Here is a 71,566-nt window from a genome sequence, read left to right as displayed (position 1 = left end):
GCTTTAAACTCAATGTAAATCATTCTAAACTTGACTGTAAAAAATTTGATTTCTTTAATAGAGTTGTCAAAGTCTGGAATGCCCTACCTCAGTGATGGCTAACATTTTTGTTGTCGTGTTCCGAAAGCGCAACAGCACCCATAATTCAATTCGCGTGCAACCCCCATGTGCCCTCCACATGCACGCCCCCCACCACGCACGCCCCCTGCTCCCCCCTTTGCCCATTTTTGGCTTCCAGGTTGGTTCAGGAGGCCTTTCTGCCCCCCCCCCCACTCCGATTTGGGCCTGGAAAGCCACCTGCACCAACCTGGAAGCCAAAATGGGGTGCTGGCCCCCTGCTTATGTGCCTCCCTGCACATGCGTGCACATGTTCCCAGCATGCACCCTGCGCATGCGCGGCAGAGACCTGAAGACCAGCTGGCTGGTGCACGCGCATGCATGGTGGAACTCGGCTGGGGCGACAGCTGGCATGCCCGCAGAGAGGGCTCTACGTGCTACAGGTTTGCCATCACGGCCCTACCTGATTCAGTTGTCTCAGCTACAAATTTTTGCAATTTCAGTCACAAATTGACTTCTGTGGACCTTACTTCATACTTAAGTGGTCAGTAGAAGGGGCGTGCATAAGTGTACTAACGTGCTTATTGTCCCTGTCATTGTATTTTTATTCTCTTGTTCTTGTTTTTGTTTGACAAATTCCAATAAATAAAATTAGATGAATAAATAAATAATTCTTAGGTGCTAAACCACATACAGTTCTACATATATATCTGTATGATATTGAATAGTTGAAATGATGAATGTCTAGATAGGGTTACCTAACAACAGAGAAAAACAAGGAAAACTGGAAACTTTTAAAATAGGGTGGTTGTTATTTTTACCAAATGTGGCTCCCGACAGTTTGAAATTTAATGAGAATAATGGAAATGTACCAGTATACTTTTGCATTTTTATGGTTGCAAATAGATTGAAACTACCAAGCTGAAATAATCTGCTTCCGTATCAAGCATTCCCATCAGTTTCTGTGTTTAAACAGATGTGCTTTTTGAAAATACATGTAGTTTTGATTTTTGCACTTTCTTTTATTTTTCTTTAGTGAACCCAGGATAGTAAGCCGAATACTTCAGTGTTGTGCATGGAATGGAGGTGTATTTTGGGTAAGAATATTTGCGCTTCTTTTTTAACAACAGCAACATAATTGAATCAATTGCTTTGTTCTTTTTGCAAATATACTTACTTGCTTGAACTTTTTAATTGGATAATGCTGCAACCTTAAAAGCAAACTGAATAGTGATTGAAATCATTACTATTTCCCAGATAAGAGATAGTTAACATTTCGTTAGCCTTGGTAGATGCAGTGTTATCCCAATCATATTTTAATATAAATAAACATAAAAATAGCCACACAATCCCAGGAAATACATGTTTGAGTTAAGAAATGTTAGCAGCCCCTCATCCATTTTTGCCATCTCAATAGCAATAGCACTTAGACTTATATACCCCTTTTCAGTGCTTTACAGCCCTCTCTAAGCAGAGAGTTTACAGAGTCAGCATATTGCCTCCAACAATTTGGGTCCTCATTTTACCTACCTCAGAAGGATGGAAGGCTGAATCAACCCTGAGCCTGGTAAGATTTGATCTGCCAAATTGCAGTCAGCTGGCAGTCAGCAGAAGTATTCTGCAGTACTGCATTTAAACCACTGTGCCACTGCCGCTCTCAAATACATCTTTTACTGGGATTGTGGAGCTATAGCACTGGGCAAGTCCTAAAAAAGGTACAGTTTGTTTAAGGGGGTGCTTACTGATATGGAATGTAGTCTTACACCTTTTCTAAAGCACCTTTTTCTTTTGGATTTAAAGAACTTTATATTCTTAATTTCAGTTAGGGAAACTTTGTAGCTCTGTGTTTATAGCATTTTAGTGTTTTTTTTTTGCTGTGTTTTTCCCGGTTACAATTTCCCCATAAAACTAAGGATGAATGTGCTGGAGTTGTCATATTAGTAAAGATAAATTATTCATATATTTCCTTGTGTATGTACTTGGGGAAAACCATGAAATATGTGCTAAGGTATCAGGATTGAAGCTCAGTTGTAGAAAACAGAATTGCATCTTCTGGAACTTGGAAAACATTCTTTCCCCATTGTAGCATGCACAATTAAAAGTAGTGGTTAAAACTGAATTGCTGTGTGTTTTTTTTTAGCTTAGCCTCCTTTTGTTCTACCGGGTGTTCATCCCTCTGCTTCAGTCAGCAACAGCACATGTAATTGGTAAGTATATTACTGTTTAAGACATTTACCAAGTAAATACTTCCTTGTACCTAATCTAGGCAGTTATGTTACGATAGACAAGTGTACAATTGCTTGTATTGAATCTATCCTACTCTTCTCTTCCCTTGCCCTCATATTTTCAAACTTGGAACATAGTACTTACTATATTTGTAAACATGAAATAACGCTCTTGAATGAAAGGAAGCTATAATTATGGTCCTGTCTACATTTACCGATCTGTCGCCTACTTGTGATCAGTAGATGAGATTTATAGAGGGAAGATATATTTTCTTTTTCTGGTATGGCAGTTCATGTCAAGCCCCTAAATTGTAATGAATCCTTTTTCTTACCACCATTGAACATGCTCTCTCTGTTTTGAAAGGGGACCCGTCATTACATGGCGATGTCTGGTCTTGGCTGGAATTTATTCTCACCTCCATCTTCAGTGCCCTTTGGGTCCTCCCCCTCTTTGTGCTCAGCAAAGTGGTCAATGCCATTTGGTTTCAGGTAAATAGTTTTTTTTGAAGAAATTGAATACTGGCCTAGCTCTTCTTGGCTATCTACATAAGCCATTCCTTGATATACAGATAGTCCTTGTCTTACAACCATTTGTAGTGAACATTCGAAGCTACAATATCACTGAAAAAAGTGACTTACAATCGTTCCTCTCATTTAGGACTGTCAGAGCATTCCCACAGTCATGTGATCAAAATTTGGGTGCTTGGCAACCGGCCTATATTTATGATGGCTGCCATGTCCTGGGGTTAGGTGCCTGCCATTTGCAACCTTCCCAGCCGGCTTCCAACAAGTAAAGTCAAAAGGGGAAAGCCAGATTCGCTTAATGACTGCATAGTTCACTAAGTGCAGTGATTCGCTTAACAACCATGGCCGAAAAGCTCTTAAAATTGGGCGTGACTCATTTAACAACCAATGTGCTTACCAATGGAAATTCTGGTCTTAAATTGTGGTCATAAATCAAGGACTACCTGTATTGTACTGTGTTTATGAGGGATATTCAAGACAACAATCTTCTTCCATTTTGTTCAGAAGTAAGTCTGATTATTCTGTTTCAGGACATTGCTGATCTGGCATTTGAGGTGTCAGGAAGGAAGCCGCAGCCTTTCCCCAGTGTCAGTAAAATCATTGCCGACATGTTGTTTAACCTCTTACTGCAAGCTCTCTTTCTCATCCAGGTAAGAGTGGGCATAAAAACACTCAATCTAGATTATCCAGACTCTTTAAGAGTAATAGACATTGATATTTGAAGGACATCCAAATGCAGAACCATACATTTGGCAGACCTTACAAGAAATAAACGACAAGGTAGAGAAAAGCAGAGAGGACTGGGAAAGAAAAAGGAATGAATTAAGCCATATTTTTATAAATAGGTTGCTAGCCACTTTGATTTATGTGGTAGTTCTCTCCCAGTATAATCCCAAAACCTTTGGGATTATAGATTAACGCTACTACTTCTTCAAAGCTATTTATAATGGAGAGTCCTCCTGCCATGCAAGAGAGAACTACAGGCCAGGTTTGTTGCTCAAATGTGCATAGCTGGACTTCTAGCCAAGAATGATGGTCATGGACTGTGTTGCCCTTGGACCTGAGATCCAATGCTCTAATATTGGGAGCGGAGCAGAGGGTATCAAGGGAGAAGAGAATCGAATATACAGTCAAACCTTGATTTATGACCATCCTTGGACCAGAATTTCAGTTGTAAATCGAGGCCCCATATGACCAGACTCAATAATATAATTGTTTTTTACAGAGGTTGTTAAGCAAATGTGGTCATTAAGCAAACCGCATGGTTGTAGGTGGAAAGCCACTTTATCCAATGGATCGTTCTTGCCAGAAAACTGCAAAAAATGTCACGAAGAGCAGTCATATGATGCTGCCACTGGTCATACATGTGAGCCAGTTGCCAAAGGCCAGAAATACAACCGGGAGTCCTGTGGCAGTCATAACTTGGGGGATGGGTCATGTGTAATTTGAGTCCATTGTAATTGCAAATGGTCGTTAAGCGATCGGTTGTAAATCAAGGACTACCTGTACTGTCCCTTCATTCGTTTAGTTTCTTGGGCTTTTCATAATGACTAAAGAATTGGACTTTTTAACGAAGTACAGAATTGTGTTTTCTATGGACTTTAAAATTGATTTCTTGCTTTTCCCAGGGGATGATTGTGAGCCTGTTTCCTATTGATATCATTGGGCAGTTAATTAGTCTGCTTCATATGTCGCTGCTTTACTCACTGTATTGCTTTGAGTACCGTTGGTTTAATAAAGGTGAGTCCAGCTGGCTTTCCCCTGTGTAACTAATTAAAAAAAAAATCCTCTCATTTTCTTCTTAAGCCTGGGGGTTATTTTGTGCACATGTATACAAATCCCATCAAACCCTCTTCCAGTAGAATCTTTGGAGATTCTCCAGTGGCAGAAGCAGAACTGAAAAATTAAGATTAAAATTATTCTCTGCCTGCTGGTGGTGTGGCAGCTGGAGGTCTCCGTTATCAACAGTGATCAGTAAATATGGATACATGGGTTGGAGGTGTAGTCACATAATACTTCCTAGAATGTGAAGTAGGAAATATTGGAATCGTAATTCTTGAAATATGAAATCCAGTATTATATCACAGCATTAATTCTTTGAACCATGTGTTTTGGGTTTTTTTCTTGCCAGGAATTGAAATGCATCAACGATTATCCAACATTGAAAGGAACTGGCCTTATTACTTTGGATTTGGGTTGCCACTGGCCTTTCTCACTGCAATGCAGTCTTCTTACATTATCAGGTGACCTACTGAGAAACTGGAGACATGCCATCCTTTTTCTTTTCAGTGAGAGGGATAGTAGGAAAAGTAGGTAGGGAATTACTGGAAAGAGACCCGGTGTAAATGATAATGGGGAAGGAGAACAAGAACATCCCTCAGAGCAGTGATAGAAGCAAAGCCTTTGAAAATTTGGTCTTGGGGTATTGTTGTGAGCCCTTGAAGATTTAATTGAGATGTATGGCTTTTTCCTTCTGGACATCCATGATGTGTTTTTCTATTTTATTGTGTCCTCCTTTTAAAAGTGTAAGCCAGTGGTGGGACTCAAATTTTTTACTACCAGTTCTGTGGGCATGGCTTGGTGGGTGTGGCTTGGTGGGCGTGGCAGGGGAAGGATATTGTAAAATCTCCATTTCCTCCCCACTCCAGGGGAGGGTTACTGCAAACTCCACATTTCCTCCCAATCAGCTGGGACTTGGGAGGCAGAGAATAGATGGGGGCGGGGCCAGTCAGAGGTGATATTTACCGGTTCTCCGAACTACTCAAAATTTCCACTGCCGGTTCTCCAGAACTGGTCTGAACCTGCTGAATACCATCTCTGGTATAAGCCACCAGAGTCATCCATAGTCGGGCAACCTCTAAATCATGAGTGAACGAATGAATATTTCATGATAAAAGTGCAGGAAAACCAAGACACTTTTTTATAAGTACAGTACTATTTCCTGTTTCCAGTTATGCCAGAATATTAATCTGGGCAGAACTTGGATGCTGGCCTTTCCTGCTACTGATTGAGTCATTCCATGTGTCAGCTATAGGGGACAAGAGGGAGCCTACTATATAAAAACTTAGATGGTATATAATAAATTATCATATAGGACAGGGGTGTCAAACTTGTGGCCCACAGGCCGGATGTGTCATGCACTGGCCATGCCAACCCCCAGTTTAGGGAAGGGGGAAAAAAGTCATGATATGTCACGTGATGATGACCTGACGACACAAGTTTCATACCTCTGATATAGGAGAAGCTATGTTATATTAAGTGGCAAACTGCATGACAAAAGATGTGGATACAGCATTTGGATGCTGGATATTTGGATTGTTCTTTGTTACTTTGTATTTATTTATTCAGTTTATACGTTGCCCATTATTAAATTTATGTCACCCATCTCATCAGTAAGGCGACTTTGGGCAGTAAAAGATAAATATAAAAACAATTAAAATTAAGAAGAGGTACATAAAAACTAAGACCAAGGTTGCTTTCAAAACCTCATAATGTATGAGCAATTTTTTCAGTGATTGAAGAAGCATGTAAGTTAATAAATACAGTCTGAAGTCTCCTAAATTTAAGGCACAACATTTGGAAAAAACTGGTTCATTTACTAAACTGTCCTCTTCATTTTCCAATACACATGTATGCGTGTGCAATGCATATATATGGGTGGTTGGATTCTCAGATCTTGTTAACACATGGTTTATTCTACCTAGATTTATCAAAGCAATGACACTTGTTTCAAGTATAGCTCTGAGCTGATTACCATAATTTAAAAACCATAGTGCAATTCATTAATTTCTTGGTAGCATAAATGCTTATGATGACATGTTCCACTTGATTGAGTTTAAGGATGTAAAAAAAAAAAACCTGCACTAAAATAGAAAGGAAAGGTTTATGTTCACCTCTGTACTCTGCATTAAGACTTTTCATCCACATCATATTCTGTATTCTCCCTTTTTAAAAAAACTCTGCAGAGAGACTTGTATCACATCTATTTTCTCTCCCCACCTCCTTTCCCCACAGCGGCTGTTTGTTCTCCATTCTTTTTCCTCTATTTATTATCAGCGCCAATGAATCCAAGACACCAGGAAGAGCATAGTAAGTACCCATTTCCTTTTTCAGCAGATGTTTTTATGAGTAAGGAGAGAATTACGGTCTACCTAAAATTGCTGATTTCTTTTTTCTTAATGGTCTCACTAGATATTTTTTCTTGGTGTTGAAAATGAGGTCATCGAGATTAGTGGTTTGTGGACCTCTAGCGGGGGTGGGGGGGGGTTGCGATGCTATCACAAGGGGTTCATGAAGATGAAGAAATGTTATGATTTAAATCTTGAGTTAAGTCTTGGGGGTCCTTGGCCATAATCAATGGGTACAAAAGGTATTTAAAGATGATAGTGGTGAAGAAAAGGTTGAGAATTATAGAAATTATAGAAATACTCAAGTATTTATCTCAGTGATCTAGATAGCTTTGGAAACAGCTGACTTCGTTATTTCAAGATGTTCAAACTTGAATGTTGTCTTCCACATCCAAAGTTTGCTGTATTAGGTCCATAAAATTAGGGTTTTTCTATTTATGATTATTTTACTTATAATTATTAGTTATATATTTTATTATTTATGATTGATGGGGAGTTGTATTATGCTTGCTTTTACAGTCTTGATTGGGAAGAATGCCAGTGTCTTTTTTTTGACATGAACAGTGCTTGGCAAACACATATTAACTGATAAGGGCCATATTTAATATTCATGTCAAAAATGGCAGAACAGTGATAGCCCAGCAGTTGTGAAAAAAGGAGATATTGAGGGCTGCAAACCTGCAAGATTTTACATGAACCCCAAGGTTGCCCATTTCCTTGCTAGAGTAACTGAGTGCCTTTCAGCTAGAGTGAGAAATAAAAGAATATTTTGCTATCAGGAAAAGTTGCAGATAATCCTAAACTTATGACAGTTTGTTTAATAATAGTTCAGTTTAACGATGGACTCAGAAAAGGGCCATAAGGCAGATGTGTTGCTTAATGACTACTTCACTCAACAACTGAGATTCCATTTTGGTTGTCAAGAATTACCTGTATAGGTAAATGCTTCTGCCCCAGTGAAGTAGATTATACATTTTTTGCCCTGACAACTATGGATAATTAGTGTAAGCAGAAAAGATTCTACTACTTATAAACCTGTATTGCTTATAAACTTCTAAAAGTCTAGATCTTTTAGACCTAGGCTGAGGTCTAAAAGTTTTATTATTTATTTATTAAATTTGTTTGCCGCCCATCTTGCCACAAATCTGCATAACTGACAAAAGATTTCAGCAGTAGAGAAAAATGGTAAGAACTGTTCTCTGACATCAATAATTGGTGTTAGGCAGATCTGGTATGTTGAAAGGATCTAATGCAGAATGTAGGGAGTTTTCGACTTAGGACCATAATTGAGCCCCAAATTTCCATTGCTACGAAAGATAATTGTTGTGTAAATTTTGCCCTATTTTATGACGGCAGTTGTTAAATTAGTGACACGGTTGTAAAGCAATATTGATTTTGCTTGTCAGAAGGTCACAAAAGGTAATCACATGACATCGGGACACTGCAACTGTCAGAAATAGATGCCAGTTGCCAAGTGTCTGGATTTTGATCACATGACCGCAGTAGTCATGTGAAAAACTTCCAAAAGTTTTTTTTTTCTGTGCCATTATAGCTTCGAATGGTCACTAAACGACTGGTCGTAAGTCGAGGAATACCCATATGTCCACGAATTAAAGTGATCTTAATAGAGTTTAAGAAACTAATAGAGGTTGTCTTCTATTCCAGCCACTTCCAGCTACGACTCTTTTCCTTGGTCGTCTTCCTTAGCAACAAGCTATTTCATAAGACGGTTTATTTTCAGTCCAGCCAGAGCAGCTCTTCGTCCGCTGATCGACTGCCCTCGCCACGCTCCTCACCTGCTCGACTGGCACACTGAACCCCAGAGCAGGAAGGCGGATGAGAACCGTTGTTTCTGTGATTCTGAAGTGGGCAGGAAACAGTCTGCCGGGGGTGGGGGTGGGGGTGAGGGGCTTGTGCATTTTCCCTTGTGATCTCTCTTTTAAGCCCCAGTTGGACATTTGCATCTCACTGAGTGGTAGATTGAAATACTTTGGGTGGGCGGGTGGGCGAGTGGGTGGGAGGAGCCTGGATTTTTAACTTTTGTGAGTTTATTTTGGAAGCCAGGTTCTATGCTTGTTTTTATAGTGTGTAATGAGCCTGTTTCTGTGCACTTTTTTGTATATTTCCTTACATTTCCCAGGATGAATGATTTTTGTAACGCATATTGTCGTAGCTTTCTGATGCTGATGGGGTCTTTACCACAAGTGTTGGATTTTTCTCAATGGTCTCAGTTCTTTATATGGTTACCTCAGGTCAGGATTTTGTAATCCCCGTTGTATGCTGAAATGAAAAGTGGATCATGTAACATTTGGGCAAAGTTAAGATTTATGGGGGTGGGGTGGGAAGATGCTTCTTGCTGGCATCCGGTGGCCTCTCTTAACTTTATTTGGTTTTTTTTTATTTTGAAGGAATCTGCTTTTGATGGATGCAACAAATTCCTAATCTTAAGGACAGAATGTATTGTTTTGTTTTTTACTTATATCTTTGGAGCTTTTGAAAAGCACCTTCTGAACATTGAAAGGGAAATTTGAAAAGTGTACGGGTAAAGTCAGGCACTGAAGCGAAAACTTGTTAATCCTTGTGTCTGGGGTTGAAGGGTGACAATATACTGTTAAAATTTTGCAAGAAACAATGCTTCTAAGGAACATATTTATGGATCCTGGGGATGGATTTTGGGGTGGGGGAGGACTTGTACACAAGGGAGATTCTGAACTGAATCTATGGAGAAACAGGTGTTGGGGCTGGTGGTTTCAACAGGGCTTATGCACAAGTCTACACAGGGGCCGCTGGTGCTAAGCCCAATATGGAGAAGAGAATTTGCTAATGTCAGTTCCAAAGGCCTCCAACTCAAATACTGATAGGAAGCCTGACCTGGAATTATTGTCCCAGATGAATGAGAATGATGTACACCAAAGTGCTCCTGTGTGATTGTAGCTGCAATTGAAATTAAGGACTCCTCAGCTCAGGATATGTGAACTTCATATGTATTCATCTGTCTGTGTGTGTACATACGTAATTGTGTATGCACAAAGAAGTATAATGTGGTCCTGATCTTAGGCAGTATTCCTTATGCATGTCAGTTTGTGTATGGCTAAACATTACGAGATTTTTTTTAAAAGAAAAAGCCCTCTGGTTTTTGTAGAACTGAAGTCAGTCTACAGATAAATGTTTTCTCTTGTATTTTCACACTGAACCATTAAAGGAAAATGGGATATTAAAAAAAAGACTAATTGTGTGACTGAATCATGAAACTCATTTTGATGGGGATGGGAGAATGGCAGAATAAAAACTTAAAACTTTCTGCAAACTGCTTCATAGAATTTCTGTTCCTGATTCAAACTATTCTGCTTGGGAAATGAGGAAAATTATGGTTTCCAGGGAATGAGGGAGAATTGTATAAATGCTAAAAAATAAGTAGGGATGTGTATATAGATTTTTAAAAAAAGAATGGTATAGGATTATCTGCTTTGAATGTATTAATTTTTGTCTTTAACTGCAGCTTTTTCAGATGCTGCCCAATAGACATCATGAGAGCAATGCAAGAAATTCATTTTCCAAAAAAAGAGGGGGGAGGCAGAATCAAGTGAGGAAGAGAATTCTGCTGCTGTTGATACAGTGCCTAAAATTATGTTATTATTTATTACAGTTGTTTATATCTTGCTTTCAAAAAACTAACAGCTGTCATTAGGGAAGGACTGAGGTAGAAGGAGCAAGAGAAGGTCAGAATGCTCAGAGTTGATGTATTGTAGAGCATTTGGAAATCATGTGTATTATACTGTAAAGAATACCTTTGAAAGATGTCTGAGCTGCCCTTTAAGCCTGGTAGAACCAGGTTGAGAACTGGATGGGGGAAAGGCCAAATTTTAATTTTGATAAGGTTTGATAACTCTTGGGGCTGGATGGTAAATTAAACTTGGGGTAAATACAATTAATGCATTTGCACAAACAAATCACTTGCATTGGGGTTCTTATAACATACAGAACTATCAACTTTCCACAGCATATTAGCCTATGTAGTTGCTTAGTGCAAACACAGCTTCCCCCTTGGGACCTTGCTTATTCCCATCTTATCTTAAAGACTTTGTTCTTTAAAATGCAGACTCATCCAGAGTACCCACTTGCTACTCTGTCTCATTTTGAAGAGGAAATGGAAAGGAAGTGTTTTTGGAGCTGCTCTTAGTGTTGGGTGTTGGGCAAACGATACCCCAAGCTATCAACAAAGTATGCTTATTCAGGAATATACCAATTGAAATCGGTGGCATATCTATTTCCTCTAATAATAAGCTGTGAGCGATCAGTCCCCTGCAAAACAGCCCTTCAAATGTGCCCCGCCTCCCGCACATGCGTGTGTAACCGCCCTCACGCTCCCCACACTTTTGGCAAGCGATGGCACGGTGGGCCTGGCAGGCCCGTTTTTCATCCTCCCCAGGCTCCAGAGGCTTTCTAGGAGTCTGGGGAGGGCAAAAACTGCCTCCACTCCCCGGAGGCCCTCCAGAGGCTGGAAACAGCCTGTTTCCCGACCTCTGGTGGGCCCGGAACGGCTTAAAATCAGGTGGCCAGCGCGCACATGTGTGCTGGAGCTGAGCTAGGACAACACTTGTGTGTCCACAGATACGGCTCCACGTGCCACCTGTGGCATGCGTGCCATAGGTTCACCATCACGGCCCTATACCTATACCATTTCAGACAGGTGGCTGTCCTCCAGTTTCTTAAAAGCCTCCAGCGATGAAGCAACCACAACTTTTGAAGGCAAGCTGTTCCACCGGTCAATTGTTCTCCCTGTTAGGAAATTTCTCCTTAATTCCAGGTTGGTGCTGTCCTTGATTTGGTTTCCATTCCATAGTTCCTTGTCCTGCCTTCTGATGCTTTGGAAAATAGGCAGACCCCCTCTTCTTGGCGGCAACCCTGAGATACTGGAAGACTGCTATCCTGTCACCCCTAGTCCTTTTCATTAAACTAGCCCAGGGATGGGCAAATGTGGCTCTTTTACAACCTGTGGACTTTAACTCCCAGAATTCCTGAGCCAGCTTGGCTGTCTCAGGAATTCTGGGAGTTGAAGTCCACAGGTTGTAAAAGCCACACCCCTGAACTAGACATGACATACCCATGCCCTAACTTCAGCTGGTGCGGTCATCTTGATGGGATTCTGGCAGTGGCACGCGTCCCAGTTGAAGGGCGTCAGACTGGGAAAAGCCGCCAGAACTCCAGCCACATCCTTCAATCTGGCGGTTCAGATGCGCTCAAGGGGATCCCGGCCGCGAACTCGCCCTGCCGCTTCCTGCCACGTGAAAGCCTCTGGCCACGCCCCCCTCCCAGCTCCTCCTCCCTCCTCCCCGTTACCCAGAGCGACACGTCACTACTCGCGCCTCAACTAAGCTTCCCTCCTCCCGAGACAACCAACCGCGTCGGGCACGCCTCCCCTGTTAAAAACCGCGGCGCCCCATCCTTCGAACTTCCGCTTTGTTGACGGACGTGGCCTCGGCCCCGTTATCTTTCCCGCGGGGCGGGCCCGTCGTGGTGATCGACGCGCCCCTCGGCCTGTCGCTGTGCACGGGGAAAAGGCGAGCGGGCTGAGGAGCTGGGAGTGGGCGCGCGTGGAGCGGATGGCTGAGGGAGCCGGGCGGAGAGCGAAATCTGAGTCCCCGGTGAGGAATCGGAGCCCGGAGGGAGTCTCCATCAGGCCGGGGGCTGCTGCAGCCTGAGGGAGCTGAGGAGGGCGGCGGCTGGGCGGTGGGATCACCGCTGAGGGTGTGGGGGGGGAAGCCGTGGAAGCCCCACGCGCGATCGGCCCAAGGCGGCCTCTGGAATGAAGGGGGGGGCTGTTCCCCCCCCCACCGGGCCTCCGATCGTGTTGCTGGACTTCATTCTGCATCGGGCACCGCATCTTCCAGCCCCTCCCCCACTCCCAGCCCCCCCCCCCCCCACACAAAAAAAGCCTTGCAGCTAGAAAAGTAGCTCCTCAGGGAATCTTTGCCCATCGTTCCCCCAGGCAACGGGGAAGGATGAGATGGGCTTCCCCCCGAAAGCTCTCCTTCCGCCCCGCCAAGAGAATGAATGAAATCAGGACACAAACAGGCAGGGTGACTTCACACGTTAGCATTAACCCTGGTTTGCTAGCACACACACACACACACACACACACACACACACACACACACACACACACACCCCTCAACACCCCCCTCCCCCCGATCTTTTAAGCAAGAGGCCGACCTTGGGGCGGGCTTGTGCAACGTGTGAAACCATCCTCTGCGAGTGGGAAAGGTAGAAGGGCTTCCAAGGAAGGGCGCAGCCGAATTTGTCTCCTTGAACCGGATTTCTGGTCTGTTTTAAAGCTTTGTAGAGCTTTTAAGGCAGGGGTCCCCAACCTTGGCCACTTTAAGACCTGTGGACGGCTGAGGAATTCTGGGACTTGGAGTCCACAGGTCTTAAAGTGGCCAAGGTTGGAGACCCCTGCTTTTTAAGGGGTGATCTCTCTACCCATTAAAACCCTGCAATGGGGCCTTTTATTCTGCCATTCCGTTTTCTTCCAGGGAACATTTTTCACTTCCCTTGATATTTCTGCCTGTCAGGTAGATTTATGTGATTTGTATGCCGCCCTATCTCTGTAGACTCAGGACGGCTCACAACAATAAAAACAAACCCAATGAAACATAAAATACATACAAAATACATTAATGTATAAATATAAATTTAAAACATATATTAGAACCCATTAAAATAATCAAACCCCCTCAGTCCAGTCCAGATCTCATCGTCCTCAGTGTTTTGACAGACTTTTTTTGTTTCGGGGATTCCAGTTGTGTATGGTTGGCATCCCGAAGAGCCCAGCCAGGAGGATGGATTTTCAATCGAAAAGTTACCGTTAGCAGTGCTTAAAAATCTCTGTCTAGATGCTAAGAATAGTCAAAACCTTCCGGATATTGCACATAACTAACTGTAAAAGCAAGTTTGATTTTTTTTTTTTGCTTTGATTCTGTTCAGTAGTTCTTTATGCATCCTATTGGTACAGTTCCCACTTCTCAAGACAGCTGAGCATGCATCCAGGTCCTTGCTTCATGCAACATTTGCATGCACAATGATCCTTTAAATGCATGAAATCATGTCCCTAGATCTATAATGATTAAAAATTAAAATGTGGAAGGAATCTGGGAGATTATGTAATCGTGAAACATTTTGGCAGAAGCGGATCCAACTTTTGTTTCACTGCATTCTTAATGTTTAGTGCAAATCCGTATTTCTGTAAGTCTGAGTTTTTACCTGTCAAGCTAATATGAGCCAATTTACCCAACTCTCCAGCACTGAATTAGAGAATTGGAAAGGAAACCTGTTTACCTCAGTGGTTGACAGTTGCTTAAGTTGGCTCATATCAGTTTGATAACTTTCCACTGATTTTAAATCTGAGAGTACTATACTGTATAGGAGTGATTCTATATAGACCACGGTTGGGTTTTTAAATGCACAGTGGAGTATAAATTTAGAACAACGTTGCTGTGAATCTTTGTGATCTTGAATGCTGCTGTATTCTTATCTCAAAATTTAATTATGCGCTTACTAATAGGTGCTTGAAAAGTACCTCCTATGCCTGATGGACTTGACCTGGGATATTAATGTTTTACTCCTTCTATTTGCTCTTAACTGATAATTCCTAGCCCTGTTTCTGATTTTTTATTGGAGGTAATTTTTATTGGGTAATTGCAGCACTTGAATAGTAGCCCTTATAATTCTAGTTTTATTGGATTTTTTTTTATTGGAAACCTTATTCTCATTCATTGCTAAGTAGTTTAAGGTAAAAGGAAATCTGTGATTGTTATTGAATCCCAAATGAAACTTGATTTGAAAGAAGTGCCCATCCTATTCAGATAAGAAATTGAAGCAGAAACTATCTTTTTTTCTGGAGCAGCTGTTAGCAAAAATGAACTGTGAAACTGGCTTTGTAAGCAATTAACTTTCATCTTGATTTTGTTTTGACAAAGTACATGTTCCTGTAGATCCCCCATTAGGCCGGGTGAACAAATATTTATTTTAAGCAGTGTTTAAAGGTTGCATGAGATAAATTCATGTCAGCGTAACCTTTTCAAACTTCTGTAAACCTGAACTTTTGTGTGAAACCCACATCCAGAAGATAAAGTTTATGCTAATTGGGCTCCCTCATAGGCTACTGGATGGAAAAAAGATAACTTAAGTAAAGCTGAAACATATGCTTTAAATATTTTTGGCAATTGGTGGGTAGTGTTTCATAACTTTTGCTTTTTGAAGTTTTAAAAATGGTTAAACAGTGGAATCTATTGTGAACACATGAAAATATAGAAAGAAAGCCTCATTCAGGTAGCTGTTCTTTGTTTTAGTTGGCATTGATTGTTTAGGTCCTTAAGCCACCACCCTGCTTGTGATTAAACAAAGCAGTGAACATTTCTTGTGTGTTTCCTGTTGAACTCTGGGGAAGTATACATAGAATTACACTCATTTAGGTGAATGGATGGATGGTACATTGTTTGGAGGAAAAATTGTTTGATCCTGATAAAATGAAATATGTGCCACTGTCTCATCCCATGCAGTGTGTTTGCTTATGGTGTGTTAATAAGGATGACTTGAAGAATGTATTTGTACTTAATTTTTTTATTTTATTTTTTCTTTTAGGTGTTTAAGTGTTGCCTTTGGTTATCTTTGCCAGAATGACCAAGTTAGGTTTCCTCCGCTTGTCATATGAAAAACAGGACACCCTCCTCAAGCTCCTGATTTTGTCAATGGCAGCTATTCTTTGTAAGTTTAAACTTTAAAAATTCTAGCTGACAAGAGTATGGCTATAACCATACCTTACCTGTTGGTTGTTTTTTAATGTGAATTCCATTTTGTATGGAATGTTGTTCTCCTAGTCTTATAATCAACTTTGACTTGGTATGTTTCAACATTTCTAGCCCTTATGTTTCCAATTGGCAAATAACTAACATTAAGATAATTGAAACATCACGATAACCATGATGATAAATAAATAAATAAATAAATAAATAAATAAATAAATAAATAAATAAATAAATAAATAAATAAATAAATATAATCAATCAATCAATCAATCGCCTCTGCATATTTTCTTCCTTTGTGTTGCAGCTTTTTCTACTAGACTTTTCTCTGTGTTACGATTTGAGAGTGTCATTCATGAATTTGATCCGTAAGTATCCCTCTTGATTCTGATTTGATTGGAGAGATCATTTGCCTGGGTGTGTTCAGGTGCAGGTTTTGTTGCTGTAGATTAGAATATTAGGCTTCAAAATAATAAAATAGATTGTTCTGCTTCAGCAATAGGACTTCAAAATATATCAGGGAGAGTGTTTTTTTGGAAGACAAAGAACTAGGATTAGATTCAGATAGTTATGCAATAAAATTAATATTCTAGCCAGTTCTGCCTGGATTTCCTATGAATCTTGAGTATGAAATGCAATAGAATTGTTTCTTCTAAAACTGTTTCTCAGCCTTAGCAACTTGTAAGATGTTCAATTCCAGAATTACTCAGCTAGCCATGAGAATTGAAGTCCACAAATCTTGCGATGTTGCCAAGGTTTAGAAACACTGTTCTAAAGGAATGCGTACAACTGTGAGATTGACTCAGAATAATGGACTACAGTTGAATGGTTATGGGTTTTATTAGATGCTTACTGTCTAGTACAGAGGTCCTCAAACTTGGCAGCTTTAAGACTTGTGGACTTCAACTCCTAGAATTCTCCAGCCAGCCAGCTATGCTATGTTGGCTGGAGAATTCTGGGAGTTGAAGTCCACAAGTCTTAAAACTGCCAATTTTGAAGACCTCTGGTCTAGTATGATGAAGAGCAGTTTGTTTAAGGGGAATATTTGTATTTTTACAGTAAGCTAAAGAGCGCATAACAATGTTTGGAAATGTAAGGCAATGCTATGTTTTCTTGATTGCCTGCAAGGAAGATTAATCCTTTATCCATTCGGATATTTCTGTTCAATTTCTATACGAATCTTGATTCCAAGTGAAAAACTGCTTTAGTCAAGTTGGTGTTAATTTGTATGTTAGAATGGTGAGCTTTTCTACATAAGAACTGTAACAGAAGGCCAAGCCTGCAATACGAGGAACAGCAAACGATAAAATCTTACTAGCAAAGGACTGAGATTTCTGTTACTCCCACAGGTATTTTAACTACCGCACCACTCGCTTCTTGGCAGAAGAGGGTTTTTATAAATTTCATAACTGGTTTGATGATAGAGCATGGTATCCTCTGGGAAGGATCATAGGTGGAACCATCTATCCAGGTAAGAGCCAGGCATTTCTCAAAGACCAGTGCACAACGTATTGTAATGGCATCGCATTTTAGAATAGTCCTTTTCTGATGTTCTGTAGTTCCCCCGAAATGGGTAAGCAAGTGTCATTCATCTTTCAGGTAATGCAGCCAAACATAACTAATCCAGTGTGGAATTGGCTTCATTTGATAGGGAAAAATATGCTTACTGATCTGTAAGAGAGCCTATGTCAGCCAGTGATTTTGAGAGCTACCGTAGTTCTCTCTGCAGTCCAGATTTTGCTTAAGTCTATCGAAACATAAGCATCCAGCAGGCCAATAATCCTTTGCAAATGACATTCCTGCTTCACTTTATTTCAGGTTTAATGATCACATCGGCTGCTATCTACCACGTTCTGCACTTCTTCCACATTACAATCGACATCCGAAATGTGTGCGTGTTTCTGGCCCCCCTCTTTTCTTCCTTCACCACCATAGTAACATACCACCTCACCAAAGAACTTAAGGTAATCACTAAGATAGAGCCGGTTTTGGGGAATGGTAGCTGTACTTTCTGTGCATTGCTGTAGAGAAGTTGAGACTGCTAAGTTTACCGTATTTTTCGGAATATAAGACGCCCCCACCCTTTGGTCTCTGCCTCCCAGCAGTTACCTCCTTGCAGCAAGAAGAAGAAGCTCCTTTCAGCTTCAGCACAGCCTAATTAGCACAAGTTGATTGGATCATCCTCCTGACTCTCAGCTGTTTTGCTCTCAGCTGTTTTGCCCCGGCCTCTGCTGCTTGCTGCAAGGAGGTAAATTGCTGGGAGCAGATTTTTTTTTCTTGTGCTAATCAAGCTATACTGAAAACGAAAATGAAAGTAAAGCAGGCTGTTTGCTGCAAAGAGGCAAAATTGCTGGGAGGCAGATTTCTTTTTCTTGTTTTCCTCATCAAAAAAGGTAGGTGCGTTTTATAGTCCAGTGCGTCTTATACTCCGAAAAATACGGTATTCCTAAAGTTTCTCCTCATTTCAGCTATTGATTGGCCAATTTAAGCAAGAATAGTCTGATTGTAGGCTGTTCCAAACAGCCTATAATTATTATATTTGGGGAAACAGGAGGTAGTGGAAATCTATGTTGGTGTAATGTTAGCATATTGGGAAGCAGTTAAAGAAAAGTGTAATACTATTGTATAGTGGTTAAGGTGCTAACTAGAAATCAGGACACGGTGAGTTCTAATCCCGTCTTAGGCACCAAAGCCAGCTTTGTGACTTTGTGCCAGTCATCTCTCAGCCCATCACAGGGCGGTTGTGCAAAAATAGGAGGAGGGAGGAGTATTTATGTTCTCTGCATTGAAAAGTGGGATAAAAATGTAGTAAGCGCAATATTCTTAGGTATGTTGTACTGAAAGACTGTCTAAGCTTTTAGATGCATTCATGTGTGTTGTTTTAACATTCATGAATGTTGATTTAAAATGGAAGATTGATTTAAAATGCTGAATACTGAAATAAAATATATTTGAGATGCTTAAATGGGAAGATTTTTGCTGGTGACAAATCAGAAATTTACTTAGACTTCGGTCAACAGAAAAAATTAAATCTTTGTAGCAGCCTTTATTCATCACTGCTTTATTTGTACCCTTTTGACAAAATAATAATAAATGCAAGAAAAGCGGTCATGTCTATGAAATACATGGAGTCTCCTTCCCTACACTTTTTAAACATCTTAGAAATAATGTCATCATTAGTGACTTAACTTCCCCCCCCCCTTTTTTTTTTTTTCCTACCTAGGATGCAGGAGCTGGTCTTTTGGCAGCTGCAATGATTGCTGTGGTGCCTGGTTACATCTCCCGTTCTGTTGCAGGCTCTTATGATAATGAAGGTGAGGTCAGTTTTTTAAAATGCCTTTAATAATTTCAGCCTGGAATAAATTGAGGGAGGGAGGGAGGGAGGAAGGAAGGATCTCTCTTCAGTCATGCAAGCAATATATAAGTAACCAAATATACTCTACATACAGAAACAAATATAGAATATTCTGTTGTATGGCACTATGGGGAAAAATGCCAATATCTCTGACAAGGATTGAAGAAACCAGTTAGTTCAGTCTTGATGTCTTTGTTGATAACCATCTCCAGGCTAATGTGTATTGATTTAATGATCCTCATTCATCTCTCAAATCAGACTAATAAAATTAAAATTGGAACCATCTGATGCTCAGTCAGATATAAAACATTTGTTCCCGGTATGAAATAAGGAAGCTTTGGATTTAATAATTTTGTTGGCAGCAAAATGACTTTTTAGTTCAAGTCCTATTTCTGGTTTCACTGCTAAATGTTTTTCACATGAAAGCTACTTCTCGGAGCTTTACTAAAAATCTATTATAAAGAAATAGTCCAAAAGTGTAAGAAGCCTTTAAAAATGCATGGTAAGATTAGCTCTCTGTTGATACCAATAGTGGCCTTCATAAAATTTCATGATGTTTTTAAAATTATAGAATTAATGTTAATGAATGTATTGCATGCCCTTCGGGTGGAGTATAAATTGAAAACATGAATAAGTGAATTGTGTGAAGAAAAATTAGAAGAAAATATATGATAAATAGTCCTCTTTTCTTTTTGACAAGTCAACAGTTTATACAACAGCGTTTACCAACTCTGGCAACTGGTAACTTTAAATTGTGTGTTTAAATATGCTAGCTGGAGAATTCTGGGTGTTCACACACCTTAAATTTGCCAAAATTGGAAAACACCGTTTTGTAGTATCTTTTACTCTATGATGTGGTAATGCAGGTTTATCCTTCTGTACTTTGGATGCAAAGCCTGAAGTTTGACTTAGATCTGGTTTATTTCCAGGTATTGCTATATTCTGTATGCTTCTGACTTACTATATGTGGATCAAAGCTGTGAAGACAGGTTCAATCTACTGGGCGGCCATTTGCGCACTTGCCTATTTCTACATGGTGAGTGATAATTTTTCATTAGATACCTTGAGTCATCCCATCAAAACAGACAAAATTCTGCCTTGAATAATTTCCCAACTTCTTTATATTTTGTACACTTGTAAGCATTGTTGTAGTGTTGTAAATTTCTGAAGCCACTGGCTTTTGTATTTAGGACCATGTAGCATCGTTCTTGAAGGATGTGCCTCTCTCCTTGGAGAAGGAAAGGGGAAATTAGTGCCACTGTTTCCCTTACTTCAGACAACAGCATGTGCCTCTTAGCCTCCATCTGTATTACTTGTCAAAGCCAAGCTATTTTTATATTTGTATAAATTGCTAAATAAAGACCAGATTGTTCCCTTTCTTTCACAGCTGAGTTATTTGTTAAATTTAAATCACACCTTATCTCTTGGGGCCCAAGGGAGAGAATGTGACTCTTTCTTTCCCCAATGCTTATTTTCACAAAAATCATGTTAGATAGTTAAACTGGGAATTTGTCTCTGGTCTGGAGTCAGTCACAGACCCTCAAGAATGAAGGCAAAAAGCAGACAATGCCTTCCTATTCCTAGCATGACTTAAACCATTACATTAGCCCCCATAGACCAACAGCTGCTCTTGCTTGTGTTACAGAGATGAGCATGTTAAGGAACTCTCAATCTTATTAAGAACAATAAGATTTTTGAGGGAAGAAAAGCTTTTGTGTCACACATACTGTAGACAGCGTCCTAAGCCATTGGTGGCATTTAGAATGTCTAATTTCTGTATTCCATTTGTTTTTTTCCCCTCAGGTTTCTTCTTGGGGTGGCTACGTGTTTTTGATCAACCTAATTCCACTTCATGTCCTGGTGCTGATGTTGACTGGACGGTTTTCCCACCGGATCTATGTGGCTTATTGTACAGTATACTGCTTAGGAACTATCCTCTCGATGCAGATCTCTTTTGTCGGTTTCCAGGTAAGAAATCTAAAAGATTGAGGAAAGGGGATGGTGTAAAGCCTTTTCTGCTCTTGAACTAAGTGTCTATTGATTTGGCCGTCTGACAGTGACAGTAGTTGAGCCAAATAGCTAATTCGGGTAGCCTGCTGGCTGAAGAAAAGCATTTAGTTGTCATAAAAAGTAAGCTTAATCGAGCTTATTCTTTCCTTCCTGTAGCCTGTTCTTTCATCTGAACACATGGCTGCCCTGGGGGTATTTGGTCTCTGCCAGATTCATGCCTTCGTGGATTATCTGCGCAGCAAGCTGAATCCTCAGCAATTTGAGATTCTCTTCAGAAGCGTCATCTCCTTGGTCGGGATTGTCCTTCTGTCCATAGGAGCTGTTTTGATGTTAACAGGTAAGGAGATGCTGCAGGTCGCAACAATGCATATTGATTTATTTCTGTACAATTTCACTGGAACATTAATTCAGTGGATCCAGAAAAATACTATTTTAGTGAAGAGTTTCTCTGCTTTTGATTGGATGTTCTCTTTTTTCTTTTCTTTTGAGGCTCAATAATCTTTCAACACATGAGATAATTTCACTGTGTCAGCATGCTTCTTGGGGCACTGCAACTTCCTGAGAAGAATGTTTATGTTTACTTATTTGAAAGCAATTTATGTTGTGGAAACAGATTAAAAATCTCCAGCTTTTGGATGCCATTTAAAACCAAATGACTTAATTAGTCACGTGATTGAAGCTTTGAAGAGTTCTGGATAAATAAATAAAATCTGGTTTGCAGGAGCAGAGTTTTTATTTAGTTGAAATGGTTCATAAGTCTGAGGAAGAAGAAGCAATAATCCTGATTAAATTTTCTGGGCATGATTGAGAAAAATATTTTGATTCTATCTTAGCAAAACCAAATTTCTACATTAGTTATAGAATGTGTGTGAGTGTCCATGTGTGTAATTCAGGCATTATGTAGGTATATTGAGATATTATTGCTTGAAGATATTATAACGCTACTGTATAAATATTTTTATTGAGCCTGGTTATTTCTCAATTTTGTCAGGAAAAATTTCTCCATGGACTGGACGTTTCTACTCTTTGCTTGATCCTTCTTATGCAAAAAATAATATTCCAATCATTGCTTCAGTTTCTGAGCATCAACCCACCACATGGTCATCCTACTATTTTGATCTTCAGCTTCTTGTTTTCATGTTTCCAGGTTTGTATAGTATAGAAATGTGTGACAATAATATTATGTATTACTTTTTTTTTGTTGTTAGTTGCGAAGTCGTGTCCGACCCATTGCGACCCCATGGACAATGTTCCTCCAGGCCTTCCTGTCCTCTACCATTCTCTGGAGTCCATTTAAACTCACACCTACTGCTTCAGTGACTCCATCCAGCCACCTCATTCTCTGTTGTCCCGTTCTTCTTTTGCCCTCAATCTTTTCCAGCTTTAGGCTCTTCTCCAGTGAGTCCTTCCTTCTCATTAGGTGCCAAAGTATTTGAGTTTCATCTTCAGGATCTGGCCTTCTAAACAGCAGTCAGGGTTGATCTCCTCTAGGACTGACCAGTTTGATTGCCTTGCAGTCCAAGGGACTCATAGGAGCCTTCTCCAACACCAGAGTTCAAAGGCCTCAATTCTTTGGCGCTCAGCCATATATTGCAACTGGGACCACAATAGCCTTGACTATGTGCACTTTTGTTGGCAGAGTGATGTCTTTTTTACGTTTTTATTTTTTTAGCTTGTGTCATATACCATATTTTTCGGAGTATAAGACGCGCCTTTTTCCCTCCTAAAACGAGGTGAAAATTTAGGTGCGTCTTATACACCGAATGTAGTCCTGCTCACCTACTGGCCCCCACCCTTTGGCCTCTGCCTCCCAGCAGTTTATCTCCTTGCAGCAAACAGTAAGAAGAAACAGCTCTTTTCAACTTCAGCACAGCCTAATTAGCACAAGTTTATTGGATCAGCCTCCCAATTCTCAGCTATTTTGCTCTCAGCTGTTTTGTGCTGGCCTCTGCTGCTTGCTGCAAGGAGGTAAATTGCTGGAGCAGATTTTTTTTTTTTTTGTGCTAATCAAGCTATGCTGAAAACGAAAATGAAAGTAAAGCAGGCTGTTTGCTGTTTGCTGCAATGAGGCAAAATTACTGGGAGGCAGAGGCAGATTTCTTTTTCTTCTTTTCCTCCCCAAAAAAGGTAGGTGCGTTTTATAATCCAGTGCGTCTTATACTCTGAAAAATATGGTATTTGGTCCTCCTCTGTTACTTCCAGACTGATTTGTTAATTGCTTCATTCTATACTTTGATCTTTGACCTTAATAAAGCTTGACTTGACTAACTAGTAAAATGTTAAAATGCTTTCGTGGAAACAATGTTCCGCTGAAAACCAGATTTTTACTTGGGCAGATAGAGAATTAAAGGAAAATCTTGGGGAAGTGTCTCATGCAAATATTGGGGGAAAGTTGATTGGAATATCTTATTCGGTGCCTTCAAAGTTTCTATTCAAACTTCTAATTTATTAGTAAATTAGAATAATTTGAATAAATTAGACCTTTATTCAAATGTCTAATTCAGTCTTAAGCTTTGTTTGATAAATTTTTTCCATCTCATATTCTGCGTTTCCTTGACAGTTGACCTGTTTTCTTTCTCTCTTACAGTTGGCCTGTATTACTGTTTCAGCCATCTGTCTGATGCCCGAATTTTCATCATCATGTATGGTGTCACAAGCATGTATTTCTCTGCTGTGATGGTGAGTCCCAAATGTTGGCTTACCATTGGATTTGTGTTTTTGGGAGAATGTATTAGTATGAGCCGAGGTTGCGCAGTGGTTAGAGTGCAGTACTGCAGCTACTTCAGCTGACTGCTAGTTCAGCAGATCAGCGGATCAAATCTCACCGGCTCAAGGTTGACTCAGCCTTCCATCCTTCCGAGGTGGGTAAAATGAGGACCCAGATTGTTAGGGGCAATATGCTATTTTTTTTTTATTTGATTTATATGCCACCCTTCTCCAGAGACTCAGGGCGGCTTACAATGCGTTAAGCAATAGCCTTCATACTTTTGTATATTTATACAAAGTCAGCTTATTGCCCTCACAAACTGGGTCCTCATTTAACCTACCTTAGAAAGGATGGAAGGCTGAGTCAACCTTGAGCCTGGTGGGATTCGAACTTACAGTAATTGCAGACAGCTGGTGTTAATCACAATGCTTTTACTCTGCTGAGCCACCAAGCCCTTCCCTGTATTTAGTATACTGTCTTTGGTGTAAGCTGCCCAGAGCCCTCGGAGAGTGGGCGGTATAGAAATATGACAAATTAATTAATTAATTAATTAATTAATTAATTAATTAATGAATAAGAGAGATTGTTTTATTTTACTCTTAATAGGTACATTAGACAAGGTGCACTGGGCAAGTTAGAGAGTGGGGGTTTTTTAGAGACAACAAGCATCATATCTGATCCCCTTTGCAATTTCACCTCCCAGAAAGTGATGTATATAAATGTGCTTAGTATTTTGGTGTTTTAATAGGTTCGTCTCATGCTGGTACTGGCCCCAGTTATGTGTATTCTGTCTGGCATTGGAGTTTCTCAAGTGTTGTCGACTTACATGAAAAATCTAGACATCACCCGACCCGATAAGAAAACTAAAAAGCAACAGGATTCTACTTACCCCATCAAAAATGAAGTGAGTGGTGATATAAGCAAGCATAACTGTTTAACATATCAAGGTTTTCCGCCACATATTAAAAATGCAACTTACAACATTGGGTGTAGAATGTTTTACTTTACTAGTGGTGGAAAGAGATATCATTGGAACTGTCTCTAGATTATTTGTGAGAGAATAGATGCTTCTGAATGGTTTTAAAAGGTTCCTTTAATAAAAGTGTGGGTTTTTTTTTCCAAAATAGCTTAAGTATGTTTTAATGATTCCGGTTGCTTCTTAGGTTGCCAGTGGAATGATCCTTGTCATGGCTTTCTTCTTGATCACTTACACCTTTCATTCGACTTGGGTAACCAGTGAAGCCTACTCTTCTCCCTCAATAGTTCTGTCTGCTCGTGGTGGTGACGGGAGCAGGATTATTTTTGATGACTTCAGAGAAGCATATTATTGGCTTCGTCACAATACACCAGAGGTAAATACCTGCACAATTGGTCTCTGTGCAAGCACATTGATAAGAAAACTAGAACAGACTTTAGATTCTCTTATTCCTTAAAAAAAAGTGTATGTTTCTTAGCCACCAAAATTTTGTCTAAAGTCTGTATGTCAGCTAATATTTAAAGCATTTACGTATCACAAAGATTTCTGAGACAGCGGACTTCCGGTTTGCTGCTTGTCGCTGCCAGACGTTCCTTTGGGATCGTCAGCTTCCATCGCCTGTCAGAGCCGCCTTCACAACGGAATGGCGGCTTGAAAAAACTCCGTTTCCATGAGGAAACGGAGATAGAGCCGGCAGGGGTGGGTAGAACTCTCTGCGGAGTCCCAAAAGTTTTTTCTTTACTTTTGGGACGGAGCGGATGAGATGCCCCGTATCCCCAGCCGCTGCTCCGGGCTTTGGGAGACCTCTGCTGATGCAGAGCCAGGCGTCAAAAGCAAGCCTGCAAATTTAACAGACTACTTAAAGAAAATGTGAGCTGGACCTGTAAGACTGAACCGCAAGTATCTTACTGATTTTTTAAAAGAAATTACTTAAGAGAGAGGAGGAAAAGAAAGAGGGAAAAAAAAGCCTTTTAAAATGGCGTCGGCTGGAGGAGAGGCAGAAAGGGAAAGTCCTTCCGTTTTTTATTACTACAATGTAGCGGAATAAATACCACTGGCTACATTTGTAGACAAAACTTCGCTCCTGTGTTTTTTTCTCTTTTTCTCTCCCTTGGAGACCTGATATTGTTGTTGATTGGAAAGAAGTCTTTCTTGCTTTTTTTTTAACAAAGTCTGCCTGGGCGGAAACATGGCACTGAGACTCATAAAGTCAGATAAACAAGAAGGGGGGGGGGATTCCCCCACCAACAACTTAAAGGAACAAGTCTTAACTCTTCAGTCTGAGAAACCTGATTTTAATATAATAGAATTTTTTATAGAAGAGATTGAAAGAAGGGAGGAGATTGTGAATCAGCAATTTGAAAAATTTAAGCAGGAAATTAAAGAATTGGTGAAATCTAAGTTTGATTCTTTGGAGAAAAAATTCTCAAAAATGGCTAATGGTTTTACAGAATTTATGATGCAGTTGGATACAAATACTAATGTACTAGAGTCTAAAATGGAAGGAATTCAAGATAATTTGGACAATAGAATCCAAAAAATTGAAAATGACTTGATAAACATTCAGGATAATAGCTTAGAAGAAAAATCTAAAATGAATGCTGATCAAAAGTATGGTAATGCAGAAAATCTGCAACAGAAGATTGAAAAAGAGATTTTAATGGTACAATATAATTTCACAGAATATGCGATAAGATTAAGAGGTTTGCAGGAAAATAATAGAGATGATTTAAGGAAAATATCTTCTGAATTTCTAGCTGGGATTCTAAAGGTTCAACCTGATGAAGTGTTTTGTAGGATTGACAGAGTTTATCGAATTAACTCCTGGATTGCCAAGCAAAGGCAATTGCCTAGAGATGTGGTGATTTATTTTACAGACAAAGAAATTAGGAATAACATCGTGCAAAATTCCTTCAATTCTAAGTTGCAATTGCATGGGAGAAAGATTTGGATTTACAAGGAACTCCCACCTAAGATATTGATGGAAAGGAAGAAATTTGGTTTTCTGGTGAATGAGTTAAAAAAGAGAAATATCTCATTCAGGTGGGATGCCCCAGTTGGTATTATATTTAGATATCAAGGAGAAAGATATCAGCTAAACACTGTTGAAAGAGCGGAAGAATTTTATCAAAATAGGTTGAAAATGAACTTAACATCTTCAGGTATAATACAGGATAAGCAGAAGGAGCCGGAAATAAAGGTAAAATGTCGAAATATAGAGACTGTACCAGATGAATTGCCTTTGGACTCATTGGATACCCCAGCTGGACTATCTACAAAACTGAGAGAAGTGGCATCTAACCTTAAGGTGATGACTTATCAAGGCAAGGATAAGCATGGAAACCAATTAGGTGAAATACAAGGGATAAAAAAGAAATATGAGATACAAAAACAAAACCAACAAGACCAATCTACAAAGCAGAACAAAATCCGACCGGATGATACACAATTTGTAGAAAAGAAACCAGGATGGAAACCAAACCCACAAAAAGTAAAGAAAAAAAGAAATAGGTGGCATAAAAATAGAAATTTCTAAATCAGGCAACAGTGAAGCTAGTGACTTTAAAATATGAATGATTATGTGTAAACACAGAAGAGGCAACGTATTGGTTAATATCATCCTGAAGATTGTGGCAGATCTCTGCATGGCCGTAATTTGGGGACGTGAAATGAGCCTTAAACTGATGGATTTGAATTATCCATTTTGGAATTTTTTTTTTTTTTTGTGTTGATAAATATATTATATTATCTTGAATTACAAGGCAAGAGAATTATGCTGGGGCATGCAGAAGATCGGGTTGTTACCCACTACGATGACGGGAATTAATAATCCTGATGAAACCCACAATTATTACTATATGGAATATAATTATAATGTCACTCGGGTGGTTGTTTTTACTTTTATATATATAAGAAGATATTTACTACTGATGGGGGCAGATATGATTGAAGATCTTGAATAAACTGTTGCACCAGCAAGTTATGTTACCCGATTATGGATGTTGGTTCTACCAATCCAGTGGAAAGACCTTAAAGAAGATATTATATGGATTATAAATTTAAAGTCATTGTCTTTTCTTTTTTTTATTTAGATATAATGGAAAATATAGACATATATTTTTAAGTAGTGTGGGCAGTGAATCAAAGATATTAAGAAATGTTGTGTATGGTAATTTTGCTTGATAGTGGGTGAATAAGCTAGTTACTAGATTGATTAGTTTAAGAAAAGGGATTTTTAAGTGATATATTTAGGGGAGTGGAGGAAATGGATAGAGTGGAATAAATGTTAAACTAGATTTGATGGGGAAGGCTGCTTTGAAATGTTATAGTAATATACATAGAAGATTAAATGTTAAAGTAGGACTTATTGTATAGTTTTAAAGTGGAGAAGTTATTTTATAATGTCATAGTATAATGTCTTTTTTTTTCCTTTTTTTTTCTTTTCTCTTTTCTGAAATGTATGGATAAAGGGGGATGTTATAATATTAATAATATTTTTAGTAAGTAAAGGTCAATATCTAGAGGAGGGAGTAAGTAATCTGTTATGAATTAGGTTTTTTTTGTTATGAAGAAGTCACAGGGGGGGATGGGTGGGGTGGGGAGGGGGGGGTTAGGGAGGGGGAGGGAGAGGGGGGAAAAAAAGGGGGGGAAATCTGTATTTGAAAACTTTTTCAATAAAAAAAAAAGATTTCTGAGACAGCTACGGGATAAATACATTCTCTGCAAGTGTAATAAGCTCATTGTTTTGCTTTTATCTTTTCACTGCCTGTGGACAAAACCATTTAATCATCTTAACAATTAGAGAGCTAGCATTCTCATCCAATTGAAAAACTTGGGATATAAAACAATATACAAAATACTTGTTTTGTATAACCAGACTTTTTTCACCATTTAGCTCATAAACATTTATTCTGTTATTTGCATGTTCAATGAAATGTTACGGATTTTCTTTTTGTTTGAGCTTAGGATGCAAAAGTTATGTCGTGGTGGGATTATGGTTATCAGATAACAGCTATGGCAAATAGAACAATCCTCGTGGATAATAATACTTGGAATAATACGCACATTTCCCGAGTTGGACAGGTAGGTGCTGAATCCTTATGAATTATTTCCATAATTTTCATTGTATTCTGAATAGTGAAGGCATAGTTTTTTTTTAAAAAAAATCATTATTACCTTTATACCTTCAAGGAATTCTGAGTGTAGGCATTAGATTATTATTCATTCCTATTTTATCTGTGAATCGCTAGCACGCATTATGACTGCAGTGGTGGTGGATAGATTGCATAAAATAATAATAGTTATACCTCAGCAAATTGATGAAGGTTGAATTTATGAGCTGATGTGTGTTTCCAGGCCATGGCATCCACTGAAGAGCGGGCTTATGAGATCATGAGGGAACTGGATGTCAGTTACGTGCTAGTGATATTTGGAGGCCTCACTGGATATTCCTCAGATGGTAATGCTATGTTTTTATTATTTCCCTTGAAAGGACCTTTCAGGGTTCCTGAGACATCGGACTTTGCACATCCCTACATAAATCCACCTCACTACAGCTGCTGATAAATTGCTTTTTATATTTTATGTTTTCTGCATTTAATAAATCCAAACCAGATGGCCTTATTAATCAGAGCAATATTTTTCAACTTCTCAACCATCCCATGGCTGGTTGGGGAATTCTGGGAGTTGAAGTCCATACATGTTAAACATGCTGAGATTGAGAAACACTGATCCAGAGAGAGTTTTTTTCCTGCTGGTATAATGTGGTTAATTTAGAAACAGAGAGTGATTTTTGAGATCTCTGCTACTAGGAGGGTAAAGCCTCCTGCATCCCTGATGAATTGGAACAGGTTCATCAATTGCATTACTTTTTGTTCCATAGACATCAACAAATTCTTGTGGATGGTGAGAATTGGAGGGAGCACAGACACCGGCAAGCACATAAAGGAACATGATTACTACACACCCACTGGAGAGTTCCGGGTAGACCGAGAGGGCTCCCCGGTGCTGCTTAACTGCCTTATGTATAAGATGTGCTACTACCGTTTTGGTCAGGTCTACACAGAAGCAAGTGAGTGATGTTGTCTATATTTTGCAATATTATTGAGGAGTTAATTTTTGGGACATTCCCTTTTTCTATATGCTGTTCTCTTCACTTTCCGTGTCTTAGGGGCTTTGTTCTATTTTGTTCTCTAGAAAATTAGTTTTTTTTTTTTTTCTCCAGCATCAGGTAGATCAGGGGTCTGCAACCTTAAACACTCAAATGGGCCTTTTGGACCCATTTCCCACAGAAAAGAAAACACCGGGAGCCACAAAACCTTCCCGTGCTTGACTATTTCTTGAGCGGCCACAAAACTAGCATGTGTAGTTGAATTAAACGTTCTGTTTTCTTCTGAAACTTTTCTTTTCTTGGATTTATCCATGGTTGGCCTACCGGGGGTTGGAAAGCTCAATAAAACGCGTGCCGGCAGGTGTCCCACGTTGGCGGTTGTGATGCATATTTTCAGTGATAGGGAGCCGCAGCAAAGGGGTGAAAGAGCCACATGTGGCTCCAGAGCCACAGGTTGCTGACCCCTGGAGTAGATAGTAGTAATCTCGGAGTGCATGACATATTTTATCTCATTTTACCTTGACCACTGATGATGATGTTATCCATTCAGTCGTGTCTGATTCTATGGGCCAGGTGTCTCTACCTCCTCCGATCCTATGCTACTTCTTTGAGTTGTTCTATGCTCTGGCTGGTGTCTACCTTGATGGTGTCCAGCCACCTTGCTCTTTGGCGGCCTAGTTTCCTTTTACCACTAACTCTTTCAAACGTAATTGCTTTCTCCTAGTGAATTCCCCTGCATTCTTAAAGTAGAAGTGCTGTTTTGAATATTTGGGAAGTATTTTGAACTTGCACCATGGATTTGTATTCCATTTTTACTTCCACTGCAGCTATGATTTCTGCCAGTAGTCTTTCATATTATTTGCTTTATGAGGCATAATTGATTAAATATCACTTTAAAAAAAAGTTACCTAGAGTTTTAAAAAAGCTTAAACGTGTTTTTCTTAAGGTGGGATAACTGGAATTCATAGGTTGAGGGATGCTTGGTCAACAAGGATGTTTTTTCAGCCATGGTTTGTTTCTTTTGTGTTTAGAACGCCCACCAGGTTATGACCGAGTGAGAAATGCTGAAATCGGCAACAAAGATTTTGAGCTTGATGTTTTGGAAGAAGCTTACACCACAGAACACTGGCTAGTTCGAATATATAAAGTAAGCTGACCATATGCAATCATATACTTTGGGGGGGAATTGATCATAACTGGGAGTCGATGTGTACAACTTGATGACTCCTCAACTACTGATCACAATTAAGACCAGAATTTCCACTGCAAAGCAAACTTGTTAAGTGAGTCATGCCTGATTCTCCCCCCCCCTTTTTTTTTTTTTTTTGCTATAGTTGTTAAGAAAATTCGTGCGGTTAAATGAATAGTCATGAAACTAAACCTTCCCTGTTGACTTTGCTTGTGGGAAGCTAGCGAGGAAGGTTGCAAATAGCTTCTTGTTTTTATTCGGTTTTTATTACCCTTCTATTTACAAACTGAAACAAACAAACAAACGAAAACCCCTAAAAAATAAATTTTGTTTTAACAGGTAAAGGACTTGGATAATCGTGGTTTGTCAAGAACGTAACCGGCCTTCAGATGTACCATAATAAGCACTGATCGAGCCTTTGTGAAACAGATGGTTTTTATACTCTTTGTCAGCATGGAATTGGGACTTAATTGCCCAAGGAATCCCATCTTCATGTAATGAATCTGTATTATGATTTTTATAAATACAAACCCGCTACCAAATCAGAAGGAGTAGCTTTATGAAAGGATATTAAAAGGGTGTGGAAAATGTGGATTCCTGTTCATTTCTGTCTACCTTGTCTCTTGATAATTCACAGGGGTAGTTGAAATCAGTTTTTCTTATTCAATTGCTCCCTAAATTGGAGCTAGAAAGAATTTCTGCTCAATAGATCTAGATCAGCGGCCCCCAACCTTTTGGGTACCAGGGACTGGTTCCGTGGAAAAGGTTTTTCCACGGACCCAAGGGGGCGTGGTTTTGTGTGCTGCCTGCATCCCGTGGATGGGACTTCGCTTGTTTGCGTGGGCCGGTTTCTGGCATGCTGCAGACCTGTGCTGGTCCAGGGACCCCTGATCTAGGCGGTCCAAATTTGAGAGCTGATTTAAATGAACAAAATTGATAGCTGCTCAGAGTGACCTTAAGGTTAAAATGGGCAGCTTATAAATTTTATAAATAATCAAATAACTAAATGAATACAATACAACTCAAGAGGGAGCCAGCAATGGAATTAGTTCTCCCAACTTGTTCTTCTAACGTATATTTTTGGTCCATACTCCAGTGATATAAATGGACCTGCTTGGTCCATAACTTGACCATTTGGTTTTGTACAGTATGATTCAAGATATTCCTGATGAAAAGAAAAAAAATCTATAGACCACCTCACTGCTAACACTCTGGGTAAATTATGAAAACTAGTTTTTCAGAAATTTTAGGTGCGTTTTAAAGAAGGAGCTCTATGATTGAAGGGTGTTCCTGTTTTACTTTTGATTAAAATAAAATTGGGGGAAAATCTGGAAGATTGCTGCTACAGTATATATTGCATTGGATAAATCTTAGAACCTTAAAATGAAATATGGGCTTAGGCTGCAGGAATTAAAATCCCTGGTTGAGATTGCATTTGGTATTGCCCAGGAGGCTGCTGCAATTTTTGCAATTTATTTTGCAAATAAATGCAAGTTATTGCATGAAGTGGCGTTTTGTATTATTTTATGAACTCTGCCACTTTCCCGTCCCAGTTATAGGCTGCCTTTAAACAAAAACACTAATAGAGGTCTGAACAGTTTATATAAGCCTCCAGAAACGTTTCCTGATTGCTTGTGAAAATAATTTCTTAAGCGATGGTACTGACAAGCCCAAGCTACATACACCTTGGTTTTGCACATAAAATATTCCTTGCAGTTTGGGACAGTTTGCACCAGGCTTTGTATCTTTGGGGCAAGTGAAACACATCTCTTGGAATGATCACCTCTGCCTGCTTTACCTGCTTTCTTACCTGTCCTGTTCAGGAGTTTCCAATCCAGATAATGGGAAATACGACGAAAGCCTGGAAAAAAATCCCTTGCCCCCAACTTTTTAAAGAATTTAAAGTAGAACCAAAAGCGGAACATTTATTCCAGTAGCTTAAAACCAAACAGGTTGCCCTCAGCCACCCGATCTGATGCCTTGGGGCACCCTAAAACCTAACTGAGCAGCAATTCTGAGATTTGGAGGCTCAGATGGTGCACATTGCCTAGGAAGTCACTCTTGGGTGCTCCAAGATGTCCTGCTCAGATTAGCGCAGGGAATTTTCCACCTCTCAAGAGAGACATTCTCTCTTTAGGAGGCTTAAAGAAGGGGTGTCCAAACTTGGCAACTTTAAGACTTGTGGACTTCACCTCCCAGATTTTTATTTATCTATCTATCATCTATCTATCTATCTATCTATCTATCTATCTATCTATCTATCTATCTATCTATCTATCTATCTATCATCTATCATCCATCCCTCCATCCCTCCATCCATCTCTCATCTCTCATCCATCCATCCCTCCATCCATCTATCATCCATCCATCCATCCATCCATCCATCTATCTATCTATTTATCTATCTATCATCTATCTACAAGTTGCAAGAAGCAATGCAACTTCCTAAGACCTAAAGACAGACTGATGAAGGAAGAACAGCTCCTATTTATTTCCATCCATCTTCTGGACCAAGTACCAGCACTTTCTTGTAGTCTGGAAGCCTGGAATCGCCTTTCCTATAAGCGATCATTTACACAGCTAAGGCCATACAAATTACACTCCAGAGCAGTATTTCTCAACCTTCACAACCTTATACAGGGAGTCCTTGAATTTTACCACCACAATTGAGGCCAAAATTTCCATTTTTAAGTGAGACATTTGTTAAGTGAGCTTTGCCCCATTTTACGACCTTTCTTGCCACTGTTGTTCAGCATTGCAGTTGATAAGTTCGTAACCTGGTTGTTAAGTGAATGTGGCTTCCCCATTGACTTTGCATGTCAGAAGGTCGCAAAAGGGGATCCCATGACTTTGGGACACAGCAATGGTCACAAATATGAACCAGCTGCCAAACATCTGAATTTCGATCTCATGATCACAGGGATGCTGCAAAGATTGTAACTGAAAAACTCACATTTTTCAGTGTCCTTGTAAATTTGAGCAGTCACCAAGCAAAATGTTGTAACCTGAGGACTACCTGCATTGTATTGACTTCAATTCCCAGAATTCTCGAGGAATCTATGCTGGCTGGGGCATTCTGGGAGTTGCAGTCCACAAGTCTTAAAAGTTGCCAAGCTTGGACACCCCTGGTTTACAAGCTCCGGAGCGCGTATCCCTGGCTACCACTCCAGCCACGTGCACCCAGCTCTCTTAGCCTCCGAGGCCGAGAGCAGCCACAGGAAATGGGACCACTCGCCACAGCCAACTCCTCACGGCCAACTCGCTGGGGGACGACAACAATGTAACAATTCTATTTTAATTATTTAAAATAAATAAAAACTGTATATAATTTGTAAAGTTTGTTACAATTTGAATGTAGACAAATAATTATAGCTTATATAGAATAGTAATCGATAAAATTTGAAACTATGTAAATATGAGCGATGCTGATACTGGAATGCTGTAACGAGTGGAAATCAGAGAGTGGGTTCCAGCAGGTTCTGACCAGTTCTGGAGAACTGGTAGCGGAAATTTTGAGTAGTTTGGAGAACCAATAAATACCACTTCTGACTGGCCCCACCCCATCTATTCTCTGCCTCCCAAGTCCCAGCTGATCAGGAGGGAATGGGGATTTTACAGTATCCTTCCCCTGCCACACCCACAAAGCCATGCCCCGCCCACAAAGCCGCACCCACAGAACCAGTAGTAAAAAAAATCTGAAACCCGCCACTGGTGGAAATGGGTGTGTTAAGGTTGAAATATGTTTAATAAAAAATTATTCTACCAATAATAATAGTAATCATCATCATCATCATCATCATCATCATCAAGATTTTTTTTTCAAATTTTTGCCATTCCCATTTCACCCCGCCCTTCCTTTTTGCAGCCTTTCTTTAACGATTCGATGCCACCCTTCCTTTGAGACTAGCCTATAACTTTTTGTCCCGCCGGCGAGCTGGCCGGGGCGAATTGTCATATAAGACCCGCAAGACCGAAGCCGAGGCAGCCCTTGGCGCCGCCCTCCCTCGCCGGCTGGAGCAAGAGGCCGAATCCGAGGCAGGGGCGGAGCCGTCGCCGGAATCCTCCGCCTCTCCTCGCCTCTTGCTGGGCGCCCGGCTTGCGACGCGCTTTGGCGGGAAGCGGCGATTTCGGAAGAGGAGGCGGGTGAGAGCGCGCGGGGACGCAACCGGGGCTGGAGCCGTCGGGACTCGGGCTGTCCTTCCAGCCGAAGCAACGGGAGGGAGAGGCTTGGGAAGCGGGAGGGGACTCTGGACGGACAGGCCGGGCTTGGCCCCCTCTCCCGCCCTGCCTGGGCTTGCGGCCGGGCGAAAGCGCGTTTGGACTTGCCGCTGCGTTTGGAGTTGGGAATTGCAAAGCAAAGGGGGGCGCCCGGTTGGGGAAGATAGCTCCGTTGTTGTAGGTACACCTCCGCCCCCCCCATCAGTTTTCAGCTGCCCCCCCCCCCCAACGTTTAGCATTATCTACGCCAGGGGTCCCCAAGTTTGGCAGCTTTAAGACTTGTGGACTTCAACTCCCACAATTCTCCAGCCAGTATAGCTGCCAAGTTTGGGGACCCCTGATCTAGGCGCTGAGCAAGTGGGTTACTCTTCCTTTAGGGCAGGGGTCTCCAATCTTGGCCAAGGAATTCTGGGAGTTGAAGTCCACAAGTCTTAAAGTGGCCAAGATTAGAGACCCCTGCTTTAGGGGAACCCCCCACCCCAAGACTGATCCTTAGGGCGCCCTGAGTCTGCTGTTAATTGCACCTTTTGTGCATGGATGGCACTTTGGGGTCGGTTGGATTTTAGCCTTGGTTTGAGCCAAGGTTGGCCACCTGGGCCCAAGTTTTACAGCTGAGTAACTTTTAACAGTTACCTTAAAGGTAACTTGGATAGATGTGGACTTTCAACTCCCAGAGTTCCCCTAGCCATATTGCCTGGATAATTCTGGGAGTTGAAGGGTGACACAACATGAGTTGCTAAACTGGAAGAACATCTGTCATGGAGTGTAGTTTCTATGTTTCTGTGCAAGGGGAAAGAGTCTTACAGGAAAGAGGATTCTAGATTATCAGATTTACACCAAATTGCTGGTTCTTGGTTCCAGAAGATGGATGGAAATAACCTTTCTTCATCAGTCTGTCTTCAGGTCTGGGGAAGGTTGCATTGCTTCTCGCAACGTGTACAAATATGTGTTTGTGTGTGTAGGTTGCATCAACAATGAATTCGGGGCCACAAGATTCAATTTGTTTTATTTTGGAGAGAGTAGCTTCTGATACCTCGAGCCTTTCTCCTGCCCTGTGTCTTCCAAAGCATGTTTTTTTTCTCATGCAAGTCACTGGTAAATCCTAGGATAGGATTTCCCACCTTCCAGAATTCTTTATGCTAGCTGGGGAATTCTGGGAGCCAAAGTCCACACAACTTAAAGTGGCTAAGGCTGAGAAACCTATTCTAGACTAATCTGTTTTGTTTTGGATTTTTTTGCAACTAGTTTTCTGTTACTCAAGATTCACATGAGCAGGTATATCTTAGATTCACCCTCCTGGGCTTATTTACTTAGTTATTCCTGTTTATTAATAAATAAAACGAACAAGTAAATGGAATGAAAAATGCAACATATATATTAGTAAATGAACTGAAGTATACATACACACAAACTTCTTTTGTTTCTTCAGTTCAGTTCATTTACTAATAAACAGGAATAAATAAGTAAATAAATAATATATATGATTAATGAGTACCCAGCAGTCCTATTTTGTAATTCTTTGCATTATATGTTTATTGATAAAGTAAATATTGAGTTTTTAACTGTTACGTTGTACGCTGCCCATAGTCATGTGTTTGTGAGATGGGCAGCTATATATGTGTGCTGAATAAATAAATTTCTTTTTATTTTCAAATATTTGTAGCAGATGTGCAGGTTGTGAAAATGGCAGTGCCGTTTGTGGAAGACTGGGATTTAGTGCAGACTCTTGGTGAAGGGGCTTATGGAGAGTAAGTTGCTTACGTGAATGCATAAAACATTGAGTTCAAATTTCTTATCCTGTAGAAAAAGGATGAGCTGCAAATTGTAATCCATGATACTGAAGAATTACAGAATGGGGGAAATCATGCTCTTTTAAGTTAAGGGGTCCCCCCCCCCCGTTTTCTGTAGAAGAAAAGTGGATGGTAGGCAAAGCTATATTGATCTTAATTTCCAGGATAAAAAACTTATTTGAGTGAGCCTTGGTAGCATAGTGGTTAGAGTGCAGCACTGCAGGCTACTTCTGCTGACTGCTGGCTGCCTGCAGTTTGGCAGTTCAAATCTTACCAGGCTCAAGGTTGACTCAGCCTTCCATCCTTCCGAGGTGGGTAAAATGAGGGCCCAGATTGTTGGGGGCCGTATGCTGGCTCTGTAAACTGCTTAGAGAGGTCTGTAAAGCACTGTAAAGCGGTTTATAAGTCTAAGTGCTATTGCTATTTGCAACCCTGTTTTTGATCTCCTCTTCAGAGTTCAACTAGCTGTGAATAGGCGCACCGAGGAAGCGGTTGCAGTGAAAATGGTGGACATAAAATGTGCCGCTGAATGTCCGGATCAGATCAGGAAGGAGATCTGTATCAACAAAATGTTGAATCATGAGAACATTGTGAAATTCTTCGGGCATCGTCGAGAAGGCACTATTCAGTACCTCTTCCTTGAATACTGCAGAGGGGGCGAGCTTTTTGACCGAATAGGTATGGGAGAATTTGTAGGATGCCACACAATGACTTCGGTACAATCTGGGGATAATAGTGTTATTTTACTACGAAGGCAGAGGTAGGTTTCAGCCGGTTCTGACCAGTTCTAGAGAACCGGTAGCAGAAATTTTGAGTAGTTCGGAGAACCGGTAAATACCACCTCTAACTCGCCCCACCCCCATCTATTCTCTGCCTCTCGAGTCCCAGCTGATCAGGAGGAAATGGGGATTTTGCAGTAACCTTCTCCTGGAGTGGGGAGGGAATGGAGATTTTACAGTATCCTTCCCCTGCCACGTCCACCAAGCCACACCCACAGAACTGGTAGTAAAAAATTTTGATACCCACCACTATACGAAGGAACCTTGTGGGAATTCCTGTGTAGCTACAAGAAAAGCAGCTCAAACTAGTTGGATTATTTTAGTTCAGTTGGAATCTATTTCCCATTTTTCACAGTGGATAATTTATTGTTTTATCCATTCAGTCATGTCCGACTCTTGGAGACTTTATAGGCAAGTGCTTTCCATGCTAAATTGTCTAATTGTCTCCATGGGACAATTTATAAGACCCAGTTTATATGCTCCATCGTGGTTTGTTCGCTGTATAAACCATGGTTGGTTGAATTCAGTAACGTACCAAAACTAAAACTAAGCAATTTTCATTGTAGCTAAGCGCAGTGTATGAATCTTGTTAAAAAAAAACCAATCAGCCGTCATTGTGAAATCAAGCCTTTTCTGCCTGCAGGCTGGTTAAAGAAAAGGCATCACCACTGGCAATGGAGTTAGATGGTCTATTTTTAAATTTGCTTATTTTCTACAATTTAAGCTTGGGTTCAATTTAAAATGGAGATATAGAAGAATTTAAAAGACTTGCGATATAAAACTGCCTCTCCAATTAGGACATGGTTTAAATGTAACTGTTTGATTGTCTTATTCTTTCAGGGTTATTTAATTGCATCTATAACAAGCCAGCTTTAAAATAAACTAATATCAGTTAAAAAGATTCCAAATTAGATGATTAATTAAGAGCTAATCCTCCCTTCTTCTCCATCTTCTGATCGTGATTTTACATTGATGGTATTGTCATTTTATTGGATTAGGCGTATTTGAGGTTAATTTTAATGTCTATAAGCTCTAAGATGCCCAGAGTTGGTTTGAAATGATACGAGTGGCAAATTAATAAATAAAAATTAGTCAAGTTGCAGAAAGAAATATCCCTTTGTAAAACTTAATCCCTTTATTGGCATTAGCGTCTCCAGCCATACTGTCTTAAAATGTAGGATTCTACATTTTAGGAAAAGAAGTTATTGATGATGTAGATTATTTTAGCATCTGCATAACAATAATATGTTTTTTTTCCTAGAGCCTGATATCGGCATGCCAGAATCAGAAGCACAGAGATTTTTCCACCAGCTAATTGCTGGTGTGGTGAGTCTCTTTATGCTGACTTTTCACTGATCGCTCCCACATTCTATTTTGAAGTTGATGTGGGCAAAAAGAAATTAATACAATTACATTTTTTTAAATAAGGTCTACCTCCATAGCATAGGAGTGACACATCGGGATATTAAGCCAGAGAATCTGCTACTTGATGCAAGAGGTACGTAATTTTTCTTTTGTACCCTAAAATGTTAGGGTTATAGGGGATCAGAGGGGGAAAAGTTTGTCTCCAGAAAACAGGATTCATTTTAGTCTTCAGATAGACTACTCCAAATTTCTGCTTTTTAGCTACTACACACCCAATAGTCTTGGGAATCCTACAATTATTAAGAGAGACACTGTCTGTATTTTGTCAGTCACTAAAAGAAAGCTGTAATCTTTCACTCAACCAGTTTACATCTAAATCAAAGAAAAAGTTGATTACATGGAGAAACAGAGTGATTGGCTAAGTTTCTGCAGAACTCCTTTTGCAATGAGGATAGGGGCAGTTAGCAGGTTGCCAACTCATATCACAGATGGATGTGGATTGCAGAGGCTGCCTACTGCAGAGCTGCTTACTCTAGGGGGTCACCGAAAATGGGAAGGGTGTACAGATAGTCCTCGGCTTAATTGAGCCCAAAATTTCTGTTGCTAAGTGAGACATTTGCTAAGTGAGTTTTGCTCCATTTTGTGACCTTGCTTGCCACAGGTGTTAGGTGAATCACTGCAGCTAAGTCAGTAACACAGTTGTTAAGTGAATCTGGCTTCTCCATTGACTTTGCTTGTCAGAAGGTCGCAAAAGGGGATCATGGGACCCCGGGACATTGCAACTGTCATAAGTATGAACCAGTTGCCAAACATCTGAATTTTGATCCCGTGATCAACGGCCGTAAGTGTGAAAAATTGCCATTAGTCAGTTTTTTCAATGCCATTCTAACTTTGGACGGTCACTAAATGAAATGTAAGTCAAGGACTACCTGTAGTTTGTATACTCTTCATCCCCTTTCCTAATCTATTCATTAAGATCATGAGCGAAATGCTGGAAATGGGACCTCTCTTCTTTACCTGGAGATTTCTTTGCCTCTTCTTCAGCCTCCTGGATATTTTTCTGGGTTAAAAGTCTATGGAGATTCTCAGTCATCCAGGTCATGGTTGTCCCAAAAGTGCTTTTTCAAGAGGCAACTGGACTTTATTTTTCCTGGAGGATGTTTCGCTTCTCATCCAAGAAGCTTCTTCAGCTCTAACTGGATGGTGGGGAATGGAAGGATTTTTACTCCTTGCAGACAGCTGGTCATTTGCATTCTTTTAGTGAGTCATTAAGGCCAGCTGGAGGTTTATCTGTGTCCTCAGGCTTTCTGGGTTAACTTGAGTGCTTTTCCTGTGATTTCATTTGAATTAATCCAATGTGAAGGATGATGCGGTGTCCTTTGTGCTTTGCTCAGACAACCTCAAGATCTCAGACTTTGGGCTCGCTACCGTATTTAAATATAATGGCTGTGAGCGACTGCTGAACAGGATATGTGGCACGCTTCCATACCTGGCCCCCGAAGTCCTGAAAAAGAAAGAATTTCACGCTGAGCCTGTTGATGTTTGGTCATGTGGAATAGTGCTGACTGCAATGTTAGCAGGAGGTAAGAGCTACCTACAATCAAATTCCTTTTTCCTAATAGGAATTCTTATAAAATGAAGAGCAGACGCCTATTTATTGGGAATATGGATTAATTAGGAATCTTCCGTGTAACCTTTTGTGTTTTTGTTAAATTTGGCTCTAAAACGTGGTTTCCTTTCCTGCAGAATTGCCGTGGGACCAGGCTGCCGATACTTGCCAAGAATATTGTGATTGGAAAGAAAGAAAGACTTATCTTTCCCCATGGAAGAAGATTGATTCATTGCCCCTCGGTACTTCAGCAGATTGAATAATCCTCTCTCTAGACTGGGAGATTATCTATGACTTTTCCCTTTCTTGATCTGTAATGTTCTTTGGAGAAACCCAGGAGGAATACGGGTTAATTTTTTACAGACTCAGATTCATCATCCAGAGAACATTGCAAATCCAATGTTAAAAAGTTTTGTTTGAAGATATTTCACAATAGAGTATTTTAATCGAAGATGCTTTTGTATCATTTAATTCTTCGCATTTTTTTTTTTTTTTTTTTGCAGCCTTGCTTCTCAAACTCTTAAATGAAAACCCCTCATCCAGGCTTACGATTGCAGACATTAAAAAAGACAGATGGTATACAAAACCTTTAAGGAAAGGTGAGTGTCTATGGAGATTCTCAGTCATCCAGGTCATAGTTGTCCCAAAGGTGCATTTTCAAAAGGCACAGCTGGACTTTGTTTTTCCTTGAGGACTGTTTTTCCTTCAGTTCTGAACTGAAGAAGCTTCTTGAATGAGAAGCGAAACGTCTGCAAGGAAAAACAAAGTCCGGTTGCTTTCTGAAAAAGCACCTTTGTGAGCAAATTTTACATGCCTCTTAGAGTGACATCCATTTTTAAACCTTAAGACATGGGGTTTTCGGGGTTTAATATTGTTATGGATCCCACAGAAGGAACAAGTCATGTTTCAAAAAGTTTTGTTTTTGATCGTCAATCAACCACCAATGAATAGTAATTAGGAGCAGTAGTTATCGATGAGATTTCTCTTTCACTATTTTCATTGTCACTTTTTTCTCAGGATGGTAACTGAGACAGCTTAGATTCTTAGTATGCACCCATATTTGGCTTGTTTGAAATAGTCACAGGCATAAAGTAGAAATGTAAAACTTTCATCTAAAACTACACTTCCCAGCATCCCTCGGCTAAGGCTGCTGGATGTATATAGTTCAGCACCATCTGGAAAGTCCAACATTGATGTTAGATGAACAATTGTAATCCCCCCCCATGAGTGATTTGTACCATCTGAATGACAGTAAGATATGAAAAGTAGGTCTTGATCAGCTTATTCTTTGTCTTTTGAATTAAATTGAATATTTTATTTAGCCAAGGGTGATTAGACACACAAGAAATTTGTCTCCAGTACAGAAGCACTTAGTGTACTTGAAAGCAACAGAGAGAATAATAATGGTAGTAATACCAATTAAAAAAAAGTGACGCGGTGGCTAAGACGCTGAGCTTGTTGATCTGCAGTTCAATGGTTCAAATCCCTAGTGCCGCATAACAGAGTGAGCTCCCGTTACTTGTCTCAGCTTCTGCCAACCTAACAGTTTGAAAGCACAAAAAAAATGCAAGTAGAAAAATAGGGACCACCTTTGGTGGGAAGGTAACAGCGTTCCGTGCACCTTTGGCATTTAGTCATGCTGCCACATGACCACGGAAACGTCTTCAGACAGCCCTGGCTCTTCGGCTTAGAAACGGAGATGAACACCACCCCCTAGAGTCAGGAACGACTAGCACATATGTGCGAGGGAAATCTTTACCTATAATACCAATAAAAGGGAGAAGTAAAGAAGATAATAAAAAGGATAAATTATAATGCTACAGCCACACTGTTTGAGATAATATATGTACACATTAGACAGAACTGCAGGAATTAAGTGTTCAGCAGAGTGATGGCATGAAGGAAAAATCTGTCCCTGTTTTATTAGCTTTAGCAGCAGAAAGGGAGAATTGGCCAAAGAAAAATGCAGACGATAGGAAAGCTGTCTCATTTTCACTCAGGGAGTTTTACATTTAATAAGTCTATGTTGATTTATTTTTTCTGATCCTTCAGAGAGGAATATATTATATTATATTATACATTATATTATATGTGACCACAATAAAGATGGGTTGATTGAATATAAGGTGGTCAACAGCCGTAAAGAGCTGCAGGTCCTAGCCTGGCCTCAAAACACTTAATTTTACTTAAATTGTTTTGTTTAGATCCTAATCATGACATCTCTGTCTTTGTAGGCATAAAGCGATCCCGGGGCTCTTCTGGAGGATCTTCTGATTCACCAGGAGGTTTTTCTAAGCACATTAGATCAGATATGGATTTCTCTCCCATAAAAGATGCACACAGGTAAAGACACTCTTATGTATGGGTAGTATCAAGTAATCTAACTTCATTAGAAACAGCACTGTTTGTGTAAATGATTGTGGTGTGAATTGTTCTCATTAGTTCCCTAAGACGCATACATACATGAAATTTGGGACATTCTTCTAGGCAAGATAAGAGCTCAGAAGTAGCAATAGCACTTAGACTTATATACCGCTTCACAGTGCTTTACAGCCCTCTCTAAGTGGTTTACAGAATCAGCATATTGCCCCCAACTATCTGAGTCCTCATTTTACCAACAACGGAAGGATGGAAGGGTTGAGTCAACCTTGAGCTGGTGAGAATCAAATTGCTGGCAGTTGGCAGTCAGCAGAATTAGTCTGCAATACTGCTTTCTAACCACTGTGCCACCATGACTAGAGTATAGTTTGGAAAATTCAATCTCTAGAAACTTCTAGTTGGGTTTGAAAATTGCTGGGCAAAAATCCTACAGAGATGCCACTTATCAAACTTGATGGTCCTAGACTAGGTACAGCTATGATGTGTATCCATGGAAGGCCACCGTTTTTTCCACATTCTGATGGACTTGCATCATCACAACGTTCTACCTATCTTCTGTATCAAACTAAAGATCCAAAGATAATTGGATAATTGGATCTGTGAACAATTGATTGGTCTGAATTAATCTTCCGTTTGAGATGTCCATCCATGCTGGCTGGATATTTTGACTGGTTAGTGATCTCACTTGAGTAACCTGGAATATGCTGAGATTTGGAATTTCATTGGGGAAAATGGAAACCTAGGTTGTATGTATGGATTAGCTTTAATAGTCATGTGCCAAATAATGGCTCATACAGTCCAGCGCGGATAGCAGTGTACTTTCTGAAAGCATGATACGGATGCACTCTAACATTGTGATGACAACTATTTTTGTTGTGGCAGTGAGGAAAAAAAGATCTGTTCCAATTCCCAGCCAGAACCAAGAACTGGGCTCTCCTTGTGGGACAGCAGCCCAGGCAATATTGAGAAATTGGTGCAAGGGATTAGCTTCTCTCAACCAGCCCGTCCTGAGCACATGCTGCTGAACAGCCAGCTGTTAGGCACTCCAAGTTCATCGCAGGTAATTCTGCCTGGTGGAACGCTTGGCTTCTCTTTGTTCTTAAATCACTACAGGGAGTCCTCAAATTACAAGCATTCATTTAGGGACTGTTCGAACTTACAAGGGCACTGGATAACAGTGATTTATGACCAGTCCTTGCACTTAATAACCATTGCAGCATCTCCACGGTCACAATTCAGGCACTTGGCAACTGGCATGTATTTACAATGGTTGGGGCATCCCAGGGAGGCGTGATTGCCAATTGCACCCTTCCCAGCCAGTTTCCGACAAGGAAAGTCAGTATGGGAAGAAACCCAATTTGCTTAATGGCTGCATGATTCACTTAACATTTGTAATTTTCCAACCATGGGGAGAAAAATCAGGCACGACTTCCTTAACTGCCTTGCTTAGCAACGGAAATTCTGACCCCGATAGTGGTCGTAAGCCAAGGACTACCTCTACATTGGGTTTTCCTTTCCTCTTTAAACCCCATCCTTTGATTTGAAATTTACTAATAATAATTGGAATTAATAATGTTTTTTTTTTCATAACAAAACTAAAGGATAAATGCATGGTTTCGATGAAAACCTTAACATCTAACTTTGGGAAATCACATGGGTTCCGGAGAAGTCAGCTGAATTGCTCAGTTTACAATTTCTGACATTTTCTGTCTTTTGTCTCTCTTAGAACCCCTGGCAACGTCTCGTAAAGAGAATGACCCGTTTCTTTTTGAAATTGGATGCTGACCAGTCTTACCAAATCTTGAAGGAGGTTTGTGAAAAGATGGGCTACATCTGGAAGAAAGGTTGCACAAACCAGGTATAAAAGTAACACCTTGAAGTATATATATTGGTTGAATAAACGAAGGAATATGTAATAGAGCTAGAACTGCATGTGGATAGTATTTGTTGCAATTCTTAGCTATTGCTAACATTATTATTATATTATTTGGTAAAGGTAAAGGTTCCCCTCGTACATATGTGCTAGTCGTTCCCGACTCTAGTTCATCTCCGTTTCAAAGCCGAAAAGCCAGCGCTGTCCGAAGACGTCTCCGTGGTCATGTGGCCGGCATGACTAAATGCCAAAGGCGCATGGAACATTGTTACCTTCCCACCAAAGGTGGTCTCTATTTTTCTACTTGCATTTTTTACGTGCTTTCGGACTGCTAGGTTGGCAGAAGCTGGGACAAGGAACGGGAGCTCACCCCATTACACGGCACTAGGTATTCAAACCGCTGAACTGCCGACCTTTTGATCGACAAGCTCAGCATCTTAGCCACTGAGCCACCACTTCCCACAATTATACTATTACATATAATTACAAACTGGAGCGCCAGTTTGCTGTAGTGGTTAAGATGCTGGCATAGAAATTAGGAGACTGAGAATTGTAGTCCTGTTTTAGTCATAAAAGCCAGCTGGATGACTTTGTGTCCATCCTTTTTTAATTTCTCTTAGGATGTTTATTTGTGATTACTTCGTAGCCAGGGAAGTTCCTTATTTACTCCAAAATATTGTTAGGGGAAAAATCCATTTATAAGCCTTGCCGTGTGCTTCAGTAAACAGCACCCATGACTATAATAATAATTATACATTGTGAGACTTTCTGTCAGCCCCCACCACAGCAAGAAGTTCTGCCGGAAGACTAACTTTACTTCTTCCATTCTGATCAGTAATTCTTTCTCTTGAAAGGTCACCATATCCACCATGGACAGAAGAAACAACAAACTGATTTTCAAAGCAAACTTGGTGGAAATGGATGAGAAAATTCTTGTGGATTTCCGATTGTCAAAGGTAAAGTCTATTTTAGCAATATGTCTAAGCCTAGGCAGAAGAAAAGAACATTTGTACTCGTAATAGATTTGTTTACAGAAACAAGGAATAATAATCATAGCAGTGCTTCTACAGATGGTCCTTGAGTTACAACCATTCGTTTAGTGGTCATTCAAAGTTAACAAGGGTACTGACTTACATCCAGTCCTCACACTTGCAATCTGCGCAGTGTTCCCACCGTCGTGGGATCAAAATTTGGGTGCTTGGCCAATCAGCATGTATTTTACAATGGTTGCAACTTCCTAGGATTGCACAGTTGCAAATTGCGACCTTACCAACTGGTTTCTGACAAGCAAAGGCAATGAGGGAAAACTGAATTCATTTAATGACTGCAGGATTCACTTAACTGCATTGATTTGCTTAACAACTATGGCAAGAAAGGTCGTAAAATTGGGCAGAACTCACTTAACAACGACTTCGCTTAACAACAGAGAAATTTGGCCCAGTTGTGGTCATAATTTGAGGACTACCTGTATTCTACTTTGGTTACAGGACTCTTTTTATCTTTTCTTTTTATGTACACCGAGAGCATATGCACCAAAGACAAATTCCTTGTGTGTCCAATTACACTTGGCCAATAAAGAATTCTATTCTGTTCTGTTCTGTTCTGTTCTGTTCTGTTCTGTTCTGTTCTGTTCTATTCTATTCTATTCTATTCTATTCTATTCTATTCTATTCTATTCTATGAGCAGTTTATATATTACATATCAAACATGACTTACAAATCCACGATTATTAAAATGATTAAAGCTGCACATTTATACCATCCTGCATAGTATGAATTTGAGTTGATCATCCTTTCATTTCTAATATCTAAAAAAGTTTTTTTAGCTAATATTTTTATTACTTGTTGATAGGATGCTAAATATGTCAGAATCCAGTATTTTGTACTATAAAAATACTTCGAAGCTAAGCTTTTTCTTTCTTTCTCATTTTCCACACAGGGTGATGGTTTGGAATTCAAAAGGCATTTCCTGAAGATCAAAGAGAAACTAAATGATGTTGTCAGCCCACAGAAGTTATGGCTCCCAGTGACATGATCGCCTTCTGGTTGAAAAACAAGTGAATTTGGCTGCAGTGTTTTCAGCCATAGGACAGTTTATGCTAAGGCATACCCTGACTTCACACACTCAGCATCCATTCCTCTTGGCTCTGACATGATCAGCAACCAATTGAGAAGTTAATATTGTGATGGGACATAATTATGTATTTTTCGTAGGGTAACCGTCATGAAAATTTCCAGTGTCTTAGATTTCATAGGCTTTTAGCTTGCATTCTACTTTATACAGATAATTCAAATGTTTTGGCACGCCACCTTTTCTAAATGGGAATGTTTTCTTCTTTTTTCCAAAGCGTTGCACAAGAATACAAACTGAAGTTTTACAAAGAGCAGAAGGAAATTAAATGAAAACCAGCACCAAGCTTTGTATACTTGGGAGCTGGGCTGTTGAATTTTCAAAATGCAGCACAAACTCCATATCAGAATACCTGGCTTAGCTTGAAATTATTTTTGGGTCAAGTTTTGCTGGAAAAAAAAAGTGACGCATTACTGTTCTTCATTTTTGAATTTTTTGCTTTGAAAGAAAGAAAACATTGCAAATGTGATTAATGTGATTTGTTAAAATATTTTTCTATGTCCAAATGTCTCTTCCTTCCCATAAAAACATCTGTGTTGTTGAGCACTAAAAATGTGGAAAGTGGAGGAATGGGATAAGATTAGTAGTTTTTCCTGCATCCTATTACACTTAATTTGTTAGGTGTTCCAGGCGTTTCAGGCTCTTGTTACCGCATGTCTGAATGCTGCTTGATTGGACCATTGTGGATGCAGAGAAGAATGGAGACAAAGGACACGAATCTTTGTTCTCACCATGGTGCTGACCAGTTTTGCTTACCCATGTCATTTTTAAAAAAAAGAAAATAAAGCATAGAATGAAAATATTTGTCAATTTTATTGCCACAAAATATTTGTTATTGTTAGTTGCGAAGTCGTATACGACCCATCGCGACCCCATAGACAACATTCCTCCCAGTCTTCCTGTCCTCTACCATCCTCTGGAGTTCCTTTAAGCCAGCGGTTCTCAACCTGGGGGTCGCGATCCCTTTGGGGGTCGAACGGCCATTTCCCAGGGGTCGCCAAAGCCCTCTCTCGCCCCCCCCCGCCTTCACTCACCCTCTGCCTCTGCTGGATCGCCCGGTCGCCGTTCGCTTACCCCGCCCACTCCCAATCTATTGCTGCTCCGGAGTCCCAGCTGGTGGCTAGAGGGAAAAAAACTTTAAATTCTTGCCGCGGGGCTTCAAAGAGCTAGCTGCAAAGAGGTAAATTCCTGGAGCAAGTTTTTTTCCCCCAGCTATACTGAAAAGAGAAAGCGAAAGCAGGGTCTTAGCTGCAACGTGACAAAATGAGGCAGAGAGGTTTCTTTTTCTTTTTCCTCACCAAAAAAGGTAAACTGCAAACAATGGGAAATTTAGGGCAAAAGAGGAAAGTTCCAAGATTTTAAAACACAAAAGAAAAAAAGCTCTATTTAACTAGAGAATTGTAATAATCGAGATACTATTAATTGGTTAAGTTGTGGTTTGGAGGAATATATGGGGGAAATTATTTGGTTTATTATTATTGGTAAATATAATTAATTGATGTGTAAGAAATTGGATTGCATGGAAATAATTGGAATATTCATGTTCATATTGATTAATATACAAAAAAGATAGTTTTATAACTAATTGATTTATATTAAAATGTTGAATTTGTATTAAACAACTGTATTACATAATCAATGTGAGGATGGATATTAAAAGAGATGACAATGCAAAGGGGTATAATATAGAATAGAAGGGAAAAATTGAATTTGATTAAGATTAGAGATGAGGATGAAGGGTAATATTGTTTTTTTAAAAAAATAGATGAGGAATAAATATGGTAAAAAGGAAATATAGAAATTGTAAATTTAATTGAAATGACTAAATACTGTGTTGGAAGAAATATCCTTCTGGGTACTGCTCCAAGTGGGGAAAAAGACACTGGAAACATGGAGACTGCTTGGAAAGATGGTTTAATGGTGGACAGGATCACATGGCTTGATGGGCCCCATTGTGTTAGTTTCTGTTGCTATTGTGTTGCAAATGTCCTTTGACAAAGGATTGACTTTCTGCCTCTGGCCCATTAACAAAGGGTGGGGGGCAGGAAGGTGGGAGCTGCTTTGTCTGTAAAATATGCTTCTTCATTTTTCATCCAGGTAGGGAAATATAATATTCTGCCTTTTTAATATTTCCCAAAATATTTCATTCTTCTAGGAAAGGGGTGGGTGCTAACCTCCTACAACTGTTTAAATTTGTGAACCGGCCAAATACTCTGTTCAAAGAAAATACGTTGTATGTGTTTCTAATTATTGCTATTTATTGCTATTTGTTCTCTTTTATTCTTTAAAGTTTAACAATTCATTCTTTATCTTAATATCTTAATATTTGTTTGGGGTTGGCTTTCTTCTCTTTCATCTTTTTTATTGTACAGCAATCTTTCTCCTCAAACCTACCACCTCTGTCTTTTCTTTCTTACTTACTTTCTCTTCCCCCCCTCTTCTTCTTCTCCCTACTTCCTCTTTCTTTCTCTTTCTCCTCCTCTCTTCCTCCTTCTCTTACCTTCACTCCTACTCCTACTCTCTATTGCTGTATCCTTTTATGCATATGGACTACTCAGAGGGCTGAAAAAGTTATTTCTGACTGGTCCTCGCACTTTTGACCAGTCCTCGAACTTATGACTGTCCTCACAATTTACGTATTTGTGCTATCTTGTCACCATGGTGAAGAGAAGCAGTTGTGAAATGAGTGACACGGTTGTTAAGAATGGTACAATGGGCATAAATGATGACCAGTCAACTGCGAAGACCGGTCAAAAGTGCGAGGACCTGTCAGAAATCACATTTTTCAGCCCTCTGAGTAGTCCCTATACATATAGCCATGGCCACCCGGTCACATGACCAGCTAGCCACACCCACCCAGTCACATGACCTCCAAGCCACACCCACAAAATAAGCCACACCCACAGAACCAGTAGTAAAAAAATTTAGAACCCACCCTTGGTTGGGGGTCACCACAACATGAGGAACTGTATTAAAGGGTCGCGGCATTAGGAAGGTTGAGAACCACTGCTTTAAGCTCACGCCGACTGCTTCAGTGATTCCATCCAGCCACCTCATTCTCTGCCGTCCCCTTCTTCTTTTGCCCTCAACCGTTCTCAGCATTAGGCACTTCTCCAGTGAGTCCTTCCTTCTCATTAGGTGGCCAAAGTATTTGGGTTTCATCTTCAGGATCTGGCCTTCTGGCAGTCAGGGTTGATCTCCTCTAGGACTGACCGGTTTGATCACCTTGCAGTCCAAGGGACTCGCAGGAGTCTTCTTCAGCACCAGAGTTCAAAAGCCTCAATTCTTTGGCGCTCAGCCTTTCTTATGGTCCAGCTTTCAAAGCCATACATTGCAACCATAGCCTTGACTATACGTACTTTTGTTGACAGGGTGATGTCTGCTTTTTAGTAAGCTATCTAGATTTGCCATAACTTTCCTTCCAAGGAGCAAGTGTGCCGCAAAATATATGAGCTATGCCATGCAGGGCCACAAAATATAGTGGATCTCAAAAATGACTTGTGCTTCCCTTTTGTGATCTGGTCAAATATTTTTCAATAGTATTGAAGATTTTCTGAACAACTATGTGATGCATTGAGAAGATAGCATGGCTCTACAAATTTGGTAGAAATAAATGCACGAACTGTTTATGGCTGCACACATGTTTTGTAGCTCATACAGCTTGTGTATATTATTAGAAACTGGGTCATTAGATTTATGTCACATCTTTGGAAATTCAAGATAGGTAGCACTCCCGATTTTTGTCCAAAAAGAACTACCTAGTGAGATTAGCTGGGTGGGGAGAGAGTTACTGGCCAACATAACCCAATAAGTTTCTACTGGTTGAGAATAATTTTGAATTTGAGTGTTTCTGCCCCTTGTATACCTCCTTCATCACTAAATTGGTCTTGGCTTTCTAGATACATCTATGTACTCCAATTACACAATGGTTGGAAACGTATAAATAGGTCCTATTTCAATATGTTTGGTGGCCTAGTGGTGAAGACACTTCCAATTTGGAAGGTTTGGAGTTCAGTCCTAAGTAGCGGCTGATATTTTTCCCATAGAGTGCAAAGAAAAATATCTGCTCCAAATTCCATGTGGTGTCAGGAAGGGCATCCAGCCAGTAAATGTTCAGTTCCATCCACACCCCTACTCTACCCCAAATTAAGAGATTACAGGGTCCTAAAAAGAGAGGTGGTGATGTATATAATTATTTTTGTATATCAAAGAAAGGAAAAGAAGCAGAGGTGTCATCTAGAGCTACTATAAACAAAACAGTTCGATTTGGTTGTACAGTAGCTTTATAAAAATCTATCCCATACAGAGTATCTTCCAATTTGAACTGCCAACTTTCAGAAAATTGACCTTGTGAATTCAGATTGATCTAATCTAGGCTTCTGAATTTCTTCTTTCACATTTGCACAGGCTCTATTCCAATTATTACAAAAGGCGTTGAAATGGTCATGTCTAAATATAGACTGTTCAGATAGGAGTCAACTATTTTACAGATCAACATCCAACACTTAATTTCTGGATTGCCTTAACCATGATTAAGCTGAAATGCAAGTTAGTATTGGCATTAATTGCTTTGTTGCTAGCAGATGTAGTGCAGTTAAATCAGCTTTCAACCTTTGGAGTTAAGATGAATATATAGTAGTTAGTTACATTGGAGTTAATTACCTAGTGCTCTAAGAAAATACCTACCTTGTCCAGGCAGTGACCTACTTCCAAATTTGAGTTAATCATTGCTCATTGAACTAACTTAAGCAACATTTTAGTGTGTTTGTTTCAGAACATTTCTTCCTGGTCTTCATGAAACTCCAAAGGTAACTGGTGTCTGGTGTGAAACACTTCTCAAGTGCCTATTTTGCTGAAAGAAGAGATACTTAATTCCTATTATTTACATTCTGGCTGTGAATAGTACCTGAAATAATCCGCAATTTATTGAAGGATCAGCTAACCTATAAGAACGAAGTCTTCTATACTTTCTGAAAAATGATGGTTTATTCTTGGGCTATACTTCTCTATAATTTGGGGAAGGAATTTGTTGCTCCTCACAAACCATCCCAATCTGTTCTGTCCCTTCTGGTTTTCTTTTCTGGATGCAAATTCACATAATGCATAAGATGTTGATTGTTACTGCTTTATTCATATTCTCCTTTGTAGTAGGTAAGTTGTGAATCAAGAAAAAGACCTGATAATTCTAAAGCCCAATAGCTTTTTTACAATAATAGGAATAGCATAGTATAGCAATAACACTTAAGCTAATATACTGCCCCATAGTGCAGTATATACTTATTGGTATCATATTATGATTATTATTACACTGTTACTTTGTGTGTACATTGAGAGCATCTGCACTGGAGACAAATTCCTTGTGTGTCTAATCATAGTTGGCCAAATAAAGCTGTTCTGTTCTGTTCTACTCTACTCACTATATTATTAATTCTATTCTATTCTATTCTATTCTATTCTATTCTATTCTATTCTATTCTATTCTATTCTATTCTATTCTATTCTATTCTATTTTTTTGCTTTATAACACTCTGGCCAGTTAACAATGTAAGCATTATTTGCATGTTTGCCCCCAACTATCTAGGTCCGTATTTTATCAACCCCAGAAGGATGAAAGGCTGAGTCAACCTTGAACCCTATCAATATATGTATCAGTATCTGCATGGAAAAGAGCAATCAACCAACAAAATATGCATACGTTTTTGAACATTTTTCACATGTGAATGACTTTTTCAGAATGAAACTTTCGTTGACTCAGATTTTGATTCTTGTCTTCTTGGTATTGCTGTCCTTTCCAACAGGTATGCTTATAAAGAATAAATAATAGATAGATAGATAGATAGATAGATAGATAGATAGATAGATAGATAGATAATTGACAAAGAATGCAAAAAATTGCTTATAGTTCCCTTATACATATGCATTCATAATAGATGGCAGCATACTGCTGCTCTTGAAATGGTTAAGCAAGGTTGGAGTTGATTAATACTTTAATAGAAACCATAAGAAAGCCTAGGACTGTAGATTAGATTAGAAAGTTGAAAAATGATCTTGGCTGTAATAAAAAAAAAACTTTTACATTGGTGCAAAACAATCACATCATCACGAATGTTTCCATTAAATCATCAAGAGTTGCCCTCAATCTGAAGAGACCTTATTTTACTTAGACTGTATATGTAGAATTGAATATATTTTACCTCATTCCTTCTTCTGTTTGCATCATATAGCTGAAGGGCTGATATGTCATCAGTGTTATTCAGTTGGAAAGGATAATAAATGTCGCAAACCATCCACCTGCAATGGGTCTACAAAACAATTTTGCTTCATTCAAAGAAACTCCAAAGGTGAGAAACAGCGTGGAACAACTTAAAGTAATCGACACTGGACAGAACCATGCTTCTAATCTAAACAAATAAATTGTACCAGTAGAAAAGGATATTTGTAGCTCAGGGTTGAATTGTGAGAAAGCAGTATTTGTGGGGTCCTTGGTGCTCTCTAAGCTTGATGGTTTTCTTGCAGATGTTTCATCACTAAACTAGGTAACATCATCCAAGCATTGATGATGTTACTTAGTTTGGTAATGAAACGTCTGTAAGAAAACTAAAAAAGCTCAGCAAGCACCAAGGATCCCACAAATACTGCTTTCCTTAATATGTTCCCTTTTCCATTCTGTTTGGGTGAATAACACTGACTTTGAAATCCAAGAATGGAAAGAGTTGCTCCTTAGTAAATGCCAAGTAAACAACCTATCTTATTCTAGGAATAAAATATGAGTCTATGTAATGACAATAAATATATTTAGACAATCCTAACCCTTCACCTGTCTTTTTCATTTACAGGAGGATACATTAAAAGAATAAGTCAAGGTTGCACCTCTTACTGTGTAGATACTATTCAGTTCAGCAATGCCTATATAAGGTATTCCTTTTGCTGCAAGACGGATTACTGTAACAAATATAATGTTTGGCAGTTTTTTTAACTTCAGTCTTGGCAGGAATTCTGCTGCTGACAACTGATATGTATTTTCCGATCACTTACACAAATACATATACAAATATGGAATAATAATATGAGTTGGTGGTGGATGGAGACTTCCTATTTCTTTATATGAACTAAAGAACCCATTGGGGTGCAACTTTACAGTATATCTCTCCAGTAAGCTTTTGTGCTTTAGGATTTTGTACAATGGTCTCTAGATAGTCCTTGTTTAATTACCACAATTGGGATGGGCTAATTGGTTGTTAAATAAAGCGGTTCTAAATGAAACCATAACTGTGCTTACAATTTGACTTCAGTTTTCCTATGCTTTACAGACCTGCAAAGGTCATAAATAAGAGGATGTTTTTTTTCTATTTCTATAGCCACTTATCTCAATCCATAACTCTGGACGGCTTGTAATTTGAAAAATATACTACAACAAAAATACTAAAAACATTTTAAAACAATAAAAATCAATACAATTGTCCAAAATAAATATACATAGTAGCAGAGATACCTGGCTGGTTAGCAATAAAGCCAGGAAACAGAGTTTTTGACACATCCAGAACTCCGGGCTCAGGGTGGATTAGCTGCCAAGTTACTTTTTCATCACTAATGATGAAATATTTGTGAATAGTTGCTAAATGAGTCAGTCACTAAATGAGGACTACTTGTATTCACCGGACCTAGAATTAAGGGAACGTGTGTGTCTGAATGTAATTTTCAGACAAAAATGGCCCTTGCACATTAACCTTGGCAAAATTTTGCTGCTTTTATTAATATTGCTCCTTTTGGGAGATATATGAGCAATTTTGAAAGGCAAAATCAGAGGTGGGTTTCAGCAGGTTCTGACCAGTTCTGGAGAACCGGAAATTTTGAGTAGTTTGGAGAACCGGTAGTAAAAATTGTGATTGGCCCCACCCCCATCTATTCTCTGCCTCCCAAGTCCCAGCTGATTGGAAGGAAATGGGGATTTTGCAATATCCTCCCCCTGGAGTGTGGTGGGAATGGAGATTTTACAGTATCCTTCCCCTGCCACACCCACCAAGCAATGCCACACCCAACAAGCCATGGCCACAGAACCGGTAGTAAAAACTTTTGAAACCACCACTGGGCAAAGTGTCATATCTGCACAACAGCTACACAGAGCCATCATCAAATCACTCCATGTTACTTTCCTCCCTGAGGTAAAAACTCTGAGGTAAAAAGTCAGTGATAGTTTGGGCCAGCAATAGCAGATTCTCTTCTATAGCATCTGAGCACAAGAAAAACACATTTGCAGGACAGGCTGTATAGGGTCAGTGGTGGGATTAAAATAATTTAACAACCGGTTCGCTGCCCTAATGGTTTCTTCCAACAACCAGTTCACCAAATTGCTCAGAAAGTTAGCAACCAGTTCCCCCGAAGTAGTGTGAACTGGCTGAATCCCACCACTATACAGGGCTCATAGTTCTCTTGAGGGTCACCAAAAACAATCCAGATCAGTGGTGGGTTTCAAATTTTTTTACTACCGGTTCTGTGGGTGTGGCTTGGTGGGAGTGGCAGGGGAAGGATATTGTAAAATCTCCATTCCCACCCCACTTCAGGGGAAGGATACTGTAAAATCACCATTCCCTCCCCAATCCAAGGGAAGGTTACTGCAAAATCCCCATTTCCTCCCAATCAGCTGGGACTTGGAAGGCAGAGAATAGATGGGGGCGGGGTCAGTCAGAATTTTTACTACCGGTTCTCCGAACTACTCAAAATTTCTGCTACCGGTTCTCCAGAACTGGTCAGAACCTGCTGAAACCCACCTCTGATACAGATGTTTGTGGCACCTTAAGGATCAATTGTTTCTTGAAGGTATAAATTTTGCTGGATCACACATGAGTTCATCAGATGGGTGGGATGTTTCCTTGATGTGGAATAATGATGTGCATAAGCGCACCAGCGTGCCTACCATCCCTGTCCTAATGTTTTCTTTTATTCATATCCTTTTCATGTATTTATAATTATGTTTACACTTGTATCTGTCATAAAATACATGCTTGACAAAAATAAATAAATAAATAAATAAATAAATAAATAAATAAATAAATAAATAAATAAATAATTGGATTTTTACAGCCATGACGGGATGATATTTGTGGGGGTAGAGAATAGAAAGTGAACCTAATCCATCTCAAAATGTAGCAATCACCAATTCATTTACAAAACAGTTGTTGGTTGTGTCAAAGGCATTCGTATGCTGGTGAGCTGATTAGCAAACACTGTGATAAAGAAATGTTATTCTCTAATCCTTGAGAAACAGTGGAATACATCCTAAGAAACTTGAGCTTGTATTCGCTCCTTCCCACATGCATGGCTTGGTTTTTGAAGGAAATGAACATGAATAAAATACAAAATGAATAATGCATATATATCTTGCTTTGTCTTCTAATTAAGGAATTCAGACTGATTTTATTGTTTCTCTGATTTCTTCCACCCTCATTTTTCCCAAAAAAGACTACCTTGTTTCCTTGCCATTTTTTCCTTGCCAAATAAAGAAATAATTGGAAAGTTTTCTAAAACACAATGGGTGCCTTACATTTCCCCAAAAGAGAGAGAGAGAGAGAGGGAGGAAGGGAGGGAGGGAGGGAGGGAGGGAGGGAGGGAGGGAGAATGAATGATAGAGAGTCAAAGGGATTTTGATCCACTGTCTATGAAAGATTCTGGGTTCTACAAAAGGATACTGATGGGTTACACATTTTGCATATTTAATGCTTGCCCTACTGAAAATAGTTGTATACCTGATTCTGGATGGATGATAGTGTCATGGAATGGGAACTAAAGATGGTTCCCTTAGCCCACATGAGAAACTGGGACATTTGTGGAGGGTCAAACCAATAGGCTGAATTTTATACTGCTTAATATTAATTTTTTTGCTTTATAATAAAGCAATTAATTATATTGTTTAGATTGATGATTAGGGGATTGGAGACTAAAACATATGAAGAACGGTTACAGGAACCTGGCATTGCTAGTCTAGTGAATCTCTTCACTAGACCAGGGGAGGACCAGGGGAGACATGGTAGCATTGTTCCAATATTTGAGGAGCTGCCACAGAGAGGAAGGGGTCAAGCTATTTTCCAAGGCACCTGAAAGCCAAACAAGGAATAATGGATGGAAACTGAACAAAGAGAGATTCAACCTAGAAATGAGGAGGAACTTTCTGACAGTGAGAACAATCAAACAATGGAACAGAAGTTGCCTTCAGAAGTTGTGGGAACTTCATCACAGGAGGCTTTCAAGAAGAGACTGGACTGCCATTTGTCAGAAATGGTGTAGGATCTCCTGCTTGAGCAGGGGATAGGATTAGATGACCTACGAGGTCCCTTCCAACTCTGTTAATCTGTTAACAACTGTTAGCTGCTACTACCGTAGTAAGAATACATGTTATATCTTATTTACATGTGATTTCTAATTGCATAAGTACATGTAACTTCTAAGAGCCATGGTGGCACAGGAGTTAGAATGTGGTATTACAGGCTAATACCACATTCACACATTCAGTCACACTCTGCTGACTGCTAGGAGTTTGATCCTGACTGGCTCATGGTTGACTCAGCCTTCCAGCCTTCCAACCTCAGTAAAATGAGACCCAGATTGTTGGAGGCAATATGCTGACTCTGTAAACTGCTATGAAGCAGTATATAAATCTAAGTGCTATTTCCAATTGACCTCATATAGGCCACAGAGGCCAGTCAAAGGGCCAGATGTGGCTCAGGGGCCATAAAAAAACCAGATCTGCCTTAGCCCCTAGGGGACTTTTATTGCAGCTTTCAATTGTTAATTTGATTGAAACAGATTTAAGAAGCTTCCCCCCCCCACAAAAAAACCCTCCCAAGTAGCTCAATAGTAGCAAACAATGGACAATGTTGTACCACCAAAGGTACTTGTTCAAGATGCAGCTGGACTTTGTTTGCCTCTTGAAAAAGTATATTTGGGACAACCATGACCTGCATGACTGAGAATTTCCATAAACATATGGAAAATGCTGGTGTCATCTTCTGCAGACTTCACCCTTCCAAATCACATTATGTCCCCCTACGTTAATTACTGTTGAGTTTTATTTGTTTATTGTTAAATTTGTTTGCCTCCCATTTTGCCGCAAGCTGATTCTTGCTGTTTCCCAATAAAAGTGATTCTGGTTAGTTAAAATACCAAACCTTTTGCATCTGGGTGTTGATGTTATCATACCTTCCCAGACCTACGTATTTAGAGTCAGCACTGCCTACTAAGAGATACCACACTGTGTGCCTATCACAACGTACCCAAAGTGGGAGAATCGAAGAAGAAAACATGCAACCTTTGGCTCATCTAGTTCTAATCAAATCATTATGATCTTTCTGAGATCTTAGTTGCTGTATTAGGAGTTTAGTGGAGATTCAATCCGGAAGTTGCTAAGTGGGAAAAATTAGATGAGGTGGCAATGCATTTTCCCTTGCAGAACGTATTATGACTTGTCATTATCGACACCAACTACAAATCAGTCGTCAGGTAAGTTGAAGATTCCCCAAATCTCTGTAGCTTCCCCAAAATCATGGTAGCTTCTTCCCCCCCACAATCCCATTACATTGTGGTCTGACGTTCCTACTATTATTATTTTCAATTCATTCAAGTCACAGCTGTGATTCCTCTTGAGCTCAAGCAACACCAAGGGATGATGAACAGACTACTGAATTATGTGCTCTGCATGCTTTTCATCATATCCACTGGTAAGTTTTTAAACTTCAACCCCTGTAGAAAAGGTGGAGAAAATATTTCAGGTTTTGAAATATAACCAAAGTATTTTAGAAATCAGTATAGGTAGGTATAGGACTTATGATCACAACTGAGCTCAAAATTTATATTGCTAAATGAGACAGTTGTTAAGTGAATTAGGGGTGTCATGATAGCAGTATTCCAGTACTTGAAGGGCTGTCACAAAGAAGAGAAGGTCAAATTATTTTCCAAAGCACCGGCGGGCAGGATAAGAAACAACGGATGGAAACTAATCAAAGAGAGAAGCAGCCTGGAACCAGTTGTGGGTTGCCCCCGGTTTGGACCGATTCGATAGAACTGGTAGTAAAACCTGTGGGAGGCTCCGCCCACTGACCCGGACATCATCAGAAGTGATCTGCGCATGCGCACGGCCATGATGTGAACCGGTAGTAAAGGTAAGTAGAACCCACCCCTGTCTGGAACCAAGGAGAAACTTCCTGACAGTGAGAACAATTAACCAGTGGAAGTGCTTGCCTTCAGAAATCATGAGCACTCCATCACTGGATATTTTTAAGAAGAGGCTAGACAACCATTTGTCTGAGATTGTATAGGTTCTCCTGCTTGAGTAGGGGGCTGGATTAGAAGACCTCCAAGCTCCCTTTCAGCTCTATCCCTATCCCTATCCCTATTCCTATCCTATTCCTATTCTATTCCATTCCATCCCATTTGCTGTACAGTAGAGTTCAAGAAATAAATCAGGCTGGAATGTCTTAATGTGAGGTAGATGCAAATGAGCATTCTGGACAGTTTTAACCTCCTGTTTTAGATATATTAATAAAGGTGGTCCTTGACGTATGACCACAATAGAACCCCACATTTATGTTGCTAAGTGAGAAATTTGTTAAGTCAGTTTTGTCCCATTTTACGACTTTTCTTGCCACCTTTGTTAAGTGAATCACTACAATTGTTAAATTAATAACTCTGTTGTTAAGAGAATCTGGCTTCCCCATTGACTTTGCTTGTCAGAAGGTTGCTAAATATTTATTTATTTACTTACTTATTTATTTGTAAACATGTACAAGGAAACAAGTAACAGTATAGACATAGACATGGACACATGAAAAAAAAATTGGCACAAATAAATGGCTATAAATAGGCAAAACATAGCCATAAACACATAAAATGAGTACATATAAATAAGGACAGTAGCACAGGGACAGGAGGCACGCTGGTGCCCTTATGCACACCCGCTTAGGGACCTCCTAAGAAACGTGTAAGGTCCACGGTAGACAGTTTAAGGTAAAAGGTATGGGGGTTAGAGAAACTAACAACAGGATCAGGTAGAGTGTTCCAGACATTTGCTTCTCTATTGCAGAAGTCATATTTCCTACAATCAAGATTAGAGCGAATTACATTGAGTTTGAATCTATTGATAGCCCTCGTGTTATTGCAGTTGAAGTTAAAGTACTCATTAACAGGTAGGACGTTATGGTAGATAATCTTGTGTACTAAGCTTAGGTCGGAACGTAGATGGCATAGATCCAAGGCTATCCTGGCCTAAAATTTCAAGCCTAGTGGGATAGGGAATTTTATTTCGAGCAGAGGAGTTGAGTACTCTTCTGGTAAAATATGTCTGGATCCTCTCTAATGTATTGATGTCTGAAATACAGTGAGGCTTCCAGGCAGGTAAGCAGTATTCCAGGATAGGTCTGGCAAAGGTTTTGTATGCCCTAGTTTGAAGTATAGTGTTAGCAGAGAGAAAACTTCGTAAAATAAGGTTGACAACTCTTAATGCCTTTTTTGCAATGATGTTACAGTGAGATCTGTGGCTTAGACCTTTTGAAGTGAGTACTCCTAGGTCCTTGACAGAGTGTGGGTCAACTTTTAGATCGTTTCCAGATAGCATATATTTGATGTCCTTATTTCTATTGCCAATGTGCAGGACTGAACATTTGTTAGCAGAGATTTGGAGTTGCCAATTGTTTGACCATTCAGATACATAATCTAGGTCATTTTCAATGGTAATAGATTTGTCTGATGATCACATGATCTCGGGACATTGCAGCCATCATAAATGTGAGTCAGGTACCATGCATCTGCATTTTGATAATGTGGCTATGGAGATGCTGCAACAGTCATAAGTGTGCAAAATGGTCATAAATCACTTTTACAGTGCAGTTGTAACTTATAATGGTCACTAAATGAACTGTTGTAAGTCGAGGACTATCTGTAGTTAACAGTCCTTTACACATCCTTTGATTTCATGACTTTTAATGTTCTTACACACCCAATTCCTATGATTTCCCCCACCACCCAATCTTGTTTTGCAGCATATGCCATCTGGTGTTTCCAATGCTTCAGGCCAAGGTTTACTGGGAAATGTTATAAGCCATATGACTTCTGTTGGGCAGGTCAAAATGCATCGTGTTTTCTCCTAAACATCTATTATGGTAAGAATAGAATTTTGTGTTAATTGCAGAACACTCTTCAGATTGGCCCTGTCTTCATCTTTTCAATGATATACATATTTTTAATCAGTAGGTAGCTCTACTGATTCTGAAGGATTCTGAAGTTCCTCATGCCTTACAACAAGATTACAAGTGGAAGTTTGTGATCACATTTTTTGTGTGGTTTTTAGTTCTTATTTTATGTTGCTGGGCATTGACGGGGCATTTTCCCACTTTTCTTAGGATAGCTTTTGTGTTCGAAGCCCATGATCTAAAGATACATTTTCATTCTACTTGTAGAGCTATGAATACTGCTGATATTCAGCCTTTGGAGCACAATTTCAAATTTTAGATTTAGGGATCTCTTTATCCTTAACCACTCCCACCCTAAGCTAAAAAAACCCATCAATTGAAATTTTTAATTTAATCTTCTAGTGCCTTTACACCATTAATGGATGATTTCTCATAGCTCTCTAGAAAATCACTAGATGCAGCAAAAATGGTAGTAAAAAGAGCTACCATGATCAGATAAATTTTATTTGTTGGAAGTTACAGGTATGTCTGCTTCAGAAGACCTTTATGCTACAACTGGCTGATTTTAACAAAACCCCTCTATTTGGGTCTGGGGAACATTAATAGCATATGGCAGTGGTTCTCAACCTGTGAGACCAATCTCCTGTGGTCCGCAGAACCTTGCCGGGGGAGGGGGGGTTCGTGGTGTTGTTCCAGTAGGGTCGTGAAAGCTTGAAGAAATGTTATGATTTAAATCTTAGGTCTTGGGGGACCGTGGCCATGGTCCGTGACCACAAAAGGCATTTAAAGGGGGTTCCACGGGGAAGAAAAGGTTGAGAACCACTGGCATATGGAATATACTTATGGATGAATTTTCACTCATATGAAATTTAACGTATTTTAATGTCACTGAGTTGTCTGATCATCAGAGGGTCCTAAAAGCATTTTTTTCTGCAACCTCTTCAGCCGAAGAGGTTGTAGAAAAAAAAATGCCTTTAAAAGCCTCTGACGATCTCTGCTGAGTTGTCTCATTGTCAGAGGCTCCTGAAAGCATTTTTTTCTGCAACCTCTTAAGGTTGTAGAAAAAAAAATGCTTTTAAAAGTAAAAAAAAAAAAGTTGGTGGTATATACTCATTGCTACTATAACTGAGTATATGTACCTTGATTTTAGCTGTCCTCTTCTCTTTCCTTCCATCTTTTGCAACAGTGGAATCTTCTAGGTCTTTCCAGGAGTCTGGAGTAGGAGTCAAGTTAGTATTTGTGCTCAAGCGAAAACTCAGTTTCTTTTCTTGTGGGTGCATGTTACTCTAAGGAATCTTCTCCAAAGTAGACTTCAAAAGTGTCAATGCTCTTTCTATCTGCTTCTTCAAATTCTAGTAAAGAGAATACCAAGTAAGAAATCAATGGTCAGTTATCTTAATATAAGAGCTGAAATCTGTGGGGAGTTGGTGTTGATTGAACTATCTAAGAAGTAGCAATCATTACATCCAGTCATTGGGTCAACCAACCAATTCTCCAGGGATTTCTGTGATTACACTAAAGTCAGAAGAAGACCAAGTTTATTGATTTCTTAGGCAATCGCAGTCAGGCCACAAAGAGGGTCTTCTAGGTGATCCCTTTTTAAGTCTTTCTTGGTCAAAACAGGCATACCCCTCCTCTAACTTGAATGGGGTTACAGTACATCTTAGGAACACTCACGGTAGTACCTCCTACTGCTTCTGCCCCAGCTGCTCCTCGAACTCAGTGCTCAACCCCTTGGTACAGGGCTTGAATACCATCAAGAGTCAAGCGGATCCATTCTCCAGCATGTGCATTGGGACCGTGAGGTCTCCTAGACATGGCATCTGCATCTCTGTTCCCCACACCCGGCCAGTACCTCAGGCTGAACTTGAACCCAGAGAGGACTGCTAGGCACTGATGCCCGGTGGCATCGAGTTTGGCTGTCGTCAGCAGGTACGTGACTGGATTGTGATCTGTCTTAACCTTAAACTCCACTCCATATAGGTAATCTTTTAACTTATCTACCACTGCCCACTTAAGCGCCAGGAACTCCAGCTTGTGAGTAGGATAGTTCTCTTCAGCTGAAGTGAGGTCCCTGCTGACATATGCAACAGGCCTCAAGTGTTCATCATGTTTCTGATATAGTACTCCCCCAAGACCATCCCGACTAGCATCAACGTGTAGTTCATATGGCCAGTTTGGATCTGCGTAGACCAAGACTGGGGCATTTGTGAGTCTCCTTTTCTGTTGGTTGAAGGCCTGCTCGCACTGCTTGATCCACTCTGACTGAATTAACTCCTGAGTTTTCCTGGGTTCCTTATTTTGATGAAGATGACCCGAATGGTCAGACACATCTTCTGCCTCCTCATTCTTCAACAGATCATTGAGGGGACAGGCTATCTTTGCAAGCCTTTCGACAAACCTCCAATAGTATGAGCAGAATCCTAGAAATGATCACAGTTCAGCCACATTTGGGGATCTGGGCCAGTGACAGCCTCATGTTTCATGGGGTCAGTTGATATCCCTTCGGCAGAGACAATATGACCAAGGTATGTGACAGATGCTTGGTAAAATTGGCATTTCTCTAATGACAGCTTCAATCCTTCTTCATGGAACCTGGTCAGAACCTTCTCCAAAGGCTCCTCATGTTGTTCAAGAGTCTTTATTTGATTCCACACTGGGTTGGAGAATAAAGCACACCACGAAAGTAGCTCCATCTTAGCTCGTTCTACTTCAGCTAGGTCCATCCCCTTCCTTTCCACAATCTGACATAGCAACTTGTTCAGTCTTCTTATGTACTCAGATAGCCTTTCACCTCTCTTCTGCTCAGATCAAGACAGCAGGCTAGAAACTGTTTCAGCTGGTCCAAATTCATCACGCAGTAAACAGGGGTAATCATGTACAGTAAATTATCTTTGGTTGAGAGTTAAGTTTCTAATGGCTTCCACTGTGGGACCCTTTAAGCTCTCTCTGATCCTCTGTTTCTTTTGAGAATCTGATACACCCCACTCTCCAGCTGCCTGTACTGCCTGCTCCATCTAGGTTTCGTATTCTTCCTCCCCCTCTGGCACTGGTTGTATCCCTGAAAAAAATACATAGTTTCTTGTATCCAGCTCCCACACAGTAATTGCCAGTCAGAGTTTGGATGGGTGTCAGGTTCCCCATGGCCTGGGCAGATCCTGCCTCTGCTGCCACTAATGGTGATGGAAGTGTGTGTCTCCTCTTGGGAGCCCAATATCTCATGCTGAAGGCATGAGCCATGGGTAAGGGTGTATCACTCTTACCCTGGTGTCCTCAGTCAATTGAAGACTCTCAACCCCAAAGCACTCTGGGACCCTTCTGTTCCATTCCAATAGCACATAAAATTGAGAGGACTCCTGGTCCACCTTTGTATCAACCACATATACCCTTCGGTCTGCGGCAAGGATCCTCACTGCCCATAAAATTCCCTCCTGGATTAGCCACCACTTGAAGCGCTAACCCTCATAAGGATCACTGGAATCTGGGTTCTCCTGCCCTCTTTGAATGGCTGCCAGTCCACACTGGTCCCTCTCTGATGCACCTCTACTTGCCAGGATCACGTAATGGAGTGGTGGTCAGTCTCCTCACAGCAGGCTGGTCATGTGGTGGGGTGATGGTCAGTATTTTCTTCAACAGGCGAGTCACGTGATGGGGTGGTATTCAGGGTGATGTCTCTGCTTTTTACTATGCTGTCTAGATTTGCCATAGCTTTCCTCCCCAGGAGCAAGTTTCTTTTAAATTCTTGGCTGCAGTCCCCATCTGCGGTGATCTTGGAGCCCAGGAAAATAAAATCTGTCACTACCTCCATTTCTTCCCCTTAGTTTTCTTAATGTTTTTGTTTCAAGTGAACTGTTGCACTTCACCCGCATCAAGAGGCTCTTTAATTCCTCTTCACTTTCTGCCATTAGAGTGGCATCATCTGCATATCTGAGGTTGATATTTCTCCCAGCAATCTTAATTCCAACTTGTGATTCATCTAGCTCCGCCTTTCTCATGATGTGCTCTGCATATAAGTTAAATAGGCAGGGCGACAGTATACAGCCTTGCTGAACTCCTTTCTTAATTTTGAACCAATGAGTGGTTCTGTGTCCAGTTTTCACTGATGCTTCTTGACCCACATATAGGTTTCTCAAGAGACAAATAAGATGGTCTGGCACTCCCATCTCTTTAAGAACTTGCCACAGTTTGTTGTGATCCACACAATCAAAGGCTTTAGCATAGTGAATGAAGCAGAAGTAAATATTTTTCTGGAATCCCTAGCTTTCCCCATGATCCAGAGTATGTTGGCAATTTGATCTCTAGTTCCTCTGCCTCTTCAAAATCTTGCCTGTACTTCTGGCAGTTCTCGGTCCACATACTGCTGGAGCCTAGCTTGTAGGATTTTGAGCATAACTTTGTAACATGTGAAATGAGTACAATGGTAGTTTGAACATTCTTTGGCATTGCCCTTTTTTGGAATTGGAAAGTAAAGTGACCTTTTCCAATCCTGTGGTCACTGTTGAATTTTCCAGATTTGCTGACAAATTGAATGTAGCACTTTTACTGCATTGTCTTTTAAGGTTTTGAATAGCTCAGCTGGAATACTCTCACCTCCACTAGCTTTGTTGTTACTCAGACTTCCTAAGGCCCATTTGACTTCACATTCCATGATGTCTGGCTCGAGGTCAGTGACCAACCTATCGTAGTTATCAGGGATGTTAAGCTCGTTCTTTTATTTCTTTTATTTATTTTATTTTATATCAAATTTATATACCACCCTTCTCCCTGAGGACTCAGGGCAGTGTACAGCCAAATAAAAACATAAACTACAAACATTAAAATACTATTAAAAAGATATATATAAATTTGGCCCCGTATAGTTCTTCTGTGTAATTTTGCCACCTCTTCTTAATTTCTTCTGCCTCTGTTGGGTCCCTGCCATTTTGGTCCCTTATCATGCCCATCTTTGCATGAAACGTTCGCTTTATATCTTCAATTTTCTTGAAGGGATCTCTGGTCCTCCCTATTCTATAGTTTTCTTCTATTTCTTTGCACTGTTCATTTAAGGAGGCATTCTTTTTGCTGATGGACACTTTATTTTGCTTCCAATAACAAAATATTTATCAAGTTAGGAGTAAAGACTCTAAGCATGCTCATGGCTTTCAATTAACAATAAACCCCATTACTTACTATGCAGTTCTAGAGCAGACTTTACTCAAAAATTGGGAAAATAAAGAAAAGGAAAGAAACTAATTGAAAGGTTTAAATTTGAACCCACCCAAGCCTAAAGATTAGTGGGAATCAGCCTGTCACACCAGAGCGCCTCTGGCATTTCGAAAACTCTCATGAAATAGTGAGCAGGCTTTACGTTTCATGCCAGTAGGGCTCGGAAATATATAATTTATTATCTATGGTAAAATGCATTTCCACATAAAAACATCTCTCCTGAAACTATACATTAGATAACAAATCTTATGATTTCAAGGAACCAACATTAAACACAATTTAAGCATATAAGCACCCACAATGGTAACCTGCTATTTAAATGGCCTTTTTTTCTTGGAATGTAATAAAGGATTCCTAATAGTTCCACAAACGTTTAGCGAACATTGGAGGTATGTGCCATAATACTTTTCATAATATTCAAATACATGATTGCATTGTCTAGATCAAATTAATATTTTGTCAATGTATTGACATGAACTGCTTTGCTTTGGCTACAAAAGTAGCTCTCCCATTGTTGGTAAACATAAGAAAATGCTTTCCTATTCATTTCAGAGGAACAAAAAACATCATACATTTGCCGACTGCCCTTGGTTGCGCTAAGTGAACTGGGGAACTCAGAAAGCAAACAAACTGAGAGAGACTTCAAAAAAAGAAGGCAAACATGGTAGTGGTGATGAGATTAAGGAGGCATTCTTATCATTCAATTGGGTTTATCTTCTCTTTCTCCCTTGCCTTTTGCTTCTCTTCTTTCTTCAGCTATTTGTAAAGCTTCGTCAGAGGCATTTCTTTTTCTTTGGGATGGTTTTAGTTGCTACCTCTTGTATAATGTTGCGAATGTCCGTCCATAGTTCTTCAGGAACTCTCTCTATCAGATCTAATACCTTAAATCTATTTGTCACTTCTACTTTATATTCATCAGGGATATGATTTAGTTCATACCTGAGTGATCTAGTGCTTTTCCCTGCTTTCTTCAATTTAAGCCTAGTTTTTGCAACAAGAAGCTCATGATCTGAGGCACAGTCAGCCCCTGTGGGCATGTGAGCCGTCATCCAGCTGAGCTCCATCGCGCATATGCACACTTGCCTCCCACTGGCCAGCTGATTTTCGGAATGAGCAGGGGTGGGCTGCATGCGGGAGATGCATGCGCATGCAGGAGATGCATGCACATACACAGGGGGGTTGCACACGCAAGTGCGGAGTCGCATGCACATGCGCAGGGGGCGGGGAGGTGCAGGGGGTGGCGTGCCCCCCAATGACCCATTTTTGGGCCTGGAGGCTACCAGGAGGGCTGCTAGGCCCAAAGCATGGGGTGGGGGGTACGGTGCACGTCCACGGCCCATTTTGGGCCCAGGAGGCTGCAGGGAGGCCTGCTAGGTTGAAAACAGGGGGCGGGGAATGCGTGCGCATGTGCAGGGGGGCTGGGGAGTGTGGGGAGGTTGTGCATGCATGCATTATGGGTGCTGGCACATGCGCGCTTTGGGCACATGGCAAGATAAAGGTTAGCCATCAGTGGTATAGAGCTTCTCCATCTTTCTTGCAACTATATGCAACTATAATGCTATTCAAAGCATGGGAGAACTTTTGAGGTATGAAATCCAGTGCTAACTAAACCGAGATCAACAGTTTCTTAATGTTATTTTTTTTTCTTTTTTCCAGGACAGAGCTCTGTCCGGTTTGAAGCTGGTTGCATGCAATACTGCAAGGCTAATGTTCAACCTCACGACTATTTTATTTGGACTAGAATGTCTTGCTGTAATTTCGATTATTGCAACTATTAGGTTTATGGCTGGAATCCTGAGAGAAGAAAGGGCTGAGCAGCCTTGGACAACAGAAGTTGTAGTTTTAAGATATTCAGAACAGCAAAATCTGTCAGTGGTACTTTGACTAATAAACAATTTCTTCTTCTCTCACCTGTGTTTTGCTAATAGTAATTGAGTATTGTATGTCTAGTCCAACAAAGAGAACGACTGGGGATAAAATGACATCTGTCACAGAGAAGAGGGAGCCAACTTATTTTCTAAAGGACAAGACATAATGGTGGAAGCTTAAGAAAAAGAGGTCCAAGTAGCTCATTTCCTGACAGTGAGAACAATAAACGAGTGGAGCTCTTTGCCTGCAGAAGTTGTGGGTGCTCCATCACTTAAGGTTTTTAAGAAAAGATTGGACAGCTATTTTTCCGGAATGGTATCATAATATCAGATATCAAACATGCCTGAAATATATATATATAAGGGCTGGACTTACTGTAGGTCTCTTGTGGCTATGCAACGATTCCCAAACTGATGACATGTTTAACTCTACCTTCCAGCTCTGCTAGCTCAACTCCTACACTTGCCTTCTATTTTCCCTACAACAAAAATTTGTGTGGTAGGTGGGTAAATAGATCTGAAACTCACCATCTCCTGGTTTCTAGGTGAGAAACATAACCAATACATCAAACCAATTTTCCTATGGTGTTTTCAAGATCTAGAATTCATTACGTTTCTTCTTTGTGTGGAACAACTGGAAGAGAAAAAGGAGTTGTGGAGGAATAAGATGAGATAAATAAATAATCCTAACTGAGAAGCAAATTCAAACAAATGCTCCACTCCCTTCTTCTGTCTTTTGAACCACAATTGATTGAATAACTCCTTCACTTGCTGGTTGTTATGAAATCATGGAAAAAGTTGGAGGATAGGTCCTCTTTGACTATCTGCAGACCGTTCCAAACTGGAACAACTTGCTAAAATACTGTCATGGCCCTCTTTCTTCATCTCTTACAGGTGAATCTATCTTTTTTCTAAGGAGGGCAGCATGTCAGATCCCTAATGTGATACTGCCATTCAAATGGAGGGAAGGGGGAGCATGGGGATAAGCTGTATTTTTGTAACCTTTTTCCTGGTGTCTAAGTGCCCTGTGGATTGTTTCAGTTTGCTGAAAGCAGAAGAAGATCCTGGGAATGGCTCCTTATCTGTTTCTCAAGAGGGCTGTTATAATAAATATCTTCACACCTGTGGATTTGCTAAATCCACTTTGGGGTGTGAGGGAGGGATTCTAAAGCCCTATTTCTAACTGTGTCGTTTGGGAGGGAATTTAGAGTCTCCTTTGCCTGTCCTTGCTTTCACTTCTTCTCAATAAAAGGTTCCTTATGAAATAGGTTCCTTTGTTTCAAGAGTCTATATGTTCTTGGGAAAGGAGAAGGGGCAGGGCCTGACACAATATGCTGACTCTGTAAACTGCTTAGAGAGGGCTATAAAGCACTATGAAGCAGTATATAAATCTAAGTGCTATTTCCAATTGACCTCATGTAGGCCACAGAGGCCAGTCAAAGGGCCAGATGTGGCGCAGGGGCCATAAAATAACCAGATCTGCTTAGCCCCTAGGGGACTTTTATTGCAGCTTTCAATTGTTAATTTGAATGAAACAGATTTAAGAAGCTTCCTCCCCCCCCCCGAAAAAAACTCCCAAGGACCTCATTCAATACAAGCAAACTATGGACAATGTTGTACCAAAGGTGCTTGCTCAAGATGCAGCTGGTCCTTGTTTGTCCAGTTGCCTCTTGAAAAAGTATATTTGGGACAACCATGAACTGCATGACTCTGTGCCTATCACAACGTACCCAAAGTGGGAGAATCGAAGAAGAAAACATGCAACCTTTGGCTCATCTAGTTCTAATTGAATCATTATGATCTTTCTGAGATCTTAGTTGCTCTATTAGGACTTTACTGGAGATTCAATCCAGAAGTTGCTAAGTGGGAAAAATTAGATGAGGTGGCAATGCATTTTCCTTTGCAGAACGTATGATGACTTGTCATTATCGGCACCAACTACAAATCAGTCATCAGGTAAGTTGAAGATCTCTCAAATCTCTGTAGCTTCCCCAAAATCATGGTTGCTTCTTTTCCCCCCTTCCCATTACATTGTGGTCTGACGTTCCTACTATTATTATTTTCAATTCATTCAAGTCACAGCTGTGATTCCTCTTGAGCTCAAGCAACACCAAGGGATGATGAACAGACTACTGAATTATGTGCTCTGCATGCTTTTCATCATATCCACTGGTAAGTCTTTAAACTTCAATCCATGTAGAAAAGGTGGAGAAAATATTTCAGGTTTTGAAATATAATCTAAGCATTTTACAAATCAGTATAGGTAGGTATAGGACTTATGATCACAACTGAGCTCAAAATTTCTGTTGCTAAATGAGACAGTTGTTAAGTGAATTAGGGGTGTAATGATAGCAATATTCCAGTACTTGAAGGGCTGCCACAAAGAAGAGAGGGTCAAATTATTCTCCAAAGCACCGGAGGGCAGGACAAGAAACAACGGATGGAAACTAATCAAAGAGAGAAGCAGCCTGGAACCAATGGTGGGTTGCCCCTGGTTCGGACCGGTTCGATAGGACCGGTAGTAAAACCTGCGAGAGGCTCTGCCCACTGACCCGGACATCATCAGAAGTGATCTGCGCATGTGGGTGGGTAAGTAGAACCCACCCCTGTCTGGAACCAAGGAGAAACTTCCTGACAGTGAGAACAATTAACCAGTGGAAGTGCTTGCCTTCAGAAATCATGAGCACTCCATCACTGGATATTTTTAAGAAGAGACTACAGCCATTTGTCTGAGATAGTATAGGTTCTCCTGCTTGAGTAGAGGGCTGGACTAGAAGACCTCCAAGCTCCCTTTCAGCTCTATCCCTATCCCTATCCCTATCCCTATCCCTATCCCTATCCCTATCCCTATCCCTATCCCTATCCCTATCCCTATCCCTATCCCTATCCCTATCCCTATCCCTATCCCTATCCCTATCCCTATCCCTATCTCTATTCCATTCCATGTGCTGTACAGTAGAGTTCAAGAAAAGAATCAGGCTTTTTTCTTCTCCTTTTCTCTTTCCTACTTTTCTCTTTTATTACTATTATTAAGAGAAGTGATTTTCAAGGTGGGGAAAATGTGATTATAGAAAAACTACAAGAAATATG

At 40.1% G+C, this 71,566-nt stretch overlaps 3 protein-coding genes across 3 annotated transcripts in view; all 3 read left to right on the top strand.

The window, feature by feature from the left end:
• The window catches only part of EI24 (EI24 autophagy associated transmembrane protein), a 16,904-nt gene extending 8,091 nt beyond the window's left edge, over positions 1-8,813 (top strand). Inside the window, exons 5-12 of the mRNA XM_070952286.1 lie at positions 1,094-1,154; positions 2,198-2,264; positions 2,647-2,771; positions 3,338-3,457; positions 4,436-4,547; positions 4,939-5,050; positions 6,822-6,896; positions 8,600-8,813. Coding sequence (XP_070808387.1) covers positions 1,094-1,154; positions 2,198-2,264; positions 2,647-2,771; positions 3,338-3,457; positions 4,436-4,547; positions 4,939-5,050; positions 6,822-6,896; positions 8,600-8,750 — 823 coding nt within the window. The 3' untranslated portion in view covers positions 8,751-8,813. The remainder of the gene's footprint in view (positions 1-1,093; positions 1,155-2,197; positions 2,265-2,646; positions 2,772-3,337; positions 3,458-4,435; positions 4,548-4,938; positions 5,051-6,821; positions 6,897-8,599) is intronic.
• A 3,664-nt stretch (positions 8,814-12,477) lies between these two features.
• Positions 12,478-31,670, top strand: STT3A (STT3 oligosaccharyltransferase complex catalytic subunit A). The gene is made up of 18 exons (XM_070952621.1): positions 12,478-12,579; positions 15,575-15,697; positions 16,043-16,103; positions 17,085-17,206; positions 17,554-17,699; positions 18,959-19,049; positions 20,020-20,126; positions 20,894-21,058; positions 21,257-21,437; positions 22,092-22,247; positions 23,688-23,779; positions 24,556-24,711; positions 24,971-25,159; positions 28,750-28,866; positions 29,140-29,242; positions 29,666-29,854; positions 30,925-31,040; positions 31,422-31,670. Exons 2-18 carry the CDS (start codon positions 15,610-15,612, stop codon positions 31,458-31,460), a joined length of 2,118 nt encoding a protein of 705 aa, XP_070808722.1. The 5' UTR covers positions 12,478-12,579; positions 15,575-15,609; the 3' UTR covers positions 31,461-31,670.
• A 5,310-nt stretch (positions 31,671-36,980) lies between these two features.
• On the top strand, positions 36,981-47,632 carry CHEK1 (checkpoint kinase 1). The gene is made up of 12 exons (XM_070952304.1): positions 36,981-37,048; positions 37,545-37,768; positions 39,131-39,195; positions 39,298-39,367; positions 40,629-40,817; positions 40,981-41,085; positions 41,347-41,442; positions 43,078-43,186; positions 44,105-44,282; positions 44,949-45,080; positions 45,950-46,051; positions 47,035-47,632. The coding sequence occupies exons 1-12, from the start codon at positions 36,984-36,986 to the stop codon at positions 47,128-47,130; spliced, it is 1,431 nt and encodes a 476-aa protein (XP_070808405.1). The 5' UTR covers positions 36,981-36,983; the 3' UTR covers positions 47,131-47,632.
• Positions 47,633-71,566: the final 23,934 nt, after the last annotated feature.

The sequence above is a fragment of the Pituophis catenifer genome, unplaced genomic scaffold, assembly GCF_029215685.1.
Source record: "Pituophis catenifer annectens isolate HBS135680 unplaced genomic scaffold, rPitCat1.0.hap2 SCAF_12, whole genome shotgun sequence".
NCBI classification, from domain to species: domain Eukaryota; kingdom Metazoa; phylum Chordata; class Lepidosauria; order Squamata; family Colubridae; genus Pituophis; species Pituophis catenifer.
The sequence above is the reverse complement of the archived record's forward strand: the minus strand, read 5'-3'. Positions and strand labels throughout refer to the sequence as shown.

Coding starts and splice junctions, on each gene's coding strand:
- STT3A (XM_070952621.1), top strand. CDS start 15,610: ATGACCAAGTTAGGTTTCCTCCGCTTGTCATATGAAAAACAGGACACC. Junction 15,698..16,042: donor GTCAATGGCAGCTATTCTTT/GTAAGTTTAAAC, acceptor TTTGTGTTGCAG/CTTTTTCTACTAGACTTTTC. Junction 17,700..18,958: donor ACCTCACCAAAGAACTTAAG/GTAATCACTAAG, acceptor TTTCCTACCTAG/GATGCAGGAGCTGGTCTTTT.
- CHEK1 (XM_070952304.1), top strand. CDS start 36,984: ATGGCAGTGCCGTTTGTGGAAGACTGGGATTTAGTGCAGACTCTTGGT. Junction 39,196..39,297: donor ACCAGCTAATTGCTGGTGTG/GTGAGTCTCTTT, acceptor TTTTTAAATAAG/GTCTACCTCCATAGCATAGG. Junction 43,187..44,104: donor CCCATAAAAGATGCACACAG/GTAAAGACACTC, acceptor TTGTTGTGGCAG/TGAGGAAAAAAAGATCTGTT.